This window comes from Opisthorchis viverrini, assembly GCF_000715545.1.
Source record: "Opisthorchis viverrini unplaced genomic scaffold opera_v5_365, whole genome shotgun sequence".
NCBI lineage: Eukaryota > Metazoa > Platyhelminthes > Trematoda > Opisthorchiida > Opisthorchiidae > Opisthorchis > Opisthorchis viverrini.
Window position 1 is genome coordinate 362473 of NW_008752028.1, and position 65586 is coordinate 428058.

The window sequence follows — 65586 nt, forward strand, 5'->3', positions numbered from 1 at the left end:
CTGAGTCTTTGACCAGCGTTTGGTATTCTTCTCTATTCCTTGGTAGTTTGTTTATCCTTGTTTAATACTCACTAATTCTGTTGTGCAATTCCCTGGCAGTTTGTTCTACGTAAACCTAGGTGCAATCATTGCAGTTAATGTTATACACGCAGTCCCTGGTCCTTTCAACTGGTAAGGAATCTTTTAATTAAACCAAAACTGAGCGTAGCTTTTTTCTTTCTGAAAAGCTACTCGAATGTTGGCAAGGTTCAACAGTCTTCGAATAACCTCCGATGTTCCTCCTTTACATGAAAGGACTGCTGTGCCAATCATTCCTTACTGGGTCTAGATACTGGAGCCAATATTTTTCTTATTTGACGCTTAATCAAACTCATTGGGTATCCTATTTCTTGAAGTCTGTTGGCAATCTCGATTTGAGCTGCCGTTCGGTGCACAGCGCTCTGACTCGACGAAGCATCGTTGAGACAATGCTGGTGTATATGGACTTTGGGTATGCTGATGAGTAGCTTAAGACGGTTCCTGTGCCTGTTGGTTTCTGGTAGATAGTAGTTTTTAATTTCCCGCCAATCTTGTGTTATACGGTAATGTGCCCGATTTCATTTCCGTGCTGTGTGGTCTTTGAACTACTGAGATAGTCATGGAAGCTGTTCACGTTATCTCGTTTGATTACGACAAAGGTGTCGTCAACATATCGCCAAAAAAGACCCTCCAGCAACCGGAGAGGAACATTGTAAGAGATAACAACTTAGCAACTTTGTGAGTCGTTCCCTTCATGAAAAAACCTAAACACCTTATACGGACTGAGAGCTTCATGGGCAAACTTAGTTCCATTTTGCTAGCTAGGCATATCAAAGCGTTTTAAGTTCCTCTCACTCAGAAAGGTTCACATTCATGAAGTTAAAGGTCGGATTGACTTCCATCACTGTTCTTACTGAATCATAATACACGGAGGAAATAGATCATGCGAGAAAATGTTTCTCCCAGAAATTACGGAAGAGTCTCAAACGGCAGTGCCTCAAACTGGACGTAGCAACCATATGTAGACTTATAATTTGCCAGCAGTTCTGACAATCCCTTTTTAAGCTACGTTTAAAAATACTGACGTTTTGAAAATGGGAATAGTGTGACTGTCCCTGGTGGACCGATATTTTTGACACTGATGTGCTGAAATCGGTGCTGGATTGTATAAAATGCAAAATCTTGTGTTCTGTTGAAATTCATGGGCGGAAGATTCATTTGCATAAATAAGTTTTTACTATACGTGCGTAAAAAATAAGCCAACGTGATGAAAAATAAACAAGCCACGAAAAATATCATTTGCGAAACCGTCTGTTCTTAATCCGAGACAAAGCTGAATGTTTTGTTTATGATATTCTGCGAACCACTTCGAGTTTTAGTTTGCGGAGTTTTCGAGATATCTCGTCAGATTGTCTGACACACTTCTTGTGATGATGGTGAAGATTCATGGGTAGTCTACGACCGAATTCGCCCTCCTCAAGGCTCATCCGGTCAGCACAGTCATAGATAAGGAATTTAGCGATGATTCAGATTAACCTCCGGCTAAATCCTAATTAGTTCAAAAATGAGTGCGATTCGTGAATCTCATTCAATTTGGTTTAGAGCGGAGAATACAATTGAGTGAAACTCGGGCACTGTACTCAATCGATGAGCCCCTAAAGGAAAAAACTGGTCTTTTGCAGTCAGAAGTTTTCAGCAAGCAGACACACTTGTGAGTCTTGAGGAACATAAATGGTGTTTGTTCATGAGTCAAAAAACGAAACGAATCTGAGGGCAAAACCAGCGGTTGTACATCACAAAAATTTGATACCGTGCACTAAGTCCTTGTCAAACCACTCTCAATCAAATGGCCAAGCCGAGAGACGATGGATACTTCTGTGGATACTTCTAAACGAGCACTGTTGAAATCTTGAGGGGAAAGACCAACGTACGATCTACCTCCAAAAGGGGGGAATGTCAGGGCGCACCCAGACAGAACAAAAAGCACATGTGCAGAGAGTGACGCATCCCCAAGGTCAACATCGGTACGACACATCCGAAAAGTAGGTGAGTCGACGGCTTCCACCAAACACGGCTTAGCAACATAAGACCAGCGTAGTGGGCCTGAGATTGTTCACGACCGGAACACCACGATTGGCTGTACGGAACGAATAAGTGAACAACCATATTTGGCCAATTAGTCATCCTATATATTTACGCAGACGCTCTGTACGTTTTGTCCTGGCAATACAGCCGTGTCCCTAGTCCCCTGTCTTCTCCCTATCGCGTAGTCTGGCAGGCTCAGCGCAGGCGTAACCCATAGACGGCCACCGCAAGATACAACAGTGGCTGAATACTTCTAAATTAACTAGGCATCGCTGCTGCATAGATCATTGCAGCCACACACTTTGAACTGAAAATGCTGTGGATATTGAACCAAAATTTTGCCACTTTACAAGAATCGGCAAGTAGTTGGGTGTTCTTTGTTGCGCATACCTGGTCGATACCTCTGTGGATGCACTGAAATCAAAGTAATCAACCTCTTCTTCACAATCTAAAGTCTCCCACATTTACAACTCGACATGAAACACTTTTATCTCATTTGACGCGTTTCATTCTGTCCCTTTTTTTCAGTAACGATAATGCCGTCATAATGTGGATTGGTGTTTTTACACCTCTGAAGAAACTAATACCTGCAAGATTCATTTCTGTTTCACCTCAGTCCCAAGAATTGCAAACGCTCACTCCTCATAGTAGTTATCTTACAGAGGGATAGTGCAGAAACTAAGCCTAATGTACAACCAGCCAAAATTTGCTCTGTTAACCATGGTAGGACCATCAGCCACCTTCGACCTATTGCGTGTCCTACAAGCAGAAATACTTGAGCTACAAAAAGTACTGTAGTAGCACATCTCACTGAGAAGTTTCATTAGACCACATCCTTCTACCATGTTTTGGTGTGTCTCTCCATTGACTGCACTGAAATTGTCAACCGGATGCAATAGCCGCTCTTTTAATTGCCTGTCTGTGTTTGGGCGCGCCACATGCACTTGGTGCACTTCATTCGATCTACACTCCATTCTGTATTCGAGCCCATCCATCTGCATTCCAGTTTCTCGACATACTATATGGAAACAAAAAATAATCAGACAAACAAAGTGGATCTTCCCGACGTATGCAAGCTGTACGGGCACACAATCATTATAGGCGCCACCAGACAACCAGACGGTTATCCAAAACTGATGGGTGCTTTTATGAAAACAAACCTTTTCCTGTTGTTCAAGGCTACTCTAGTTTGCTTTTCAAGTTTAATGCAAAATACGTTAGTCTTTCTCGAATGATATGCAGTAACTGCCACGTAGAAAGTTTGGAAAAATGCGCTTAATTAAAATGCATGAATTCGTCGATACGCTTCACCCTAGATGAAGCCACCTGTAGATACTGCCAGTGGTTAGGCAAAACTGAGGCAAACAGCTAACCGAGGTTACCAGAAACAGTAATAAGAGTTTTGAATAGTGGAGAATTTGAAGCGCACGCAATGCTATATCATCCCTGTACTATCATTCACGTAATGAACTGGTTATCATGGCGCAGGTATCAATAAACCAACGAACACAAATATGAAACCTATCAATTCAGAGAATTCTTTTGTTGTTACCACTATAGATGCTGATTCTCAATTGCCCATCTCTTCTTTACCGTGACACCGCGAGTTTTCTTTTTGACCCTTTCAAGTCTGGTCATCACAATCCAAAACAATTATTTCATCGTGATCCATATTAACATTTCCGATCGTATTCCGTCCGCAAAACAAAACCCCAGTCTAGATTTTTTTCCCCTATGGGAATCAGGCAGGTCGGTCCAAGATACCGATTCTTTTGTTACGAATCCGAAAAAGTGCACTGCTATAACATGAGTTATGTTGTTTTTCCCGATGCGTTTTTGTACGGTTAAAACAGCTGTTTGCATGACGCGGCTGCGTTATTTCTGCTTTCAACCAGCCAGCTTGGCCAATGAGAATGCGGAAAAAGCGGTACGCACGGCCGCAGACTGAATAAGTTATGACGTGAAGCAAAAATGCATGAATTTTGGAAAGGCAAAATGGAGTTTAGGAGTGCTATCTGTGAACATATCCCGCTCTGTTACTAGATTAACGTAGGATTTTTGACGTGCTTCATGTATATTCAAATACCACATTATCATCGCATGTGCTCTGGATAAAAAAATCGGGAATAAGCGTATCGTGGACATGGGAGGAAAGGTTTGAAGTGTACCAACCGTGTGGAGATAAAAGTTACCAACTAAACTGCTTTGAAATATCGTTTGATTAAGAATGCACCTTCAGAACCGGAAAAGGAGCGAAAATGAACGATCTTCAGAAATCCTCCTGAGGAGATCAAACACATCTAGTGAAACGTATCGATTTTCTTGGGGTTCGTACGTGTCACGCGTAAAGTCACTCACTTACTTACAACGGATGCAGGAAACTTGGCATATGTATGTCAATAACAAAGGAATGAGGTTTAGACTGTCTGCTTTTACTTGTTGGCTCGGGTCATATGTAGCACTTTGACCTATGAAGATGAAACAAACACCGTGAGCCTGGTATGGAAAAGACCTTTGTAGATGACAGTTCGGAAGACATCAGCTACCTACCTAACTGTGGGACTTGCTTGAGGAATATGACTTGGCTGATGTTAACGTTTGATAACAGGTCAGAAACACTGAACCAGTCCAGTGTGAGAGGTTGTTAAATATTCCTTTTAAATGAAGAACCTTTGTACGTAAAGATTCAAGGTCTATCTAATACCCTGGACTTGATCACTTCGGGCAGACCGTGTGACTGTGAACGGCAACAAAGCACAAATATCTATAATACTGAAAACCCGCAGATCATGACAGCACCGGTTTAAGGAAGAACGCCTTCACTATTCGGTTATTTATTGGAAAACACTAACCGAACAGTCACAGACTACTGGACAGGGAAGCGACACTCTCATATTCATCTTGTTCATAAAAACTGTGTATCCGTCTTCTTTTCTAACAGGTCTTTCTGAACTTTTCTGAATACTCAGTGACTATCACTCAAACGTAAACGAATGCTACAAAGCGATTCCACAAATTCCGTAATAAACCTCACTTTTCAATGGACGCGATGTGGACTTACGAGGAAACCAAATACTACTCGCGTTTATCTTCAGTAGTATCCACGTTATGCCAGTGGTTTGTTTGTGAGCTATAAATCCGGCGAAATCAAACGCTCGAATATACGGCGAAATATATGCCGTCAGTGTAATTTTTCACAAGTGGCGCCTATCTCTTTTTTCGGAACAACTACACGATCACGTGACCTATGTCTAGAATTATGTGAATTGTCCAGAATCACTTCCATTACACAATACATGCCTTGCATATTTTTTTCTGTGCAAACTGTCTACTGACCCGAACAGCTCAGATAAAATTAATTTAGGGGGGGGGGCTGACGTATGGCTAATCTTCAACATGAACTGAAGTACACATAATTCAATCGAAAAACGATTCTCATTGAACTATTCTGCCCTTTCTTTTCCACCGTGCGTACTTGCATCGACGTTCAATCTTTTAATGGGCAAGATTGCGGGTTGTTGAAGAGCAGAACACTAAAGGCTTTACAGAGTTAAACTCATTGACTTGGCCAATTATAGCCCGGTCGCTTCTACACATCTCCCTGTTCTAACATTCTCACCGCGAAAGTACATAAACATATAAGTGACTTGTGTCCGTAATGCACTAGTCAGACTAAACAAACGGGTAATAACTGTGTACTAACTTACTGCTTGACATAATCTGTATTTTACCCAACCCGTACGCAAAATCACAGGTCTCATGCATTTGGCGGTTGTAAGCTGGGTGATTTCCATGCTATCGACAGTGCGTGGTTTACCTCAAACATCTAGGCTCGTCCTGAGAAATTTATGCTTCCTGAATTGATTTTTAATTAGATGGATGGTGTGTTTCGACTGGGAGTTCGTTTTCAGATTTGTAGAAACTACTCATTACGACATCATTAGTCGCAGAGTCCGGTGGGCAGTACGGCGAACTAGCTGGTCTGGTAAGTTATGCATAATCGCCTGTATAATCACGAAATCAATTAGTACTAGCGACAGTTAGGAAGTCTTCCATACAACAGATAAACGGTTAAACGCATTTGCCTTTTTGTCTCATACTCGGAAGCTGGGTTTCCCTCTTAGTTGATTCGCATAGATGTGAACTGCCACCCCCTCCCCGAGAACGTCACCTCGTTCCAGAACAAGTCAAAGTGAGGCTATCAGAATAAGTCAGACAACGTTGGGAAGTCAGTGAAATCTACTGTCATTGGTCGCCCGATCTGAAAGCGATTACACAGACATAATCTAGCTCATGCATTAGGCCAGAAGAGAAGGTCGGCAGGAAACCACTTTCGACTGATATACTCCTCGGTTTCTTCAATTTTTCGCATAGTTCAGTGGCCAAATGACAAATATTTTGGCTGCAACATCATTCGGGTCCAGCGTTTGATGGAAGGATGGACTTGAAAGCATCAATCAGAATCCCCCTCTACCTGCCATCTACGTTGCTTTTTCGTAGCATACATACAGTGTATAAGCTTGCTTGCACCGTGGATCCATGTTCCGTAGATTGCCATCTTGACTTATTGTTGACTGGGATATGTTCTTGAGGTGTAGATCACTAGAGGCTTTTTCTCAGGTCTCATCGCTAGCTTAGCGAATGCGAACCACTGATTATTGAACAGAATTTCAACCTAAATCCAGACGAAAATTTGAAATTTTGAAAATTTAGTAGACAGTACAGTTCGCCACGTGAGACTAGACATTTACACCATCTCGTCCGCAACGTGCAGCCTTCGAAGGTCATGAGTATTAAAATAACTTGTCTGAACAGAAGTTGGTGAGGACCAAATCGTTTGCAAAGAGCAGGGCCGCTGTGATTTGACGTCATCTTGACAACATTTTGCATCTTAGCTTTAGAGACAACGAACAGCAGATTATTCATAGACATGCGCAGGTTGATACCGGGTATTACACAGCCGGTTTTAATCCCGCATGCTAGAATCCAAAAAAGACTTTTGGCCGTTCTAGAGACGCTAAGTTTGAAATTCCCAAAGGCTTTACTTTGCAGCTGGGTTCAGTTCAGCTTTTGCCCACATCTGTATTGTGCTTTTGTCCAGCATCACAGGATTTTTGTTGCTCAATCCATGAAGTATGCTATGCAAGTACGGGATTGGAACTACTCTGAGATAAGGTTTGGCCTCTGTGGTAGCTGCTTCTGTGTGTCACAGAGCTTGCGCGTGTGTCCGTTCGTCGTTCCACCATCGATCTGGCATGTGACTTGAGTGGCTGATTGGGTGCGTGTCCGATTGATTTGCTCGCGTGCGCGTTGTGGACCAGTTGGCGACCAGTTGGCGACGTGTACACAGTACACCCGTGTCGTTACTTACGTGTTCTCTGACTCACTGTGAACTACAATAGCCTCATATTCAGCAATCGCATACGAAAACGCTATCTCGTCCGCTGAAAGTGGGTCCCATAAAAGAAGATTAGATTAGTTATCAATTTCACCATTGCATTATGCCGTAAAACGACATCGGTGATCATGAAAATTAATATGCGTTGGACCATATCCTGCAAAGTTTGCACCAGAGAGGTGAGTAAAGTCAAAGTGAAAGTCGCAAAGTCTCTGCATTGTGTCTCAGTTTACAAGAAATGACGAATATTTCGATACCCATTGTAAACCACATTTTTGGGTCTGGGAGGCAATGGCCTTTAACCAAACAGTTACCATCGAGACTTTTGGATCTGAGTAATCAATTCCCTGGATTTCTTCCACATACGCTCTCTTGTTATGCTGCAATCGGTCTACGGTCAATTTTATAGGTGAACGGAAAGCCAGCTCCATTATAGCATGAAACGCATGCTTTCACTCAATCAGTTTTAGGAGAAATGCCAATAGACGGCTGATGTACTACTATATAGAACATCATCACCCATCAGCTTCATTGATGATGAAACGTTTGCAGTCAAATTGCCCAGCTCAGCAAACAAGCCAGCAACCATCTACGCTACCTGAGCTACCGACATTTTCCTCTATAGAAAATCATCATCCAGTCGCAGTCATCGGTTGGTGCCAGAAGAATGATAACGCAGTGGTTTCAGGTAACTTCAACAAAGCTATCAATACCGGAGGTCAGACTGCTACGAATTTATTGTACTGTTGACAGTAAGCACCAAATTTTACTGCGCCCTTGACAGGAAAATCGAGTTTGAGTTACTTTGAGTTCTCTAGCTTCCAAAAGTTTGCCACTGACTTCCTCGTCAGATTTTCATGGAAGGTTGATGCAGACAAAATCTTATGGAAAAGCTTGGCAAGGAACAAAAATGTGTGTTTTTAGGAGGTTTCGCGATCCACATCTATTGAGCCAAACGAAAAATTAGGAAGAGTCAGGTGTCAGTTCAACACCCACGGGGACACTCTCATACCAGTTTGCTTAACCGTTACAGGTCTGACCAACACGGTATCCTGATCCTCCAGGTTTGGAATTAAAAAATGCGCCATCTCTCCTTTCTTGACAAATTAACAAACAGGCATTTTCAGCTAAACGCCGTTGTGGTATGTCCTTCGGTTGATTGCTCCAACCGTCCCTGTTTAGACTACTGAGCCCCGGGAGTATCCCAGCTCAAGTAAAACCAAAAATAACCTTACGCCTTTTCGGTCGTCGCGTGGTGCCGTCAGCCGGGCCAAATTACTAGTTACTTACAGCGTGGCAGGTAGTCAAAAACAGACTAATGCAGGCACTTCTATTTTTCCACTCCCACAAACCTCTTACTTCATTCTCAACCAACCCCATGCTTAGTACTCTCCTTGTAGGCCCGTCCATTATACCCAATCAACCCGTTTGTCTTGTATCCATTTTGGCTGGGGCATCTGCGCGTCTGCCGGCAACGACAGAGTTAGGCTCCACAAAGTCACTCTTCAACCCTCAGCAACAAAGGGCCCATCACTGTCCACTTGCTTCGAGCTACGCGTCTCTGATGAACCATGGGTCACTCTTACATGTTGTGTTGGGACTGTCACAGGGCTGAAGATTTCATGCTTGATCATACACCTGTTGATAGTCGCTTCTAAGCATTTCTTTGGCGTTGCACATGAAGGAGTCTGAAGAGCTAGAAACTGCCTGTTGTTTGTTAATAGTGTCTGCTCAAACCCCCAAAAGACTGTAGTCCCAACACCATCAAACATCCATTACGATCTCTCAAGTGCCCTACTACGGCGAGCGGAAGCCTCGTATACTGTAGTGGTAGCAAAATTAGCACATGTGAGCCTCGAGTGCACTGTTGTTTCGTATTTGACTCGTTAACTGTCACTGGAAAGTAATTGCCTTGGCTATATTCTGAACTCAAACTGTTCTATGATGTACTGACTTCCGATATTACCGAAATCCTTCGGCCACATTTTCTCCAAAGATACACAGGCCACGGACCCAGATTGACCAAATCTGCATTAGTTAACGATGGCTTAGATTGATAGCTGTCTGCAGTTCCTGTTGGAACATTTATGTCTTTGCTTTTCATGGCCTTACAGATGGACAAAAGCTCATTCAACCAATGGGAGACTATGAGTTCATAAGTCAGACGAATTTGTCAGATGTCTTTCGGGTTCTCTCTCAACTGCTCCAGAGTCAAATATCAACCCACACTGAGTAGAAACCGACGGATAATTGCGGAATGACATGAGTTTCGCCCAAGACAGAACACTTCTATCATCACTCAGTTGCTGAGTAACAAACAGGACAATATCGGGGCAATGTTCCCGCCAATCCCGAAAACAAATCCTTGAGGCGAATTACCGAACGTCAGTTGAAAAGCAACATGAAGCTTGAGACAAAGAATGACGGAATGGATTATCTTGATTGGTTTCCAACAACGAAACCGGAGAATCGTCTGCTGGTGGATCAAACTAACACAACAGTTTCAATAAAAAAGACCGCTGGGCCGACCACCATGAACAACGTTTCTTGTGACCACATGCTGTCACGCATTCGAGGTTCGAATGTGAACCCGAAATGTCCTGCAGCCTAGGAGGCTGGTGGCTGCGTATGTTTACTAAATCGCCATCGAGTTAGTGGACCGAGTGACCTTCTAAAACCTCGCAGAGACGTATGAAAGCGATTGGGAAAGTTTTGTATTTCTTAACCGTTACAGGTCTGACCAACACGGTATCCTGATCCTCCAGGTTTGGAATTAAAAAATGCGCCATCTCTCCTTTCTTGACAAATTAATAAACAGGCATTTTCGGCTAAACGCCGTTGTGGTATGGCCTTCGGTTGATTGTTCCAACCGTCCCTGTTTAGACTACTGAGCCCCGGGAGTATCCCAGCTCAAGTAAAACCAAAAATAACCTTACGCCTTTTCGGTCGTCGCGTGGTGCCGTCAGCCGGGCCAAATTACTAGTTACTTACAGCGTGGCAGGTATTCAAAAACAGACTAATGCGGGCACTTCTCTTTTTTCTCTCCCACAAACTTCTTACTTCATTCTCAACCAACCCCATGCTTAGTACTCTCCTTGTAGGCCCGTCCATTATACCCAATCAACCCGTTTGTCTTGTATCCACTTTGGCTGGGGCATCTGCGCGTCCGCCGGCAGCGACAGAGTTAGGCTCCACAAAGTCACTCTTCAACCCTCAGCAACAAAGGGCCCATCACTGTCCACTTGCTTCGAGGCGTCCGTCTCTGATGAACCATGGGTCACTCTTACAAGCTGTGTTAGGATAGTCACCGGGCTGAAGATTCCCTACTTGATCATATACCTGTTGATGGTCGCTTCCATACAGTTCTTTGGCATCACCCGCGAAGGAGTCTCAAAAGCTAGAGCCTGACTCTTGCCTGTAATAGTGTTTGCTTAAACCCCAAACGACTATAGTCCCAACACCATCAAACATCTTTTACGATCTCTCGAGTGCCCTATTACGGCGAGCGGAAGCCTCATATACTGTAGTGGTAGAAAACTGAACAGACGTAAGGCTCGATTGCGTGGCTGACTTGGTTTGTACTTGTCAGTTGTCACCGGAAAGTGACTGCCTGGGTTATATTCTGAACTCAGACTGTTCTATGAAGTACTAACTTCCGATGTTACTGAAATCATTCGGCCACATGACCTCCGAGGAAACACCGGCCACGGACCCAGATTGATCAAATAGTCATCAGTTTAAGATGATGTAGGTTGATAGCTGTCCCCAGTTCATATTGGAACATTTGTGTCTTTGCTTTTCATGGCCTTACAGACGGACGACAACTCATTCAGCAAATGAGAGACTGGGTCCATAAGTAAACGAATTTATCAGAGCCGTCTTGTGGGTACTCTCCCAACTGCCCCAGAGTCAAATATCAACCCATATTGCTTAGAAACCGACGGACAATTGCGGAATGACATGAGTTTCGCCCAAGACAGAACACTTCTATCATCACTCAGTTGCTGAGTAACAAACAGGACAATATCGGGGCAATGTTCCCGCCAATCCCGAAAACAAATCCTTGAGGCGAATTACAGAACGTCAGTTGAAAAGCAACGTGAAGCTTGAGACAAAGAATGACGGAATGGATTATCTTGATTGGTTTCCAACAACGAAACCGGAGAATCGTCTGCTGGTGGATCAAACTAACACAACAGTTTCAATAAAAAAGACCGCTGGGCCGACCACCATGAACAACGTTTCTTGTGACCACATGCTGTCACGCATTCGAGGTTCGAATGTGAACCCGAAATGTCCTGCAGCCTAGGAGGCTGGTGGCTGCGTATGTTTACTAAATCGCCATCGAGTTAGTGGACCGAGTGACCTTCTAAAACCTCGCAGAGACGTATGAAAGCGATTGGGAAAGTTTTGTATTTTCGGTGCGACTGGACTCCCAGGATGGGGTCCACGTGACATCCCCGTGCATGATTGGAGACGCTGCAAGGTAAAGGTTGCTAGTCGATATCAACGGCATTCCTGTTGTCAGAATCTATCTAGATTTTCTGAAAGAGTGCTTGGAGATGCAGACGGGGGGGGATTATTGTGGTAGACCAGCAGTGGGTCTCCATCCACTGTTTCTACACACATGTATTCAAGTAACTTATAGGTGCCCGGTCGGAAAGTATCAAAGTTAAACAGCGATTCTGTGCTTTCGATGTTGACGATGATTGCAGGTGATGTCGGCTGATGTCAAAACGCCAAGAATTACTGTATAATTGTTTCATTCGGCCTGAAATCCAACGTCTTCTGTAGCACTGTGTTCCAATCTGATTAGTGCCAAGTGCTCAACATGGATCACAGTGCTTCCTTCCTACTCAAATATTTGTCTTCAGGAAAAAAGATCTGCGCAACAGGACGCTCATCAACGCAGACACGGAACTTAAGAAGCTCAAATTGACTTTGGGGTTTGAGGTTTGTGGTACCGTCTCTCATCAATGTACTGATATTTCAGCGTTGCTCAGAGAATAGTGAACGCCCAACACCCACCTCTTGTCCGGCAACATTCTTCAATGAACTCAATCCGCGTTTAGGCTTTGTGGATAGTCATAAAGACTTTCGACCAAACTTGTTGACTGACAATCTGTAAATATCAAGCTGAAGGTCAACCACCCATAGGCTCAAACCTATTTGAAACTGTCACCAATTAGGCTATTTGGGCAATGACCGTTATCATGGTTATATGGTCAAATACGCTAGTACTCAGCCAGTCGATGCCAACTTGGTGAAACAAACACTTTTCTCAGCGGGCGTTGGCAAAACACAAAGCACAGGCCAAACGCACAAAATCACAGAACTGAGTGGGTCGAAGGGCTAAACGTGGGAAACCGATCAGAGAATAATGAGCGACGAATGAACCTGTGTCCGTAACAAGATTACGGACGTGGATGCACCACGCTTAGTAAAAATCCATAAATTACTACAAAGAAGATTTCGAAAACACTTTTTGTCTGCACGTGACTGAAAGCGAACCAGAAACTGAGGATAATATTGGAAAAACAACCACATAATAGTGAATTTGCAGACCGAAGAATTCACCGTAGGCTTTAGGTTCGTTAAACAACTGTCCACTACGAAAAATTGCCCCAAGAAAGAGTTGTGAAACAATACCGAAAGGTATTCCCTTGGAACTGCCAACTGTAATCGTGATGAAAACAAACCAGAACTCTAAATAAAGAAAAATGTTCAATCAATAAGTCACGCAACACATCTGCACAGCCATATAACCCTATCTATCTGGAACTCTAAATGTCGCTCTTTACCTGCAAATCATCCAACTACATAACACCGCACTTAAGGTGGTACTCACTAAAGTTCAGCCAGTTTTGTCGTCGTGTGTGTGAGCACGACACACTCTTCGGGTATTTCGGTTCCCGCTTAAGACGCGCTTTTCAGTTGACGCTTTTCAACAAGTCCACAACTGTTGTATTCTATAGGTGCTAACTCTTGGTTTCTCACGCTCTTCTAACATCATCCGGCACAGAATATGAGTCCTTGCCTTCTTGAAACTTTGGCTCGGATACTGATGTAACGGTGGATACTACTGATGGGGGCATGCGACTAGTATGTTTTCTCGTAAATCCGCTTCGCGACTTTTGAAAAAATGGAATCCATTACGGAGTTTGTGGTCGCATTTGCTTGCACTTGAGCGACAGTCGATGAATATCCAAGATAGTTCAGGAAGGCGTGTTCAAAGAGAAGATGGATATTCAGTTTTTGTAAACAAGATGCATATGAGAGTTTTGCCCCCCAGTCCTGTGACTGTTCATTTAGCGTTTTCTAATGAATGACTCCGCAACGAATGCCTTCATTCTTCCACTGATAGCTTCTGATGCTGTCAGTAATCTCAAGTTTTACGTTTACCAGCTTATTAGTTGGCTCTTATATTAAATTCCCTGGATGAAACTAACCTACCTTTATTTAGGCGGTCCAACCGTCAACTGATCCCCAGTTTACCCTATTCCCATAGAAGACATGGTATTCGACAGGCTTGCGGTATCACCGCATCCTATCAAATGGACACAGAGAGATCGACTTCTTGGCACTGGTTATTGTCTATTAAACCACGCTCATACCGAGCTTCCTATGAACTTCGTAGCCGAAAGAGCTGGAACCCAGAAATGAACATCTTGATGGCAGACTAACTAATTTCAAAGACATCATTACCGGAGACAATTCACTCAGCGCTGAGTAAAATAAACTCAGTGACTAAGAGAGAAGTATCTGAATAAAATTATGAGAAAACCATTAGGTCACATCCGTCTATTATTTACTTTCAACAAAAGCATGCCACATCTATCTGATCTTGGAAGCACAACAAACCAACGTGGAACAGTTTGTGTACACTTTCTACAACGTCGGGAATCTTTGTCACTCTGTCAGTTCTACTGTGTCCGAGGATGTGTATATTCGCAGAACCTATTGGAGTTTGTTAGAGACATTTGTCAACGAAATTGTTAAACGCAGTTGAACTGGACTTTCAAGCCAGTCACGTCAATTGTGACTTAATTCCACAGTATCTCTCAGTGACCTGTTGCAAACTGGAAGCTCTAACTCTCACCGGATAGAGATTTCGCCACCTAACTGTCCAAAGAAAATATGGCGGCCACAAGCTTGAAATGTTAAACAGCTGAACTGTTGAACGCTCGATTCTGTTCACCTCTCAAGCTTTCTTCAATCATTCTTTTGGTGGCCAACTTAATTAGACTCACTTTTGCAACACAACGGACCTCAGATCGGACAATTTTTGTTTCCCTATGCAGTTGGTTGAGACTAAGTGCCTACTCTGCTACGAGAAAGTTAGGCAACTAAGAAATCGAATCAGCTACTATCAGCCCCTTCATCAATATCAATTTCAACTGTCACGTAGAGTCTTAGTTTTCGCGTTCCTCTGAGATACTCAGCTCGATTGAACAAGAAATATGACAACATCTAGTCACCCATACGTTAACCAATCTTTGTTAAGAACTATGCAAAAGTTTAACCTAATTATCAATCAGAGCCGTTTCAAAACGATGAAAGAGTTCTTTACTCCCAAGTTAAACTGAGTTCTCCATATGGTACTGTACAAAAAAGTCGGAAAAGACATCTAAAATTTGAAGAAATGGACAGAGTGGAATGTGTTTTTGCATGCCTAGATACACTACATATAAAGGAAATCTACATAAACGGATCACAAACGCTATGCACGCCAAACTTGTTAGAAGCCTACTACCATCTTTTTCGAGTATACATAGCGGTAAGTTTCCTGGGTGAAAAATATGAAAACCACCGGAGTTCATCATTTAAATTCGGCAGCGATAGTGATCTGTTTAGCATCATCCCATGAGATCCTTTAAAATTAGCGCCGTCTCTTCGGGAATCCTCAGGTTCAGTCAATGACTTACCAACCTGATCAGTACTGTCTGCATTTTGACCCATTTCTGAAATCGTGACCACTAGAGATTAGAAAATCTTATGCTGAATGTGGTTTTCCTAACCCTTTACTCGCCTGAACTTTGTGAATCGTGAAATCTCTTTAGAAGCGCACTGTCTCACCGCAAGTTAATCTCTGTTATTTGTTCCACTTGTGTATAAGCCCTTCACAACGGCAATCTTCCACAAATGACGAACAAGAAATTCGGGGACAAATGTTTGAAGGTTGAAGAAATCTACCAGATTTGCAGCAGAACGCCACGCAGTTGGTTACAGCTGCATGAGAAAGTCAAAGTTTAACCACCGACTTGTACGCAATAACACCTCCCAAAACTCTGAATCTCCATCGTGTAAAATTCTGTTGACAGATGAATAGCAGTGTAAAAGTTCAACCACTGGTGGTGACCTCTTCGAATAACGCCTTTTTTGGGATTTTCTCTGGAATCTAGGAAACTCATTTGCATCAGTACGTGATGTGATTGTGTTTTCATACGTTCCGATTATGTGTTCGTGCGTAAAGTTTCGAATAAGTTAACAGGTTTTGTGTGCTAAATAAAACGTAGTGAGTGACTGGGAAAGATTTTGGCTCATTACATCATCGCTTCAGGATACATTGCTTAAAGTCATGTCAGAAATCACCGGATAGGGATTTCGCCACCTCGCTGTCCATCCCTCAAACCAAAAAACCTTCACCACCCCCCAACAACTTCGAGCCATTAAAACATAATAAATTGTTTCGAGAAATACACTTGTTTGCACATAAATCTGGCTTTCGTGGGAAACTTAACTGAATTTCTCGTTTATGACATCCTTCAACTGAACCTGCTGCAGAAAGGCCACCTAATGTTTCGGTGATACGTTATCCGAGATATCGCAGTACATTCACAAGAGGACAACTACATACAAGGTTCTTTACTTTATGTAAAGTTGAGTTCAACCGGCGAAATTTCCGGTGTATCAACTAGTCGGCTGAAAAACTTGCGTGTTTCGTGAGCTAAAATGTGGAGGCAGAACCAAGATTTCAAGACCAGCCGAAGAACCGGCATTTCACCCGAAAAGCACGTTAACGCAGTCAGCATAGTTGCTAGGCTATTGTTCCATCGTTCAGAAAGCTGATCAAGTAGTTCAAACATCAAAACTTTTGGCTGTTCGCGTGATGTTTCAACTACTCCCAGGGTGCACCGGTGGATCAGTGGTAACAAGTCGGCCCTAATGTCCGAGATTCTTACCTCGGCGTAGCCGAGATGTGCACTACCAAGAGTGACACTTGAGTATTTCATGAACTAACCGGGTTAATTATGCTATACCAGAAAGTGAATTGCACAATGTTGACAGCTTCCGCAATGAGGTACACTTAACTGCAAGATCTCGGTGCAATGGGTTCAGTGCTATCAAGAGAGTTTTTCGTCAAGAATGTGGATGTCTGCAAAAATGGTTAAGACAAAATGGACAGCCAGCACTGTGCAACACATTTTCGGTGTTCAAAATATCCAGCTCAGCGAAACTCAACGTATCAGGCTTCGTGTGTAGACCACTACGTCACAGGTCATTTAAAAGAAAAACCGCCTCTATTCCGTGAACCACGCATTTTAAGCGCTCCAAATGCAACAACTGGCCTTTTGGAGAGCCCAATGAAGACAGTGAACCACGGTGAGCCGAATTTCGGCCACCGGTTACATGGCTTGCCGAATAAAAACATTAGCTGAGGTGAAAAACCAGGATTTATGATACGTGAAGACGTCATTGCATGAGTGTACATAATCACTATGGGAACGAACGCGGTCCCCAGTGTGGTCATAAAAGTGTGACTGATGCGAACCCCCCCCCCCGATTTCTTTTGATACAAGATACCCCTGACAGTGAAACTGTATAAGGGACTTCAAAGATAAATTTTTACAATTTGGCACACCTAAGCCCCCTAAAATTTAGTCCACAAAGTTTCACCTAAGGTCAGCCAATGCTGACAAATAACGAGACTGTTGTACCACCTCGTCCATACAACTTTACTTTGGAACTAATAAGTGTAGGGCTGAGATCAACACGGTGCTCCTTCTTTAGTAGGATATTGACTGAAAACTTATACTTTCGTCTCTGGTACTGATCACACTTCGGAGGTCGAAGTGGGGGGTGGTTGGATAAATGCAGCATTTTATTTCGAAAAAAAAAAACGATTCAACTCAAGCACATTCGGTCATCACTTCAACATAAATTAATAAAATATTTATCAATATGACGGTCCTTCGTTCATTGGTCTCTTTAGTATGCCTCACTTTTTGCAATTCTATCGGTGTTTCATTATGAATATCCTGCTTTGTTTATAACGTACTCTGATTCTCAAAGGAGGGAAGCCGAAAAAACAGTATCCAAGAGCAAATCACAAGATCAGAAACATTGAGCTGTCTTGTTATATACATGCATATATACATACATATATTATTCACAAACATAGCGGTACAGCACGTGGTAGACTACCTAGCCAGACAAAATCACGTTTGTTCTCATTCGAAGAGCCGTGATTCCACCGTCCCAATACCCAGTAGATCGCTTACTTACCCGAAAAACAAAATGCTCGAAGTTGAGCTCGAAGTTGCTCGAAGGCAGTTTGCAAGCAATAAAAGGCTTCTGACAAGTGATCAGATAAATAGGATTCTCGGATGCAATTTTTCACTATCACGTTTGGTCTGGATTTATTTGATTCAGCTAATTTGCTATTCTGCTCTACGTTTATGACTATTGACTAACTGAAAGTCACGCAGCTGGAAATATCGACAGTACGAAATTTGCGCGACATTTTTACGAGTTTCCATCCAAAAATGAGCAATCTTTCTTGCTCTGCGTGAAAAATTTATTTGTCCATCTGTCGTCAATTTTTATCTTTATCAGAAATGTGAAAAAATTGTTCCTCACTGCCGGCTGACACGATTTAAACCATCTCTTACTAGAGTGTCACTACCCACTCAAGCTGGTTGCTTTGCCACAATCCACTGTATTCAATGATCTAGTTAGCTAGAGGTTCGTAAGCCAAATTTGGTTTTGAAAATAACCCACGTGAAACAGTCACCGATGTAAATGGATTAGTTCTTCGTTTGGTGAATGCGTCTAAATACGATGGTAAGCTGGTCCAGATGATTACGTAGCTTGGCGTTCCTGTCGCCAATTTATATAACGTATACACGAGTGGTTCTCGGAAAGCAAATCACTACACGGTTCGTCACCATCTTCGATTCCTCCGTCAGGATAGAGAAAAACTGGAGGCGATTGGCTGACTACTCATTTGTGGTCTGATTCCTGGCAAACTTCATTGACCAAAAAACAAGTTGATTTCATGTCAGCGATTGCTTCATGTTGAGGATGACTGTAAACTGAGAACCTTAGGCCTCAGGCGATCAAGACATTCTGCAGTCACATGATGAATGCCAACTAGGATGAGACGACCAGCTCAGCCTCATTCCCAAGAACTTCTCCTAAATTAGGAGTTCTACTTACTCCCGGGTCCCGGATTGGGGACTTTTGCCGTATAACCTGTGTGTACGCGTATACTATGTGGTGGTCACACAAAACGTTAACCCTCCGACAAAACGAAATCTTTATGGACTGTTCAGGCGCAAAATCCTCCGCTAGCCACGATTATCTGGGCATATAACTGGTCAATGTACTTCAAAGCGGGGTATACGAAGCCTCAAATCGAACCAAAAAAGAGGAAAACCAATCAAGTCGGGATGTTTTGTACGACATTAAAAGAAGTTTTACAAAAAAAACTTCGAAGGACGGATGCTTGTACTCATTTGAACACACAAACGAAACATATTTGTAACCAATGATTTCATAATGCCCATATGTGACTGATTCTTTTAAAATACTTTGGGTTCATAGACGGGCCGGTCCAATAACGTTCGCCATGATTATAGCCAACCTTATCTTACTACCGTGAATTTCGCCTTATCAGTAATGATTTCCACAAACCCCTAAGAACATACGAAGGAATTCGACTTAGAGTGATTACATCATGTGATGTCTTACACACAAATTTCTAGAGTGCAACAACTGATCATCGATAGTGAGCTTCGTTTCACCCGGAATGTAGGTGCAGTCGTTCTAAAGCAGATTAAACATACTTAAACTGCACTGCTCATCTTGCAAACACATGGTTGTTTGGTCGTTGGTTTGTTCGCTGAGCTGGAAAATTAGATTGCAAACGTTTCATTACCAGTTGAGGTGACATCCTCGGTGCGTTATTAGGGAGCGTAGTGGTGCGCAGCGGTGGGTTACCTCGATCGCTTAATTAAGCGATGTGTTAATTAAAATAAGCCCCCATTACGACCAAAGTTAGGTTACCACAGACACTAGACCAGATTTTCTCTTCAAAAGGCACGCAGTGTGATAACTCAAAGTTAGTCAAACTTATCAACAGCCTGCATGCCACCAGCAAGACTTTTGCCCAAGTAATGTTACTTGTGTAGCTGAAAACTGTTTTACTTTTCTCCTCAGACGCCTCATTCTTAAGCATTCATGGTTTTATTTACGGGCCTACCCTTTTCTAAACTTGACGAATCTGACGATTTATCCTCTAAACTGGGGAGCATTTCGCTCCCCGCCTGCTTTACATCGCTTGTGTTGTTTGAGCAATTGTGATAGGTGTCTACGCTTCATACGGTTCATCAATATGACGGTCCTTCGTTCATTGGTCTCTTTAGTATGCCTCACTTTTTGCAATTCTATCGGTGTTTCATTATGAATATCCTGCTTCGTTTATAACGTACTCTAATTCTCAAAGGAAGGAAGCCGAAAAAAACAGTATCCAAGAACAAATCACAAGATCAGAAACATTGAGCTGTCTTGTTATATACATGCATATATACATACATATATTACTCACAAACATAGCGGTACAGCACGTGGTAGACTACCTAGCCAGACAAAATCACGTTTGTTCTCATTCGAAGAGCCGTGATTCCACCGTTCCAATACCCAGTAGATCGCTTACTTACCCGAAAAACAAAATGCTCGAAGTTGGGCTCGAAGTTGCTCGAAGTCAGTTTGCAAGCAATAAAAGGCTTCTGACAAGTGATCAGATAAATAGGATTCTCGGATGCAATTTTTCACTATCACGTTTGGTCTGGATTTATTTGATTCAGCTAATTTGCTATTATGGTCTACGTTTATGACTATTGACTAACTGAAAGTCACGCAGCTGGAAATATCGACAGTACGAAATTTGCGCGACATTTTTACGAGTTTCCATCCAAAAATGAGCAATCTTTCTTGCTCTGCGTGAAAAATTTATTTGTCCATCTGTCGTCAATTTTTATCTTTATCAGAAATGTGAAAAAATTGTTCCTCACTGCCGGCTGACACGATTTAAACCATCCCTTACTAGAGTGTCACTACCCACTCAAGCTGGTTGCTTTGCCACAATCCACTGTATTCAATGATCTAGTTAGCTAGAGGTTCGTAAGCCAAATTTGGTTTTGAAAATAACCCACGTGAAACAGTCACCGATGTAAATGGATTAGTTCTTCGTTTGGTGAATGCGTCTAAATACGATGTTAAGCTGGTCCAGATGATTACGTAGCTTGGCGTTCCTGTCGCCAATTTATATAACGTATACACGAGTGGTTCTCGGAAAGCAAATCACTACACGGTTCGTCACCATCTTCGATTCCTCCGTCAGGATAGAGAAAAACTGGAGGCGATTGGCTGACTACTCATTTGTGGTCTGATTCCTGGCAAACTTCATTGATCAAAAAAACAAGTTGATTTCATGTCAGCGATTGCTTCATGTTGAGGATGACTGTAAACAGAGAACCTTAGGCCTCAGGCTATCAAGACATTCTGCAGTCACATGATGAATGCCAACTAGGATGAGACGACCAGCTCAGCCTCATCCCCAAGAACTTCTCCTAAATTAGGAGTTCTACTTACTCCCGGGTCCCGGATTGGGGACTTTTGCCGTATAACCTGTGTGTACGCGTATACTATGTGGTGGTCACACAAAACGTTAACCCTCCGACAAAACGAAATCTTTATGGACTGTTCAGGCGCAAAATCCTCCGCTAGCCACGATTATCTGGGCATATAACTGGTCAATGTACTTCAAAGCGGGGTATACGAAGCCTCAAATCGAACCAAAAAAGAGGAAAACCAATCAAGTCGGGATGTTTTGTACGACATTAAAAGAAGTTTTACAAAAAAAACTTCGAAGGACGGATGCTTGTACTCATTTGAACACACAAACGAAACATATTTGTAACCAATGATTTCATAATGCCCATATGTGACTGATTCTTTTAAAATACTTTGGGTTCATAGACGGGCCGGTCCAATAACGTTCGCCATGATTATAGCCAACCTTATCTTACTACCGTGAATTTCGCCTTATCAGTAATGATTTCCACAAACCCCTAAGAACATACGAAGGAATTCGACTTAGAGTGATTACATCATGTGATGTCTTACACACAAATTTCTAGAGTGCAACAACTGATCATCGATAGTGAGCTTCGTTTCACCCGGAATGTAGGTGCAGTCGTTCTAAAGCAGATTAAACATACTTAAACTGCACTGCTCATCTTGCAAACACATGGTTGTTTGGTCGTTGGTTTGTTCGCTGAGCTGGAAAATTAGATTGCAAACGTTTCATTACCAGTTGAGGTGACATCCTCGGTGCGTTATTAGGGAGCGTAGTGGTGCGCAGCGGTGGGTTACCTCGATCGCTTAATTAAGCGATGTGTTAATTAAAATAAGCCCCCATTACGACCAAAGTTAGGTTACCACAGACACTAGACCAGATTTTCTCTTCAAAAGGCACGCAGTGTGATAACTCAAAGTTAGTCAAACTTATCAACAGCCTGCATGCCACCAGCAAGACTTTTGCCCAAGTAATGTTGCTTGTGTAGCTGAAAACTGTTTTACTTTTCTCCTCAGACGCCTCATTCTTAAGCATTCATGGTTTTATTTACGGGCCTACCCTTTTCTAAACTTGACGAATCTGACGATTTATCCTCTAAACTGGGGAGCATTTCGCTCCCCGCCTGCTTTACATCGCTTGTGTTGTTTGAGCAATTGTGATAGGTGTCTACGCTTCATACGGTTCAAAATGCGCTCACTCACTCATGACCACACAATCGATCAACCACTCGATCAATCGCTAAGCACTTACTCATTCACGTGCTCACCCGAGTGATAGCCCAACCTTTCTTTCTGTGACATATCACCACTATCCACCTTCTTGGAAGAGCATGCTGCTAATACGCAAAACAACATATCATCATCGTCACCATCAACATCACAGCATCACTGTCAACGGAGATGCTTCGCTACCGTAAAAGCATGATTTGTTTAAAACCTTCACTGGGAAGAAAAGAATAATAGAAGATGGGGAAGAAACCTACCTCTAGCCTACCGAAATCATCCCGAGGGCTTAGCTCTCCAAAAATGCGTTAAGATATTCCGGAGAGAAACAGACAAGAACGTCATTGACGTCGATTTTCACCCGTTTGTTGCAGCGTCTCCAAACGGACAAAGTGAGGATAACACAATCACCATCCTGAAGGGTGAGTCGCACCGACACTGCCCAGACTTTTCGTGACCACTTTCACACCCCGCTGCAAGCTCAAAGGCTGACCACCACTCTGCTTCCAATACTCTGAATTGGGCACGGAAGACGGCATTCTCCTCGGCAAACGATGGATCGGCATCTGCAATACATGGCCTAAGCAATGCAGCTTCTGATGCTGCTTCGATCGAAGTTTCTGTTGCACAACCGAAGACTCGCTTTCTGATTGCCTATTTACGGACTCGTCGACACAAACCCACACGAACTATGTTTCCGAGAAAACGATTGCCGAACACCTGAAGACGTCTCAGTTCCGCTGCTCAAACAGGCAGTCTCACAGCCATACAACAAAACAGTCCGCATTATAGCCTGATACACACGTTCCTTGAGATTACGTACCGCTTTGCCGTCATAGGTGTCTCAAATTAGCATATCCGACACAAGCGTTGCTGCTTAGCCCATTGACCTCATCCGTCACGCTACAATTCACACCAATACAACTTCCAAGATTGGTAACACGCTCCACAATTTCCAGTGCTACTCCATGGATTGTAAGTGTCGTATTCAGTGACTGCATGTCCACGGGCATGACCTTACACTTTGTGGGTGAAAAGTGCACACCAAAGGACGGAATAACTTCGGTCAGTTCATCCAAAATCACTTGCGCCTTTTGCTCTTTTTCAAAGATGAGAACGATGTCATCTGCATATTCCAGATCGACAAAGTTTTCGCCAGAGACTTTCGCCGGAAACTTTCCAGCGTTCCTCTCATGATTTCATCGATTACCAACTTAAAAATGAATAGAAAGTGGACATCCCTGACGGACACCGCTTTGTGTGCGGAAGCTTTTGGAGAGCTCTCCATAAACTCTCATATCCGAAAGTCTGGGAATACAAAGAACGTATTATTTTCACAATCTTCCGAGGCATTCCTTGGTAGGCAAGCTTGTCCAGAATAACAGCTCAATCAACCCAGTTGAATGCACCTTGGAAATCCAGGAGTACCAGAATTATGGGCCGGTGATACGTATGGCGTTGTTCTAGCACCTGACGGAGTGTGAAGACATGGCCAACGCAACCCTACCAGGCCGAAATCCCGCTTGCTGCTCTCGGATCAATGTGTCATGAGCCACCATAATGAACAAGTAACGCCAATAGTCTTGTCACGACCGGGACCAGTCCGATTCGCCTATAGTTGCCACATTCACTATGAGCCTCTTTTCTGTAAATGGGTACTATCACCGGCTCTCTCCAGTTGTCTGGGAAAGTTTCCTCACCCAAATGTAAGTAGATGGATCACATAAACGCTGGCTTAGGACTTCACCCACCATCTTTGAATAATGTGGATGGTGGGCCATCCGGAATCGAAGCTCTGTGGGGCTTGACAGAACACATGCATTCGTAAACCTCCGCGGCCGCAGAGTGTTACATGTTCACCGTCCAAGGCTCTACGTTAACTGCCGGTTCCCGATGAGAGGAAGCTTGTGGCCACGATAAGTGCTGTTCGAAACATTCGACCAAACGGTCGAGGCAGTCTTCTTTACTCAAGATGGTCACCCTCTTCCAATCCTGGATCGTTTCGCTCACGGAGGGATTCAGGGGAGTGGTCGCACGAATGAAGTGAAATAATCTTCGTGCATCACCAGCTTCATGGGCCTCTTCCATTTCCTTGGCTTTCTGAGTCTACCAGACTTCACGGTCTATTCGCACGCTCACTCTCACTTGATTCCTGATGACTCATCGCATCAAGTAATGTTCGGGACCGGGTGGGATATTTCTTCGAGATTTAATTAGTGCCAATATTTGATCTGACATCCAGTGCTTGAGTGCGCCTGGTGGTACCGTACCACAGGCAAAACTTCCAGCACTGTGAAAAGAGGCGGCAATCTCGTCCGACCACGTGGTAGTCTCGTCTCCCACGTCTGGTGGTGGAGTATTTGGAAGAAACTCCGGAAGACGATTCTGGTAAATTTGTCTAGCATCCGGATCTGTCTATCTGTCAATTGCCAGGCGATTTGTCCGCACCTTGTGCGTTTCCGCAAACAAACAGAGAAGCGACATGTGACGAGTGCATAGTCAGAATCCACAAATGTGTTCAAAACGACCGCTAACCAGTTATTGATCCGCGGCATTGGTAGCTAATGGTAACCTGGTCTATTTGAGTTTGCGGCCGGTGTGCCGTTGGAGTACACCATGTAGCCAGACGGCTTCGACTATTTCAGAAGTTAGCATTGCAAACACCAGCCTGCGATTAGCACTCAGCTAAAGCAATCGTTCACCATTGTCCGTATATACATACTCCAATCTATGCTGACCGCATAATCGAGTATCGGGTGCGCTAAACCTGCCCATTTGTGCATTCAGATCTCCAGCAACACACAACGTGGGCTGAGATACTGCCAGGGCACCATTATGCTCGTCAACCAAATCCTTTGGCTCAAAAACCTGACCGCAAAGCAGCGTTGTTTGGCTGGGAATGAAAGTATATTTCCATTTTTACAGAACAAGTTGCTACACATTTCCAACCCCAACCTGGAGGACCATGAGACCACCATCTACTGAGCAACTTGGTATGAGAAATTCTTCGAGTACTGGATTTACATCCCCTGTGTGGCTCCATCGAGCGTCAATCACCCATCTCTTCGCGACGAATATAAGACGACAGCTAATCTAGACCCGCTACGTGGTTAAATTAGCAATCCCATATGTGCGTGGCTGAAAAACTGCATGGTAGAAGGTCCCGTATCGACTTAGCCAATCCCAACTTGTCTGAAAGAACATCTAAAATTTTGACTACTGGCGAGCTGCCAGTAGTTTGAATGATGACTGCCACACCACACTTGTGCACTCCTGGCCAGCCAGCAAAATGTGTACCGTCATCGAAGGGTATTTGTTCCTCTTGAAAGACGAATTTCATCGAAAAGTAAAATAGATAATACCTCCCCAAAACATCTTCCCTCTTCTCTTCAGAACATCCATTCCAGTTTTTGTATGATGGCGTTTCATGCTTCCGCGATTCGCTACCCACGGAAGTAAATCTGATCATGTGTACGGTGAATATCCTTACCCAGTGCCAACGTTTTTGCATGACATATCCGTCAATCTAGCGTTTTGATAAATGCAGACCAACCATTTGATAGAGTTCATGAACATTAAAAACTGCCATTTCTTCTGCCCTGAGAAATGTCCATCCAAATGATTTCAATCTGTTGTTGCCCTGTTGCTAGCGTGATCCCCGCACATCATAACGGATTTGTCAATCATCTTGTATCGGCCTGAACCCTGTCTAGTTTGTAGAGATTTTTGATTTCGTGTAACATTTTGCTGCTCAATGAAGCCCTGATCAAATGTTCACCTATTTTCATCGACTGAACAACAAAGATCTATCTATGGGCTTTGTCAAATTTGCTTTCAACAAGAGGATCGAGGAGTGAGACTGGTATACACGGCCAAATATTTCCAGCACGCTAGAGGACTTGGATCATAGCAAAGCTCAGAAAAGATGTAAGGGAAAGAACCGTGCTTAGTAAAATCTTTTTGGAATAAGCAATATCTTCAGCTTGGCAGCCGCTAAATTGTCCGAGTTAGTTTCATAGTTTAATTTCTCGTGGGTTCAGTGTGAATGTCAGAAACCAGCGAACCTTGGGACGAATAGGGTTACGCTTTGATAGCAACGACCAGAGTGCTGAGTCATTTGAGGAATGCACAAAATTTCTTCGTCCAAACAAGGTTAGAAAAAGCGTCTCATCATACTAGCTGCTTGCATTAACGAAACGAGTTCAGTTGGTCACTCAGTGTGGCGCTAAGCGACGTAAGAACACAGGTGCACTGAAGTTGATTAGGACCAATTGGTACTTACCTATAAAGTGAAGTTTTTAGCTGACCAGCCCAAATGATCTGAGCAGAATTTGACACAAACAGTCGAATTCAGTCAATAAGGTTTTCATTGGGAAGTACCATTCAAAGAGGAAGTGAGATTGACGGAAACTCGGAAACTGCGTCTACCTCACAAGTCTCAAGAAGGACGGCACCCGCTGTGTGCTGCCGGAGGGTTTTTAAAAAAACTTACGGATACTGTGTACCCTCATGGAAAAGGCCCAACTCTTCTCCCAAATGTTGTGAAGCCACCATCCCTACTGTGGGCTTAAACAGGCGAAAGGTATCGTAATCATTCATTGCAAACTGTTATACCATTGCTTGTGTAAAGACGTTTTTCTAAAGCTAAGTTTATTTGTCCTATGACGATCATCTGCTAGTCAGAAAAGCCGGTCGATTTGCAAAATTTTTCAAAGAACAAGGTAAAGTACAGTTTATCCATTTTACCGTCACGGTCCTCTGCGAATAAATCTCGGTAATCGATAATCGATAGTACGGATATTGCTGTTTCAGGCTACAGAAATTGTACTCACTGCTCAGACCATTTGTAAGAGTTTACCATCACATACAGTTGACACGATGTTAGAAAAACAGAAGTTTCTATTACCTGGGATATCCAAGAAACATAACTCAGTTCACAATGCTTCATACAGTTTCTATTACCTGGGATATCCAAGAAACCAGCTATGTTTTACATAACTCAGTTCACAATGCTTCATAATACTTAGTTTTGCGTTTGCAGTAAACCTGGAAATTAGTTTTTAGCTTCTCGTTTTCAGAATGGCTTAGTTTGGTTGCAAAATCTTTTATTGTTTGAACGTTGTTTTCTTCATAAATTTCAGCATTATTTGCTTCGATAAACTTATCAGCAGAACTTGACCTTTGGTGCATGATATCGAGAAAAGAAAGCGTCTCACCAAGGCCACATGTTACACTCAGCTCAATATCGAATGATAATGTCCTTTGGGATACAAGCTTGTCATCGAATTTCACAAAATATGGAAGGAACTGCTTCGCTGACCTGTGGTATCTGCTGCTAACCCGCTCCAGTGCCTGGTGCCGGAGAAAAAAGACTCACGGAAGAGGACACAACAGCTATATTCCGAACAAGCGATTGCGAGAGCGTGAGTGCGTACGAGTGCAAGAGCAAATTTACAACGGGCCCACACCATTTAGAGGGGACTTTCTGAAATTGATCCAGGCTGTCTGATAGGCTTTAGTGAACACTCGTCAGCATCGATCGTGCCTCTATGATATGCCTGAACGCTGGATCACATTCAGTCGTGCTTCTGTGGCGTGCACGAACACTTATCAGGTTTTGCTGAATTGATTGAATGGTTGACTGACCTTGATGGTTGCCGGCTTTCCTGTTGAGATTTTGGTGGAGCATTTGGTTCCATGTGTTCTGAGGCTACTTTCAGGGCTCTGATCTTTCTGATAGGAATTCAAAACGTTATAGCTGTACTCTGATGCGGATGTGCAAATAGTCTCGAATTTGGGAGCAATTTCCCTGAGTGTAGATATTTGGTGGAGTTATCTTTACTTACCTTGAGTGGATAGACCAGAAGCTGGTTGGAAGAACATTCGCTACTTTGTATTGATGAAGCAATAAGTGTACAGATTAGCAGTTTGGGCAAGTGGCCCAGTTTTCGGTATTCCTTGTCCGTCAAACGCAGACCGTTGTACTGGGGGTCTATGGTCTGGGCTCTGGATACAACCCTCTCCTATTACGGAAAGCAACAGAGTTTTTCTGAAATTGGCTCTGTGGTGACCTCGTCTCCTTGACAAAAATAACCGAAGGCGCACACAGTGCGTGGATCCCACATTGATGGAGTGTGGACGATGATGAAGGAGGCACAGCAGCTGATTTAAATAAATTTATCATCTCAGTCGATGACAGAAATGGAAGACTTGGTAATGGCAGTGAAGTATGAACAAACTCTACATTATTTTAAGCACTTTATGTATCAGAGTCGACTGTCAGCCTGCTCGCATTTCTCTTTTACTTCCTTAATGTCTGAGAACAGGTGATTCAATCACTTTCACAAATTTTGAGCGAGCTCTCTCCACAATTAGATACAACGGAAAAGTCGATCAAATATAAATGGATTGACATCTATTCAAAGTGATCTTAAAATAGACTGATTAGGACATCAAGAGTCAATAATTTGACAATCAGCTGTGAATTTGTGAATTAATATACAAACTAGAACGGTGCGGCCGGTTTTAGAGTCTCACACTCGTTGTGCTAATTCAATATGCCGTGGAACGATGCATTCGGCTGATGAATACGGATGACCCGAGTAGGAGTTCCCAAAAGTTGATCATGAAGAGAGCTTGTTCTCACTGGTCTATCGTGAGGCACCAGCAGGATAATAATGAAATAGGTAGTTTATTCTGTCGTAGTGTTTTTTTGTGAACAGGTCTGTGTCGGTGCAGGCCAAATGCTATTCTGGTTATTCCATTCTGCGATTGACTCCGCACCGAATTCACTAGGCTGAAAGATCTAGTGAAGCAAATACCACGGGTTAGGTAGCCGATTTTTGGTTTACTGTCACTATGAAAACTGCAACTGGCACCAACCGCTTGACCGATTCCTTTTATTCACACATCTCTGGTTTTCCTCTTCCGATAACAATGGATTCACAAAGTTACAGCGCCTTATGGTTCGTTGTCCTGTATGGGGTGTGAAAGGCACCTGCTGAATTGGTACTATGTTGAAATATTGGTAGCTCGGGTGAGTTTATTGGTTGTTAATCAGGTGGCTGTTGGTCCGTTGGCCGAGTTGGGCAAGTGGCTTGCAAACGCTTTGTCACCATACGAGGAGACATCATCAGTGTGCAGTTGGGTAGGTACTTCTTCCTGGCCTGCGTGCGTTTATGTAACATTCGAAGAGTATGTGCTATCTTCTGATGTGATTGGCTACTTGAAGTTTACCGAATCTAGAGAATCTATTGGTCCGTTTCCAATCTTTGTTGCGTTGTGTTGGTTGGTTATCCAAGCGCCTTCTGTTTTTAGTAGTTTGTTCTCTTTGGCGCTGATTCGCATTGCGCTGTGGTCTGACGTTCTCGAGTTTGATTGGTTGCTTGTACCACCCTATTTCCTCCACCGTGGCGGTTAGTGTCCTCGGTTTATTTGGTGCTTCGGTTGGGCGCTACCCTAATCCAACTGATATGTCCGTTTGAATAATGCGCTTTCCTATTTTGGGATAACCAATCACCACAAAGCAACATACATCAGAAACGGACCAATGGATTCTCAAAATTCGGTAAACTTCAAGTAGCCAATCACGCCAGAATATAGCACATAGCCTTCGAATGTTACATAAACGCACGCAGGCCAGGAAGAAGTACCCACCCAACTGCGCACTGATGATGTCTCCTCGTATGGTGACAAAGCGTTCGCAAGCCAATTGCCAAGCTCGGCGAACGGACCGACGGCCACCTGATCAACAAGCAACCTGCTGAATTGAAACAACGCGCACTTTCAAGTAAACGATAGGCTTTTGAACTTCCCGACGCTAGTTGAAGTTTACTCTTTTCTTGGTATGATAAGGCACTGTGATTCATTCCCAGCTGTGTAAGTGTCACTCTCTCCTGCCAAGTCGCACAACTGAGTACAATCAAATAAACGGTTAATGGAACTACAGATGGCTTATTGATACAGTGAGGCTTTGACAGCACACATTGAGGTTCGGTTAAAGTCGTATACGACAAAAATGTTTGGCAGCCCGGTAGGTTCGTTTACTAGGTTAGCGTAAATGGAAGCGAATGCAAGGTTGAGAGTGACTTCATCGATAACCAGCCATCTGCCCGAAACCAAGCATGCCTAGATACAGCAGCCGTGTTCCACAAACGGTGCATTGCTGCGGTTTCCTGCGGCTATCAGAAAATGGAAAGCATAAATATGTAAACAGATACCAGACTGATTGATACTCTCCTGGTGATTGAGTTGCTTCTGATATCCCGATGACTGAAATTCGTTTAGTTACTTGATGTTGCTCCGTACTATAACACGCTTGAAGAGATACTACTGTACTACACACCTTTTGCATATGTGCTTTCTTCAAAAACACATACTTGCGATCACTCGATGCCCTCCTGGTTCTTTAGAGCAAGTTCGATCTGTAAGCCTGTCAGACGAAGGGTTCAGCTGGTCTTGTGTCAGTGAGGTTCCCTTATGATTCCACCAAAAGGATCCCCCAATCCACAGAGTTCTCAACGCATCAACTTTCTTTATGGCTTTTAGATCTCGTCGAACTGACTAAACCAGCTTAATCCCCGACCACTCCGAGCATTCTCCAGAAAAACGTGCCTCAAATATGACAATCCCATGCCTCCTTGTTTTTGTTATCTTCATTTTACCTGCCACTATTTGAAAAACAGCTGCCACTCCAAAAAGAAATGTCGATTTCTAAGTAAACGCCTGATTCCATCAAGATGTAATTACTGTTTATCCATTCATTTCACGGTTTACCTTGCATGCATTTTTATCGTCACATTTTATGTGTCAGCGGAAATGCAGAACAAAGTCGCCGTCAGTTTGGTATATCATGAAGAAAAACCATGGATGATCGGCGGGTCTAATTCCATAACCCCATGGACGATGAGCGCCTGTAGCTGAAATAGATTCACCCGATTTCAACCCAAACCCCCAAACCGGAAGTGAAAAGGCAAACAATCTTGAAGAATTTACCCATCTTTCATCGTATCGCCCTTGAAACGTCACAGTGACCCAAATAAACCTCAAACACCAAGGTTCAACGGGGTTTCTCCCACTTGTTGGAGTCAATTCTAGAATTCGGGTTTATAAAAACTACCGATTTGGTTGTATTTCTCCCAAGTTCTTGCTACAGAATAAGCAACTCGAAATATCCTCTAGTTTGGTTAAAACAATAGTCAAGCAAAGCGGCGTTTTTTTTAATTCGTACGTTCAACACATTATTTGTTTTACGACTGCAGGAGCTTGCGGTGAAAAGTGCACACGTTGTATTGGTTGGTTAACAAAGGAGTATTTCGGATGTACATCGATAGTGAACTGACAATAAATCAATACATGAAGAGCGCACAGTTAGTGAGTTCTCATCAAGCGGCTTGTGCCAGTTTGACATCATGGAACGTTCGGATATTCAATACGCTAAAGCAAGAGTCGCTGAAGGTTGTTCTAAAAGACAGACAAAGAGTTGATGTTAGGATTAGTCTGTCCATTAGTATTCCTGTATGGAAATGAGTGAGTGACGGACTACCTACTACCAGGCTACTAATTCATCAAAGAACCTGTCAATGAAATTCTACTCACGAGGAGGGTTTAAACCGGGCTCAGTGGCCTCGTTCGCCGGCTGGGTTGGAGGAAGTTCAGTCGGTGGAGTTGGGGTTGGAGGAAGTTCAGTCGGTGGAGTTGGGGTTGGAGGAAGTTCAGTCGGTGGAGTTGGGGTTGGAGGAAGTTCAGTCGGTGGAGTTGGGGTTGGAGGAAGTTCAGTCGGTGGAGTTGGGGTTGGAGGAAGTTCAGTCGGTGGAGTTGGGGTTGGAGGAAGTTCAGTCGGTGGAGGTGGTGTTGGCGGTGGTAGCGATGTTTGCTGGAGAAGAACAATACAAACAGAAATTGCTGAATACTAACTAACCTTTTGCCTCCTCCTAATTGTGGATTCATTTGTCATTTCATCATGTATGGAACAAGGAACCTCTCTAAAAAATGTTTGAGGATGCCCACGAATCCATCAATCAGCCAGTTGGTCGATAGTTCTGACAGAGACAAGATGAGGTGTTTGCCGTTGTGGCAAAAAGGTTCCACACGTAATAAAGCCACAACTGGACTTCTTTCATCAAGTTTAGAACTTTAGACAAACGGACATCTATGAGATAAGCGGGTTCAAAGCCAAGTATGAGTTACCTCGCGTAAGCATTTACATGGATCTACTCCGACTTGCTGTTGTTCAACAACTCATCACAACAAAAGCATCAAGTTATTGCACATCCTGAGCAAGTAACCCACCCTGAAACTTGATTACACTGTATTCACATCTAATATCAGGGATTACAACTCATGTGGAATTGACAACATGCAGGATTCAATTAGATAAGCCAAACAGGGTTCCTATGCAGCCACAAAACAGCATTGGAGTTCGAACCCACACAACAAAGAGTTTGTCAAAAGTCCAGAATGAGGACTTCGCCGGGGAGTGCCAACTGACAGGTTACAGACCATTGAACAGGGCAGCAAAACTCTCATTTGCATCTTATTTACAAAAACCGGACATCCATCTTCTCCTGAACGTGCCTTCTTGAACTTTTCTGAATATTCATTGACTCCAATCAATCATCGCTCAAATCCAAGCAAATGTTACAAAGCTACTCCACAAATTTCGCAACAGATATCCCCTTTTCCAGAGACGCAAAGCGAAATTCCACGAACAACACACACTACTCACGTTCCTCCCCATCAGTAATATCACCGTTACACCGGTATTCCGGTAGTTAAAACCCAAAACAGCAACTATCCGTAATTCGGCCAAAATTTATAAAGTACTAGTGTTGCTTTAAATTAGTTCATTGAAACTTCACTTAAGTTAAAAACCCATGCTTTTTGAAAGATCTTTTCAAATCATATCAACATCTAGACCGAATAACAGTAGTTTACTTGTAAAAAGTTTTATCTCAACGCTGACTGTCAGTTCCCAAGTTCATGCTGTTAGAAACAGCACTGCTCAAACTGCAAATTCCTCAGCTGTCCATCTTTTTTCAAGTGCTCGTGATGCCACCTGACTAGAAAGTTCTGACAGGCAGTTCAAACAACCAACACAACGAGGTTAGCCAACGGGTCCTTGTTTCAGGCATCGGGTGAACCAGTTACCGTGAAAACATTAGCTTGGTCGGACATGAACTTTCAGATGCGTCAAGCGTGCGCTTTCCATGTCAGATATCTGGAGTTCATACTCTGGCACGATCAAGGATATTCACTGCTAATGAACCCCAATAAGGTCAAAAATCGAGTCAGGTACCTCTCCTATTTGATGTGGAGACAACAGAACACCTATGCCAGGTTGAAAGGAAAACTACTCAAAAGAAAGTAAGGTGAATAAAAAGTCCACAAGTCCAATCACTACCTACGACTATTCTTGTCACCTTACTGGGAAACATTGCTTGTACAACAAACTTTCATTTTCCGTCTGAGAGGACGAACTATTGACTCCTAAATGGAGTAAGCATCACACCAGGTTCAAACCATGCTGACATTTTCTGAGCAAAATCCAGAAACTGGGTCTTTTACTAAAATTCGGTTGAAATTCCTCACAAGCAAAGGTAAATTAGATTCCTAGGTGTACTGATTACCTGACGTACAGATGACGTTTAAGATCGTCACAAGTGGCCAGTGTCTTTACCTCAGGAGGTCTTACTGATATCCTACAAATGAAATTAATTGCCATTTGAGCGAGGGTACTACAATGAGAACGAGCATACAAGTCCGCTTAGTTTGGGTGCAAAGACCAAGGTTATGAAGTACCTACGCTTCAGATTCGTCGCAGACCATACCAGCTACACTTACTTGCATGGCAACATTGGTTGTCTTTGATCGGGTTGATATACGCCTACCGTCTTTTCTGGAAATATATTTCCCCTTATCCGAGCAGTACATCATCCATACACTCGCAAGCTAACCTCATGGCTTCGGTAGATTAAAAGCACAGAGCATAAAGCAGGTAAACACCCTGTTTCAGCATGGATTAGCTTAATGGATCAATTGATCAACTGATCCCACACTACCAAGAATTTATAGGTAGCTCAGAGGAAGAAGGATTTCACGGGATGGGTGGAATTTCCATCTGAAAAGTGGTCACTTAAAAAGCCAATCAATATTTGGCCGTGTCTATGGTTTCTGTGGGTGGCGGATGAGTGGCGCTACTCCGAGAGCTAATCACACTGCTGACCAACTGCCCGTGACATAACCGGTAGGTTTCAAAAACATGACCCGAATGTCACGGATTCGAAACCCTTGGACCTTCGTATGGTGTCCCCTGCTGAAAATTCCCAGGAAACGACTGTACCGTGCTCCTTGGTATCTCAACATAGATTGAATTCACTAACGAGACAAAAGCTCGACTAAAAAAATAAGGAGAAATCAAGTGGTTTCTCGGAAACCGAAGAAGTGCTTCCGTAAACCAACACTGAAGCTTCGACAACAAAAAATCTCACGATGAATGAATGAACAAAGCTCATGGATACTGAAAAAGGTGGAATGTCAAAGTGATAAACTCATGATTTTGATGTTTCACAATTGACGTAGCACCGTATATCTTGGTTGTCTTGTAAGCTCGCCGTCGAAGTGACACGCGGCCTTTTTCAAGGTCGTGTGGTACAGATACGGATGAACCTACAAGCTACGGGATTAAGAAAGCTCAAGAGGTTACAAACTACTGTTCTCAGAGTGACTTTGCGGTGAGATGTGATTTTTTACAGGGTCTAATCTAATCTTACTCTGAGTATAGTAGAATTTGCTCTAGACAGAATATGTATTCGCTCACCACTTTTGTTATTCGTGATACTTTTTCAATGAAGAATGTCTAGTTAATTGAATTTGCTGATCAAAATGTCGTTGATCCCCTGAATTATCGGACACATTAGGTCTATCAAGTGGAAACGGAGAGGTTCGCCCAAGTGCCTTCTCATACCAATGGACTAAGGATGCGCGTGGTAGAATAAGCCACTTTGTAGTATACGTTCCATATGCGAATTTTAGGCACTCACCACGGTTGTCACGTTATGTTCTTTTTTCTGACCTGCGTTAGGGACAACAAAATGTGTTACAAGTACCACAGAAAACATGTGTCAAAAGGAAATTCGTTGAAAAGAATGAGTTATTCGCCGTGTACTACCTTTGTGCTTTCCATGTTCTACTTCACCTTGACCCTGGGAATGAAAGTAAGTTACTTTAATCAATATGAAAAGTTTGTCACTGACGAAGAAGTCATCGTTTTAGAAGGGCTTGGTAAACAATCTATACTTCACTCTGGTGGGCATACCTTTACTGTTTGATTCTTTGGTGGTTTGGTGAAATCTACACGAACGAAAGGTGAGGCAAGGTGAGTTTTAGTATCAACGACTGCTCAGAAACTGGGAGCACATCACTTGGAAATCACTTACTCCCGCCAGAAGGTGGTATCAACCCGCCTTTGTTCTTATTCTTTCCCGGACCTCCATGCTAACCAGACGGTAAAAGTGAGAGATTAACAAATTTGAAACCTACCTCGTGCTTCGGAAAACCTCCCTTCCCCGAAGTGACTGGAAGAATATGATTTTCGTTAGTTGTTGTTCAGTGTGAGCAAGGTGGAGAACTTACGTGCAAGAGACAGGAGAATGAGCGAAACCACAGGGAGTATCGGTAAGTGCATTTTCGTACTAGCAGCAGCTGTGGACAGCACTTGTTATATACCCTAATTCAGGTCAGTGACCCTCGATAAATTGTAGATCACTTATCTTTGGTGTTGAACTAATAAAGCGTCCTACTTACTGGACCATCACCTTTATGAAACCACCCCGTCTTGTCGCTCGAAAAACCGCTCCGCACAAATCATGCACCCATGTCGCGAAAGACTGTGTGTTATCACCTTCAATGCATCTAATGAGGAGACAATCTGGCAAGGTTACAATATCTGTTTAACCTGACGCCAAGGTGTCTGATAAATGTTAGTAACGTGTATCTGTTAGGTTCTTAGACCACACCTAAAAGTGTGGCTTATCGCGGTATTTCGCTTCTCATTAGGAGCATGAAGGAAAACGTGAACATATTGAAGGGCAGTACTTCAACTATGTGTCTCTAACTAGTCCTGAAATCGTCGTTCTCTACATTAATTAGTCCTGTGAGGCTACAAAAATTCCAGATGTGCACACGTTTTAGAAACAAATTCAAACTGACGAATTTCGAACTTCTTAAGAAAGAAACCTTTGACATAGGATCAGTGTTAGTTAAATGAAACTACCTTTAATGCAAGAAAGTTGGGATTCATTTAACTAACAGAATAGGAGTACTTAGGGCTTTTAGGATGCAACGGTACCGATCTACGTTTTGGTTACCACGTACCAAGTAGAAAATGTCCCCTACAACCAAGCGCTCTCTGATCAACAATTTGCGATTGTATTTAAGCGGAATGAAGCCTCTGAACATGCACTTGAATAAAGAAAACTACTCACAGGGTTGCTGAAAGCACTTCGACAGCCCACGACCCGTTTCGTCCTTCTTGGAGCTCATCAGGCAGGCGCAGTCCCAGAGATTCCGTCAATCTTATGTTATACTTGAGCCCAAATTGGATATCATAAACGAGGGATTCACCTGAGTCTCCCGTGAAAACCAAACTGATTTGCAAATGAGTGTGTTTGTCGAGTCCCTTGAATAGTCATCATACGGATCCAAGAACACGGGAGCTCCAAGTGGCACCTTGGTTAACAGAATATCCAAGGTCACTGCTGTATCAGCTTTCAGGTCAGGACGTTCCGCAACTTGACGATATGACCAACTAATTCTGAGTATCAGCGAATATACACTCATTTGCAAACTAATTTGGTTTATCGAGAGACGCACCTAGAACCCAGCTGAATCTCTCGTTTGTGATATTCTCAAGCAACTGAATGTGCTGCATCAGGCCGCCTCATGTTTCAGTCGCTACGATATTTGAGATATCGCGATACATGTGTATATTTGTAATTTACTACTCAGAAGGTTGCTGAACATCCGTCGACAGCCAACGACCGGTTTCGCCCTTTTTATGGCTCATCAGGTAGGTGCAGTCCCCGGGTTTCCACCGAACCAAATTGAATGAAATTAGCGAATATACACTCATTTGCAAACTAATTTAGGTTTTTCGAGAGACCCACCTGGAACCCAAGTGAACCTATCGTTCGTGATGTTTCCAGGGGATCACGCCTACCTGATGAGCCCCAAAAAGGGTGAAACCGGTCGTGGGTTGTCGATGGATTTTCAGCAACCTTATAAGTAGTATATTACAAGCCTGAATATCACTTTACGGACAGTATGCATTTTGGCAACACGGAACAACACACAAAACCATCGGACGGGAAATGCACACCTACCCATCAAACTGACAAGTCAGCAGTTGGCGAAACACTAGACAACTGAACGCAACTTGTCGGGCAAAGGCGCTTTGCGTGCAGACAAATGTGGTAAAGTTTTCAAACACTCGATGCAAGTGTTAAAGAATGTGCGCGCGAATTAGCATTGTCGTTTTGCAAGTCACCTAAAGATGACGTCAAAACAATAAAGACTAAAACTGAAAAATTGTTTACCATCAGTTTAACTGTCCACTCCTTCGTATCTCACTGTGATATCGCGTCTGTTTGGATGGGTACTACGGTAAAATATTCCCTGAGGCCGCCCTAATGCAGAGTAGAGTTGGAGATGATTAGTCTGATGGTAACTGAACAACTATTTGGTTCATGACGTTGGTCTTGGCTGCACGAAAGTCAACGAAACGAGTGGAGTTTTGTTGCTTCGACTTGCACCGTTGTCCCGAAACACTGAGAACCGTGAACATATGGTCTTCCAAATTAGGTACCTCCATGGCTCGGTCTCGCAAACTTCCTGCTTCGCTGAGGCACATTAGTAGCAATGTGGCAACCAAATCGGCTGTGACTTTCATCAGGCTGATACCGCGGTATTTTTCACATCCCGTACTATAAGGGGACCTCAACCAAATGGGAACACTTATGTTCTTAAACTTGAGCAGAAAAGTTTGTGAAAAAGCTATGGAACTGTCGGCAAGCAGGCTTTGTAGAAGGCGGTCGTGAGCTAGCAGTGACTGAAGAAAGTTTAACAAGGGAGTGCAAAATTCGCCCGGTTTCCTTCCCAAGTTGAGGTGCTGTGGGTACACAGGTGTCCGTAAATACAGCAAAACACCCCTCCTCAACTGAATCTGAATTGGCATCACACTCGAACTGATGCATCAGCGATTCTTGGAAGGAAGTTCCTGGACAATATGACGCTAACCGTGAGGTCTCATCTACTGTCTTTTGACACCTCTATACAGAGGAAGGTGATTCTGGCTTCAGCTTCAGATGGTTTGCAAGCGTTTCGTCACCACTGAAGTCGACATCATCAGGGTGCGGATAATGCCTAGTGCGCGAACTGATAATGTCACCTCAGTTGATGACGAAACGCCCCAAGCCAATTGGTAAGTCAAGCGAATAGATGAGCGGCCACCTGACCAACCACCAACAAACGCCGGGAGCTAAGTGCCATCTGCCACTCAGGCTTTAACTGTTCTCCTCATCAACAGGGCTCTGATCCAGGGTTCCAGGATCCAGGCTAAAGTTGTTGAGTAATCCTCCTCCGTAATCAAAGTACGTTTGTAGATAGTTGATGTTTTAAAGAGTGGTTCGTTTCCAACTGTCCGAGCTGCCGAACTGGACCGGTCTGAGTTTATAAACTAGAACCTTCAACATCATGATCGGGACAACGGGTGGTAATGTTGGCCTAAGGCCAACGACTCAAAGGTCCGAGTTACTTAACCGTGGTCGGTTTACCTAGCCCGAAGATGCAGAAGGTAAGGCATGGACGTCTTACTACTAATGCCACTGCGCACAGCAGTTGAGTTGACGGCCCCATGAGGCTGTTGACTTTTAGAAGTATTTCAACCAAGTTGGTTGCTACGGCACTATGAGGTCTCACTACTCGTCATCTCTTCGCGTGTCGTTAGTAGGCGAAATTGAGCCCATAGGACTGAGTTTTTTTGTCAGAACGACCTTCAGAATCATTGGGACACACAAGGCAAACATCTCGGCTAGTTCAAAGCTCCATGTCTAGTTCAAAGGGATTGATTGTACAAACCAAATAGTAACGGACACACTTGGATATGCTCATCTGTTCCTCTTCGTCTGGGGCGATATTTTACGATTTGTGACTCCTTTGGTTCCGAATTCGCTGGAAAACCTTAGTCTGTGTAAATGAATTTATTCAAACTAAGATTGTGAGGTTGAGAAATCGGGATTGATTGGGGTTCGGGACAGCTCAGTCCTTATAGAGCCAACTTACTGACTGGAAAGTTTTTGGTTCAAACCCAACCTCTGCATCTCGACTGCTGCGGTCTAGGCTTGGGCAACATGGCAGTATCTCCTTCAGAGGGTATGACAGCTAAGCGGATCATCCATGTTTTTTCCATTCAAAAACGAAACTATCGCCCAAACATCCGGGGATTTTTCAATCAGTGACATCCCAGCAGACCATTAGGCAATAAATGTCACATTTGTGCTGGTACATACAAGTTCCGTAAAGTCACTTGGGAATTCCCTCAGCGACTTCCACATAAGAGTTCAAGTAATGTGAATGGGTGACACCTTGATTTGGATTCAGGTACTTTATACAGTCTTGTGTATTCCAGTGTCCTCTTCGAGACGCAGTTCAAATGTGTGACGCCTGACAAGATAGAGTAGATATAAAAACCAGTTGTTCACCGTAAGGCAAGCTCGTGGTAAACGTCGCACACATTTTCGTCACTTAGAGAACCAGGACTCTACTGAAAATCGCAAATCTCATCATACTACTCTCAGTCGATAAGTAGCTCAGAGTTGGAATAATTCCACAAGATGTGTGGAACTTCTATCTGAGAATCCGTCGCTCCAGGAGACACTAAACATGTGACCACATGAAATGGTTTCTGTGATTGAATGCTGATTGACGCTATATCCGGTCTGAGTAAGACATAGTCACACAGCTGTCCAGCCACTCGTAGTAAAACGGTTCGAGACTCTCCGAGTTTCGTGAGGTGTTTCCTAATAAAGACAAAACAGCTGTACAGTACATCCCGGCTTCTCACCATAGATTGATTTTGCAGTGTTCGGACGCCAACACACATGAGGGCAGGATGACGTTCAGAAAGGAACACTCGAACAGTCACTCAGAGACAGAGGGTCAAAACGGCCAAACGCGCTTTTACACTGTTTGTAGTTTGACAGAGATTAATCACAATTTATGCATATTTGCCCGACAGATATATTTAGTTGGTGAAGGGTAGTTACAACGCGGGGTTTGCGATTAGCAAAGAGCGCTGTGCCTTCGTGCACGTCGGGCACTATGTTGGTTTATACTACAAATAAGCGACTCACTCAACAGATGTCGGGCATTCTCGAAACTAGGACAACTTAGAACAATTCGTCTGTATCATATGAGGACCCCAGTCAATTGAATGACCTTCTGTTAACAGTCAGACGGTAATAGGCAGTGTGCTGCTTAACTGCCATGAAACCATGTAGAAAGGAAGCCCGACTAAATGGTAAAATAGAAGAGGATAGGAAGTAATATTGTAAGTTTACAGAGAAAACATCCAACAGAAAAGTGCTTACACCTTCCAACTCCGAGGAGCAAGACATCATGATTGGAAGTGACCCAACTTTCATTCAAGACTCAGAGCAGAACGACAGAGAAGCGTTAGCTAGGCACCCCAACGTCATGTTCGGTGAGGTTTCTAACCATGAACAAGGATAGTCGTATGGACCTCACCGACAGAGGCGCGAAGACCCCACAGTGCTCACCCTGATACTACCTGCCTTCCTTTCGCAGTGTCATATCGTGGCCTGCCCTTTGCGAACTTTTCATCAAGAAGACCTTTGTTGACAGGCGATGATCCAGCACACGTATTGCATGCCCCAGTCACCTTAATCTGATAAGCCCCTCTACCACTCGTGCGAACGCGACTCATTACCCCCCCCCCTTTCCTCAAGCACATGCTGCAGCAAGTTAACGACTGCTTTACTACGCAGACAGCGGTGATTAAATATTTGGAGATATTTATGGTCATCATTCCGAAGGGCCAGGTTTGATAGCCACAGATGGAGTCTTCTGCAAATGTCGATCTGTAGGCACAACCTTTACCCTCAGCTACGTCCGTTTCTTCAGTCAAAGGTGACACACACGTGCGAATATTGCTCATGTCTTATTGGTGCGTGCACTGACTTCATCTGTCGCGGCGTAGGTAATTGTCAGCAACAGCTAGCAACAAGAACAAGTTTCGAAGGAGTTCATGAGACTGGAGATTGCTGAATTGGGATTTTATACCTTGAAAATGTCCGTTGCATGCTTAAACGAGGATTCATCTCCGACTGTCAGTAGAAACGCACACATACCAGGATGATGCCATTTCCGTAATATGGGTCCACTGATCTTTTTTCTGATGCGATTTTGATACCCACATTCTCCAGTTTTGTGGAGACTGGATCTAGACTGGATCCCCGTGGAAGGGCTCCTCAGAAGGAACCTATTGTACTTAGAAAAACGTACGCAGTATTCCCTATATGTCAATTCCTGTGAACCATCTAGACCTTCTTGTAAAGCTGATTACTTGTAGTTTGTTGGCAGATTGATGATTCTGAGGCTCTACCGAACCTGCCGGCGGTGCCTGAGCAGCCATAACGGATGTCCCACAGCCGGTGAAATAGAATGAATGCGAACACGATCTCTTCGCTGTGCTACCTTACTTTCTAAACTTTGTTCTAAACTTTTCGGTGAACTGTCGATGGTACTAGAATCTGGTCTAATCTAACCTTCAGGAGACATCCGAAAAGTACGAGCGCATCTGCTGCTTTGTTATGCATTAGATTATTTTCAAAATTTACGGCCGTCAAAAACATCCTAAGCCGGCGTTGCGGTGGTTGTGAAAGGTTAAGACAAATCTCACTTTTAATCGATCAGTCAGTTCTCCGCAACATTCACGAACATCGTTTATTTAAATATATATATTTAATATAGTAGGGATAGACCTCACAGGCGCGCTTTCTGAACACATGGGAAATATAGTATCAAAAGAACCTCCTTGAGGCTTCCATCCAAGGCTCCATTGATTTGACTTTTATAAATTCGGGGCACTCATAAAATTAGCAGACCTTTACTATTCCCAGTCTAGCAACTGCTCGGGTGTGTATGTATGAGATTATCCCATCTCGACCAAGCCTGGTGGGTGAAAAGTGCACTTGAATAAGTGATGGGGTCAGGTTGGTACCCTTAGCCCAATACCAAAGGTTAGCAGAATTTCGTCGAATTGCTAAACAATTGGGGAACCAGCTAAGGAGTTCCTGAAACTTAAATAGGCAGCCAGAAAAATTTCTGAAGTTCAAGTACGCCAGATTTGTTTGGTTCGAGGCCTACTTCCAACCTCGCAGTATCACCTGGGTGCCCACGAGTAATAATATGCGTCGCGCACTGCATGGTTACATCAATATGATTCGTGTGTACAAATTGGAGCTCAGTTGCACCGTCGTCTTAGTGTACCGGGAGTTGGTGGCATTCTTCAGCGCGAAAGGTAATAAACTTCATAAAGCTGGGTTCGGTGACCGATCTGATTGTCTTTAAATTATTTTGAAGCATACTTTGTGATTCTTAGGTTTTTTGCAGAAGCTCCAATGAAATGGTAACGTCATGAAATGCACATCCAACTGGGTTGGAAAAGACTCAGAGCGATAAGAAAATATGCCTGAATTTACAATTTTATAGCTGGTTTACATGGCAAGAATAAGGAGGAAAATTTTCCCGTTTCTGTCAGCATTCTTTGGCGTCGTGCTTGCTTTGGATAAATGCCTCGTAGTTGGCATGCTCGGCGTCACGCATGATCGCATTTAGAGCGTAGATCTGGAAAGCAAGTACATTACCTTCTCAAGCCAATTATCAATCAACCTATCAATCGATCAATCTATCAGCTATAAACTGTGTACTATAGGTATATTGGTTCCAGCTGCCACAGTTTCGATCACCGAAAAACGGGAAAGTGGAATATAAAACAAGACCTTGGAGGCGAAGGCATGCTCAGCTTCCTCGGAACTTGGGTAGCTACGCACTGAAGCAAGCCAATTATCAGCTGGATCAATGTACCAATTACGTGATTCCGGCAAACACTGACATATTTGTTGCGGGTGTGATGCAGTAGGAAAGGTTCAAGCCTGAAGAAGTCGTTCGTTGCGGAAGCCTCAATAAATTACGAATCCTACACATAGTTTGACAGCAACATTGTGATAAAGGTGCGGTAATGATCTAAATGAGCACACCAGGTGTATTTTCATAAGGACAACAGCCCCCGTATGGCTTTGCTTTCTGAGAGTCAACTACACACTCAACGACAAACACCATCGATCCAGCCAAAATAGTGCTTGATTTTTCGTCTGCGGTTAAATGATGTCAGATCAAAAATCACTCATGGACGGCTCAGCGAATAACATCAGGAACATCTCTCTCTGGAGAAGCGTGCGAATTTCAGCTTGGGTTCCATCGAGTTGGTCGCTTACCCTAGTTTTGAAATGTTGCTGTTTCAGTGTCAAAGTCTCAGAACACCAAGACAGGAGTCCCTTGCCGCTTGACCACCTTTTCTTCAGACACGATGAAAGTGTCTTTTGCGAGGAGCTAAAGGAAACAAATCAACTCTAAGGCAAATTAGAAGTTCCTACCAAAAGAGCTGACGGAGTTACTTAATGCCCACAATCGAGCTACTGACAATCAGTAGTGCAATCATTACGTACACAATTGTGGTTGGAGCCAAGGCTATTCGTAAGAGTGCAACATAATCAGGAAGTCCTAAGTTTTCGAGAGTGTTCGATGTCAAAATCTATTAAAATGACTTAAAATCAGCAGAAAATAAAAGAGGAATTTAGTGATGAAACAATGCACATTTGACAACTTAGTACGAATGCCCGTTCCTTAGTGAATGGTCGTGACGATCATCCTGGCTAAGAGAAAAAAGGTTGTATTTTAGCTAATGAACTTTTTGGCAGTGATGCTAGTGATGCTATCAGCTTTCCTATTGGTGAATATTACTTTCAGTTCTGTGTTGGGCCTAATTAGACTGTAATGAGAGTTTTATCGATTTTCCACTTAACCAAACAAATGGATCAGCCAATCACAAACAAGAGAATCTGCCGGTTTGGATATGCTTGTTGAACAGTGCTTATTCGAACATGTGAAGCACTCTGAATAGTACCAGCTGGTGGAGTAAGTCGTCCGAGAATTTTCGGTTGAAAAAGACTAAAAAATCTTCTATAATCGTTACAGCATTGTGAATATTAATTTTATCAAGGCTACTTGAAAGAGATGCAATGATTTTCTTCTTCAGATGCATCGATTCTTTGGTGATAAATCTTCCTATTCACAATTACCAGTTTAACTATATCCGTTGGAGTATATAGCTCAATCTCGGGTAGATCTGAAACTGTCCATTTACACTATTCTTCCGCTATGGTTCGGGTGAATCTCCCGTTAGAATCAGCTTAATTCTCAGTCGTGTATAATTCATCGACTGTAATTCGCTGTGCTGGTGGTAGAAACGCAAAGAGTAAGTCCGCCTAATTGGTCCCGAGAAGACCAGAACTGTAGAGGACCACTGAGAAGTTTTTAGCATCCCTATAGGTACGTTAAGTCAACGGAACATGCCTCGATATCTCGAATGTCATCACAAATGAAAAATAAAACGGGGCCTTTGTGCAACACATCCAGTTTCGGAACATAATAAATGATGGATTCAGCAGAAACTCAGCTGTGTGCTCCGTTAGCAGCAGGCATTTCTTCTACTGTGACACTTGTTTTGAGCAACCTAGGTACATATACTATCAGTCAGTTTTGTCTCAAAAATGTTTCCTCTTGAAGGCAACTGTACACTTTAAAGTGCAAGCTAGTCTCCTCGCTCAGGTTCCAACTTCAGCGAAGCACACTCATTTCACCAAGGACAGGATCAAATAAATCATGGTTGTACGGCAGTGAAGCAGCGGTTTTGAATACTGATGTCATGCTGCCGATGATGACGATGTCGATCGACAATATGATCGGCTAGCAAATATCATACTAGCGTGAAAAGAAGGAAGACATGTCTGTAATTTAGAAGTATCTGAACTCATCATGAATTCGAGAATGCTGAGTTCATATGGCAAGAGGACATGTTCAAATAGCTAGTATCCTAAGTTCAATTATATAAACCAGAGGGAATTTGTGTGTTTAAATCGTAAAATTCTCATGCAACGAACGCAATCTGGTGACATTTTTGGGAGGGACTTCGGTTTAAACATGCAAATCATACCACAGTCCGCTGTTTTTCAAATAACAAGCGATCTTCTTCATTCTTGAAGGCCAGTTTCCTTCCAGTAGGTTTGAATATCTGTGAAGCGGAGGGGATAAATAGGTTGACGGATAATCAAATGTATTAATTATTGATGAACTGCGAGTATGTGCTACACTATTGAACCCTGGTAGATCAATTACAAGGCATAAATTACAGCATGTAGTAACCTAACTTACTTTGATGGTTCTCAGATTCTCGCTCTGGTTTCGCATACGGGATAAAATAGCGTTCCGTTCAGCGTTATTGGTCTGAGTTCTGTCTGTAATAGGTTCAAAGCAAAGAGACGTGGATTTCAACAACAGACATCTATCGCCTACCAAAAAAGATCAGCCAAGCGAATAAGATGTTTGTGTAGGGTTCTAATTCCGACATAATCTGGCGTAAATTTATACCTGAGTCACCACTTCCCTAATGGGATTGTATGAAACATACACCAGATTCCGAAACACACCGTGCAACGCCGACTTAAACAGTTCTGATTTCATCCCACTACACGATACACCGGTCTACCCTGACCAAACAGTTTGACACAGGTTCCAGGACAGATGGTCTGAACAGCTTGCTTATAAGGACTTTGGTAACACCGGATGTTAAAGTTGCTTCCGTTTTTATCAGTGATCTAGAACGAAAATATGTCCCCGACTCATGGTTGCAGCGTAACAGATGATAAGAAGTCTAATTAAAGCAACGATGCCTCCGGTAACCTTACCAGCGATAAATAATAAGCCTCACCCTGTTTCTTTGCACTGGCATTGCCGCACTTCACGTGACCCTTCGTACATCAGTACTTGGAGAATTATCTGTTCTGAAACCGGAAAACTACTTGGAGAGAACGAGCTCAATTGCTCGTTATGGGTTGCCAGTTATGGGTTTGACACTCAATTGATCGATTAGACTGACTACTCATGAGTAGACGCGGACTGTCTACCCAGTCACCCACATACTTGACTGTTCAACTCACAGTCGTTCACTGGGTCGCGAGGCTTGTCTTTCTCTCATACGCACAAACACGTCGCATTAAGCTGACACATCGGACGTCGATTGTCTGCACCGCCTAGTCAGCGTAGCAACCACTCATGTGCCGACGCGCCCACATACACGCACTGGGACCTACATAAAGGCAAACCGAACCCAGTCAAGACACACAGACTCGCGCACGCGCAGGGAGAAGGACGTCAACCTCTCCACAAGTCCACGGACAACCATGGGGTAGATGTAGCAGTTGAACTGCGGAGAAAAACACGTTCCTGCCGTCCGGACTTCCACCAAGGGACTCTCATATACGACAAGTTCCCCTTTTGACTTGCTCCCATTTCACATTGTATTCATTTTTATACGTGTCGCAACCATGTTAAAAACTTCTATTAGTGCACATTCACCTTCTGGTTTGTATTATGTCTGTCGCCAACTGTGCACTAATAGGACTGCATACTTTGTATGTATTGACTGCCGAAAACAAACGAAACACTGACGTTTTTTTTAGCTATTCGTTGAATTTCGTTGCACAGTTTTTGCCACTAAACATGGCAACATCATCAGTGTGTAGCGGTATAGTGGTGCCTCATGGCCCAGCGGTGCGTCGGTGTGTTGGCCTTGAACAAGGTTCCACCCAGGGTTCAGCTGACCAGGAGCTGACCTTGGGTTACTATTAGTTTTTCTGAATGGTTAGTGGAGTTAGTTGGTTGATTGGTTGGTGAATAGGTGATCATTGATCTGGACCTCGCTGATCGCACTTAGTTCAAAGGCTGATTCCGCTAGCTACTCAGTTCACCTGGCATCCGGTTTCGTCCGAACTCTCAGATTGACTTATCGATATTTTCGCTCGCAGCTTTGCATACTGTGTCAGGTTGCGTTTGTAAAGTGATTGTAGAATGCATGTTTCCAGGGTATTTTTCACTTACTCTGTAACCATGAGTGTCAGAATCTGCATGTCATCTAGTTTGTATTGGTGGCCTCCTTGGTCCTCTTTCATTGAAACCAGGAACAATAGGTCTTCTTATGGTAACATTCTTTTCGTTTACTTACAAGGAGAGTTTTCTTCAGTTCCTCCAAAACAGCGTTTGACTCATTCGTTTCGCCTCATTCGGTAGATCCTTTCTTGGAATTTGTTTAGTTATTATGATTTTACTAGGTTGAACCAACCTTGCAGCTTCTCGAAGTAGGGGGCCAATATCCGCCTATCTGTTTACTTTTCGTGTTAGGGTTGTCGCTCGCGCTTCCCTCTTCTTTAACGTCTTCGTTGCGCACCTTTCTTTTTTCTCTCAATTCGGCCGTGCTGCCGTGTTCTTCCACTTTTTGACGAGCTTTGGATGAAGTTTATTTGTTGATCCATCTGGGGTTGCTGTAACAGTATCTTGTTCGAAAGTTTCTCCATCCTGGCTGCATAATTATAAAGTGCTCCCTGTTTTTACTTTACCCAAACAACACATCCAGTTCCATTGGAAATGTGCTATCCTCAGATGCGTTGTTGATTAGGTTCTGTGGATCTTGTACGGAAGTTCGATCCATATTGTCGAAAGTGCTATTCACTTGACGAACCCAAATTTTTTGGATTGATCATTGGTAGAGTAATTTTCCCCTTTTCAAATGGTAGGTGCGACAGCAAGATCTGACTTTGAAGATCCTGGGTGGTTTCTTTTAATTTGTTGTCATAATGGTTCATCAAATTTAGGAATGTACACGTGCAAGGATCCGGCACTTCGTGTATGGAATTTGGGTCTGAACTTTGGGTCTCAGTAACGTGTAATTACCTTTGACAGACGTCAAATATTGTCACACCCACAAAAATAAGTGGACTGGAATCTAGACACCGCACACAAATCAGCTGACGTCTAGTTTAGATTAGCACGTCATTAACATACACCTTAACGACGGAGGGTTTTTCCCCCATCCAAAAGGCTGAAGTAATGCAAAGACATTGGCAACTCTTCCGACTTTACCCATGTGAAGGATGTTGAGATTAAAAGTCCAGAGGAATGTTGTGTGCATAAAAAGACACCTGTGGACGGGTGGTACTGAGAAATATCAGCTGTGAAGTTCGGGTGCATAGGCGTGACAAAGGACAAACACTGTCTGCTACTCAATCAGTAGACTACCGTAAGTGGTGGGTTGGCTGTCTTCTCTTCCCCCCGGTACACTAACTCATCCACGCTATGTGGACAGAGACCTCTTTTTTTAAAAATGCATCTATAAGTTCTGCAGTGCTTGGTTGGGAAATAACGCGCAGTAATTGACGATATTCCAGTATTTTGTTTCTATCTAATTCATAGAGTCTACAGGGAGTTGATACTGAGTACCATGTGACAAAACAGTACTGAGGCTCCAGTGATTGCAAGTTAATCTGTATGCGTTGGCTCATTACTGGGAGTGCATTTACCTGATTGGTGTAATTCACTTTGGAAAGTACCGACTTCCTCCACTAACAACTATTTTTAGCTCCAACAACATCTTGTGCTTTCTTAAAAAATTATATTATCCAAAGAAAACCCGATCAATCCGATGTAAAGCTGTTCCGCAATTATAATTTAGCATTTGTTATCAAATGATTCACGTTATAATTGTTGATGTCGACTTAATTAACGTCGTTTGGTCCACTGGTACAAAATGATGGGACGAATCTTGGTCCTGTGCAATTTTTTCAGAAGAAGGGCCACCGCAACTCATATGGCTACGTACCCCCAAACTATGCATGTTGCGTTTCATGGGAAATCTATCTATAGGTTTATTGGCTGTTGATCAGGTGGCTGTTAATCTCTTCGCCGAGCTTGGCAATTGGCTTGCAAACTTTTCGTCGCCATACGAGGAGACATCATCAGTGCGCAGCTGATGATGATGTGTTTCCGTATGGTGGTGTCTCCTTGTATGCTGACGAAACGTTTGCAAGCCAATTGCCAAGCTCGGCAAACAGATCAACAGCCACCTGATCAACAACCAATTAACTCACCCGAGCTATCGATATTTCACCACATTACCATCTATAGGTTTCGTTAACTTAAACTAACCTTGGAATCTTATCTATCGATGCTCACTAGAACTTCCACTGCCGGTCGTTACTGGAACTTTTCTGATATGTGCGCTCAGTTACATCTCTTCCATGTTCCATAACATATTTACCTGCAATTCGATTCTCACTTATGTTTCTTCTCCGGTTCAGCAGTTTCTTTGAGTTCCCTGACGGCGAATCACCTGGGCGTGACGTGTTAGTCTCAACAGCTGCGTAGTGAGTGTCATCTTGATTTCTGCCGGATGATATTTGGGCTAACAGAGAAAGGGAAATCGCAAAACTTTCAGTGTTAAAGTGTTCGTATTTTTGCGAAAAAACGTAAAGGCATGTGAGTAGTGTCTCAGAAAATTGTAATTTTTAAATGGCACATTTGAGGGAGACATCTCGGGCAAATTCGTTTCTACCAAAGCCAAGTTTCACCTTTATTTTTTCTTATTTTTCCATCGTTTCTTTATAGGGCGTTCTTCAATGAGCTGACATTGTTTTATAGCAGTGTTGTCCTCCGCGGTTGCTGTCAATGACAAAGCTGGTGACAAATGCCACACAGAAGTTTGTGAAACAGACTGGAGTTTGTAACGGTCTTCCAAATGACGTGTATGATATCGACTCATAAAACGTATGTTTTCCCTCATCTTGAATTCCAAGATCCTGATTGTCTTGATTGTCTCACCTGTGTTTTATCCGACTTAAGGCAGAGTACTTCACCATTACGAAATTGGCCATTTTTTCTATAAAAAAATACGTCCTTAAAACTTCAATGTGGCACATCTGAGACCCATGTGTCCGTTGTCTACCAACCTCTGCGCAAGTAGTTTTCAGCTTTTCTGACCTGATAAGGTCTGACTCAAGAACAGATATTTTATCCAGTCCTGGGACCCAATGTTATCTGTCAAAGAACTTCCTACGGTTTGAAATTAATTCATTTCTTTGATAATAAGCCACTAGATCAGTAATAGTGACCACCAACAGGACCCTACATAATGACACAAATCGCCCTGGAAACGAAGAGTTTGTTACTCCAGTACACAGCCTCTGAAAAACATTCACCCGCAAATCATCTAAGAATGCACCAAAGTATATATATAAACGTTGGATACTGAGTGCGGGTGTCATAATATATATATAGACCGCGATGCCCCATTCAGTATCTAACGTTTCCCCAGTACTTTTGAAGACCCTCACCGGAATTCTGTGTGCATTCTATCCAAAGCAAATGTTTGTAGACACGATTCACTAACGTTACACAGTAAAGTGGCGGTGAATTGCAGTTAAGTGGCGTTTTACCAACCCTATCAGAACATTGTGCGATAAACTTTTAAGACGTCAAGAGCGATTGCTCTAAATCTGAAAGACGTCGACAAAAGTCCGCTAAAAAGTTGCTTAATTAGGGGGTTAATCAAGTTAGTCGCTGAATAATTGCCTCAATATCTTTGTCTTGTAACTCTGATTACACTTAAGGTTCCTGCTATTTGTTTATCCGTGAGAGAGCTTTTCACATTGTTGTGCGACGTTTGATTTTTCCTTCGCAGTTGTAGCCCGGATGCTGCTTATACGCTTGCCTCAGGCTTTTCTTTTTACATCTTTAGAATGTTATCACCATCATGGACAACTTAACATCAGTGTTCAACACTGATGCTTCGCTTTCATGCTATCATGGTTCAATTGAGAGTCTCATTGTGGAGAAGAAAATAAAATTTGGCGGAAAAAGTACTCAGTTCTAGCTTGTTACAATCAATTCAAGGTGAATTGACCTCAAAGCACTCATTCAAGCAACCTGGATAGGAAGTATCCACAAACCAAGAACTTATATTGCAGAACCGATCGAATTTGAATAAAAATGGGTTGGGCTTTCAAATTCAAGATCAAATTATTTTGTCCGACATCTTTCACATCTGTCTATCCCTGACCGAGTATTAGAGATGTTTTTTGCACTCTATATTTACAGCATGTATAATCACCCATCATCACAACTACCCAAGCAGTGCTTACGTTCTATTGGTTATTTTATAGAAGTCTACAGGGATGAAGATAACATTGTTATGAAATTTGTGTTGAATGTTATGCGGTCCGTCTCACTGACCAACCTAAATGCTACAAATGACTAGTTAAATCCGTGGAACTTTAATTCACATGCTATACCGCACACAAGTGAAAAGTTGTAAATGGCGAGATTTGAAAGATACAGATCTTTCATTTTCATTTCGGAAGTCGGTGAGCAAAGAAAGTACCCCGTTGTACGCCTATCCAAGAGAGGAATCGTCTGACGTTTTGCAGGATAAAACTAGTATATTCGCTTTTCTGTGACATTTTCCAATCAAAAGCAGAAAATTAACGAAATAATGACGAATATATTGTGTAGTTGACCCGACGGCAGATTGTCCTTACCGCTTCTCTGTCAGGATGGAATTGGTTCACCACCATGCACTCGAAATGCAGATGCTTAGTTCGTTTGTACAGCATCTGTACCAGCTTGACTAATCGAATCCGCAGATTACTTAAAGTATATTAATTCTGTCGCTTCTACTAGTTGATGTTCGCTTTCTTCCTATGTTGTTTTTACCATCATATTTCCGAAGAGCATGAAATCACCATTACAAGCAGCTTACTCCGTACTGAAAAAAGTTTGATTGACTATATGCTCATTCTACATGTGTTGAGTGTGTCGTGAGAAAATTCTGTTGGCCTCATCACTTGTGTCCCGTAAATTTCCGGTTGTTTCTGATCACCACACTTTCGTTGTGACGAAGTGAGCTGTTCCACTTGCTAAACGATGAACGCCCTTACATTGCTGGTTACTGCGTGACAAAGCAAAGCAATTGCGCCCACGTTATGCTGAAGATTTCTTTTCGTCAGTTAAATAAATGTGGTATCACCTTGACGCAATCCTCCGCATCTACAGGCATTCTGCGGTGTAAGCTCCAGACGGATTATACAATCCGCCTACCAAAAATAGCACCTACTTTTGTCTTTGTGCGTTTGTTGTCGTCCTGCTGACATTCATTCGCCTGACTGCCCTGTAGTTTTGAGGCAAGGAAGGACGCGTTGATTCAAGCGTTTGTTCCACAACAGCTTACCCAAGAAAGTGGTTAAATCTGCGGTATAAACAATGGGTCTAACGCTTCATGATTTGTATCCATTCTCTGCGTATCCGTCAGGCTACTCTCCGCATCGATTCTCTGTAACCTCCGACATTGCTGTCAGAAATTAGCAACTAGGGTAATTTTCACTCCAACTGTTACAAGATATTGGGCTCTTTTCGTTTGGATCCTTTTAATGTTTCGTACGTCGTCGGTGTTAAGAACCCTTTTTAGGTCCCATCCGACTGTTTTTAGTAATCAGCTGATCGAGTGCATGCTTTACTTGTTCAACTATGCCGGTTAAAATTCCATCCTCCCCCTCTTCCTCCTCCTTCTCCTCCTCCTCCTCATCATCATCAACAGCACGATATCAGTGTTCAACACCTATGCCTTACTGCAGTACGACTATGGTTTATTCAAAAACCCTACTGTAAAGAAAAGAATAAAAGTGGACTGGGAAGGGAGGTAAGTCCCCTGTGGTAAGATAGCACTAATTAGTGCTACCTTACCACAATCATTCCGAGGTACTTACACCTCCTTCCACGATATCGCCGGAGGTTTGTGCTATATGATACCAATAGCAATAGAAAATGGGAAGACGGACAGCACAGTTCATGTCACTATTACCACAACTTTTCCACTTTTCATTTTTGTGACTTACGAGGAGTTTATTAAAGGCTCCGTAGGATTTTATTAATTAATAGAACCTTAATTTGGTTTATTTGCACTGCAACAGCGTTTTCAAGGGCTTGTTCCAGTCGCTTTCGCGGAGAGCGACGCAAAGACGCGTTTTTGCGTAAGGTATGACGCTTTTTTAAATATAATCCCCGGCGAATTACACGGTCTCGCCATGCATGTGATGGTGGTGGTATTGAGACAAATGAGTGATACCTAGAGCGCCATTCAGCGACTTCGTGTAACTATACAGTCGAACATGAGGTATTTATCCCGCAAGTCCAATTTGTATGTGACGAACTATCGATAAATTGTATCCGAGTGTGTGGAAATAGCATCAGCCCAGCACAGTCTTTCTCGACAAAAACTTGTTTAGTTTTCACAGTCGCAAGCGTACCGTCAACCATCGTACATCCACGGGAACAATTGGTGAAAAAAACCCTCATGTTAGCAATGAAGAGGCATTGAAAAGGCACTGGAAACATTCTTACCCGCCAATGCTTTCTTTTCTGGTTTTGTTTTCTGAACGTCAACATCTTGTGAGATTTTCTTTGATGCGGTATTTCTACTGGTATAGTGCGGGTAACCTGTATTATGGAGCTGAGGAAATTATCGTTCCAAAATTATCGTGTACCGTTTCGGTGGATGCAAATTTTGTCAAAAAGCCCCCATTTCTGTATTCACCAGTACTCTGTACTTTCGCGTGCATTGACGACCAGATTTCGGTTACATAGCTTTAAGTTTAAAATTGTGCGCGGGGATGCGCTATGACAATAGAATCACGAGTCGCCCCAAAAAGTTCAAATAGTTCGTTCACATGTTAGAGACCGGATGTCAGTGAACTCCATGGTTTTCGGTCACGGCTTTGGTTTGAACTGTTACGAGGGAAAAATGAAAAACTAGGGAAAGTGGTGGTCGGCCCATTTTTTACCGCGTCTGTGGAGATAGTGTGCTATAGTTATTTTGAAGCAGGTTAATTCTGTATTCTGCTTCCACCAACTCTGCCTTTGCGATCAGTTCCCAATTAGGCAAGAGTTCCTCCCACCCATTGATTTTGGGTTGCTGGTTAACTTGTCAGCCAAAGTGAATTTGCTTCCGCGTTCCCACAGGACATCTCCACAAATCTTGACAACCGCCTGCTCCGAGGGTGCGACCGACTGGCGACAGCATCTAGTAATGCAGAAGTTACGCTTTTAGGCACGCAGAATACAAGCACTTGAATGGGTTGCTCACTCAAAAATCCTGAATGTCATCGCTCACTCTACACAGTCATCTACAGCGCCCCTAATAGGTGAGATGCGTCGAATAGCATTGAAGCGTGCCAACATTCGATCCCGGCCTTTGCGTTGGCGGGAGGAGACATTCTTCGCTTATTCCGATTTCGTTGAGCATTGTTCATAACTTTCGGAATTCCGTAGACTCCTACGGTGAAGTTCGTCTCTTCCTGCGTACAAGTGGTATTAGAATATCTACATCCTGTATAGTCTCATGCCGTACAGCCCTTGGGGACGTTATATCGATAAGGCACTAAGATTTTTTCAAAGCACTTTGGGACGCCCTAAATGAACACCTCCATGGGAATAACCATCCGCCCGGTCTGGCGTGGAAATTTGACACCTCCAGTATAGCTCATGGAAATGCTGCTGCATTCCTTTGTTCTGACAGCGCCCCTAATAGGCGAGATGCGTCGAATAGCATTGAAGCGTGCCAACATTCGATCCCGGCCTTTGCGTTGGCGGGAGGAGACATTCTTCGCTTATTCCGATTTCGTTGAGCATTGTTCATAACTTTCGGAATTCCGTAGACTCCTACGGTGAAGTTCGTCTCTTCCTGCGTACAAGTGGTATTAGAATATCTACATCCTGTATAGTCTCATGCCGTACAGCCCTTGGGGACGTTATATCGATAAGGCACTAAGATTTTTCCAAAGCACTTTGGGACGCCCTAAATGAACACCTCTATGGGAATAACCATCCGCCCGGTCTGGCGTGGAAATTTGACACCTCCGGTATAGCTCATGGAAATGCTGCTGCGTTCCTTTGTTCTGAGGAACTAGTGGCTGACCAGGATTGTAAAGCAAAATAATTCAAAGCAAAAGGATGAGGGCATTCTACGGTCACACGCGCACGCGCACTAGGTGGCCAGATCAGAGAAGAACATGGATGTAGCACTTATGTATGTTTCAGAACTTAGGACTTGAAGTGTGTCATACTGCATGGCTCATCTAAGTAATCGAAATGCCATAATACGTCAGCAAGTGATAAATTGCTTGTCCTTCATGCACCGTGACTGGAATAAGAGATGACGAGGCACTTTAGGGTGTACTTTTGAAGGTTGCCAGTGTTACCAGGAGGTTTGAGGCAGTCGAGCATGGAGGATTCTGCTGTGTTCAGGCAGCGCGCGAACAAGGAGAGACTAAGAGTGTAGCTGAAGGGCCGATGAAAGACTTCATGATGCACTAGTTGATAGATTCTACCAACAGACGGCGCAGCTGTAGGTACGAGCTGGTCACAGTATGGCAATATAATGTCTAGCGGAGCGTTCAAAGCAAATATCGTAGTATCGTCCGGAGCGGTATTCACAGCCACCACACAATCACATCGTGGTAACAACTTGGTCGCCTCTTCGTCTCGTGGTGAACGAGAGGGGACCGTTTGCTGCTGAACTTTCCAATACTCTTCAAAGTTCAATTCAACTTTATTCATTCATCTAATAATCATTTTTCCACGGACATTATATGAGTAATTTCCAATACTCTTCAAAGTTCAATTCAACTTTATTCATTCATCTAATAATCATTTTTCCACGGACATTAATATGAGTAATATTTATTTCCTGTTTATGGGGGCATATCATCTGGCGGGATCATAATCTTACAGTCAAAATGAGGGCTCGGCTGATCTCAGGGATAAGCACACATATATTGAGGATTATCCTATGCAGACGCCGTCACGCCTAAACTGGCACAATCTGCACGTGTTGAACACTGAGAACAGGATCACACATCCATCATGGCTTTTTGCCATAACAGGACATATCAATCCGAATCAAGTTCTAAAGCTACACTTCGAAGAATGCGGGCATCAACACAACGGGGATGGCAAAACGGAGAATCCGGTCCGGTATGGGACATAGGACTATACATCGCGGTAAAAAAGAAACCATAACAACAAATCTGGAGAGCAGACGTAGTTCATTAATCAAACCAGCTAATTTGAACTGAAACTGAAAATACTTGCCGCCCCAGCGTGAGCTTGGGCAATTGAGTCTACGGCAAGTGTTAAGAAAGGTGGAGATGATGAAGTGAACAATTTTGCAGTACGGATAAATGGTAGCTTGGATTTCGGAATCGCAGTGCACGGCGGAACTTCACAGACTAACTGACTTCACTGTTTGAACAGGGTTGGTTTAAAAGTGAGTTATTGTTAATGCACAGGAGGAACGTGAACAGTAAAGAAAATCATTGGCTTTATGGGGGGATAAATTAGAAGTGCAACGAGATGGTTCACTCAGAGAAAAGCTCTGAGTGAGTTAGCACAACCTCGTCGCAGCTGCTGTTATTTGCAGGCAGACGGTTTGTCCATATTTGCAGCCAGGGTTCCTAGGGAACGGGATGGAGCAGACCAGAGGATGAAACGAATAGCCGCAATTGTGGTATAAAACTGGGTATGTTAGTGCCGTGCCGTTACTGCACTGACAAACGTAGGTGTCTTGGCCGATCTGTAACGGACGTAATGGTTGAGTTAATCTGACCGGTAATGTGCAACTCTGTGGGCAGCGATACTTTGGGTTAGGGAAGAGGAGCACGAAGGTGAAACAACGCCGATATAGGATCACAGGTAAAAATGGTTAAGTTAGAGGTCTGTGTGGATGTAGATCAGGTTCCAGGCGAGGTGGGTAGTCACCGTATTGGGAGACTGAAGCAGCTACCTTCGAAAAGCGAAACTTGGGATGAGGGAGGCATGAGATGGATACAGTGAATCCTGATATGTATCACGAGTTTCAGGTGGCATATGGTCCACTTACAGAAAATAAATTAAAATTTGTTGCCTCTAGGTTGATGACCGCAAGTGGTTCAATGAGCCAGGATGATGATGTATTTATCCGAGTAAACCAGCAATGAAGGACCGGCTAAGCCTGCAAATATTATTTCGGTGTGGTAGTGTGGTGTTTTGCATCTTTGCTTTGCTTCCATTATAACACTACGCATACCATGAGTTGAAAAAACGTCTTTTGTTTAAATACGAAAAACTACAAAAAAAACGCATTTTGTACAATTACACGCGATACAAACGTGGTCACCTGCTTCGAATTTCTCTTCTGATTTCTCCCGCGCCTACAGCGGTCATTTGCGAGTTCCATGCGCTAACTCTAGTATCAAAACATTTTAGACTATATTCAAAACCTATTATATGCCAGGGTTGTTCAGAAGAAGATGCTCTGACAACTATGGCTGGGTTATTATTCATTCGCTCACCTGGGCCAGTGACGAACTATTTTAAAGAGAACATTCCTTAGTGAATCTGTTCCATGAAACCTCCTTCTAGTCGTGTACTCAAACCGGCGTTATTATTTTTGTTCCTTTGCCACACTCCTGGTGAAGCAGCTTTTGGGGTAGCTAGACCACTACTGTAGATGGGGCACAGAACAAACCAGTACACGTATGCTTCAGTTCGGTGACCATAAAATTCGCTTAAGCAGTGGTGTAAGAGCCCGGTGTTGATTTTAAACAGTTGCTTCGTATTTTTAAAACTGAGCGTCAGTGGATCAGCAAACGTAAGACAAGGGTGAGGGAGCATTTGCGTAAAAACACTTGGTATTGTGGGAAGTTAGCCAGTGTGGTAAACAGCATGGTAGGTAGCCGTTGACCAAGCTGGTATGAGTAATTACGGGAGATCCGTACTAGTCCTAGCTCTGTTAGAGTCCCATCAGAAGGACCATGTTGTGAGAAGAAGTGGTGCCATAAGGAACAGCCGACAAATACGGACCGATAGAAACAGAAGCTTCGAGATAGGGGACAAGGACCAGTTTGGCTCACGGATTCACTGACTGATACACAGGAGTGAGGCTTTTGCCCAAGTTTCCCGGGTTGGTTTTGTTCTTGTCGTTCAGCTGCTCTCGTTCACCTGGAAGGCACAAGTGAGAAAAAAAGGGTATAGCACTTCTCTTTATATTCTCAGCACAGGGCAGTATGCTTGCCAGCGCGAGGATTCGCACAAATTACTGTCTAGTTGCGATTTGAACTGGGTTCTAGATAGATCGTGGACAACCGTCGGAGGAAGGTTATTCCGCGCCGTTACTACCCGAAATGGGAAAAAATTCCGCTCAATTAATGTGTGCGCCTCAAGCTTGAAAATCTTTTTACCTTGTCCTCGTCGTCCGTTCGTAAAAATCTGTTGGTCAAGCTTTGTTCAAACAGAGCATAAGTAAGAATTACGTCCCCTCGGGGGGAGACGATACTACGGGGGGAAGAGATCAAGCGTCGCGAGACGGGTATCGTAGTCCACGGATTTGAGGCCGACAACCATTTTCGTAGCGGCTCGCTGGACACGCTCAGTGAGGGTGACGTCTTTCGTGCGTCCTGAGCAGAAAACTTGGGTGGCGTATTCAAGAAGCGGTCTGACGTAGTCCCCGTAGAGTATTTGGAATTCCATGTGAGTGATACGGAAGAAGGTGCAAAGTGGCAGATGCCTTTTGGGCCGATTTCTCATGGAGAAGTAAGAAGGAAACGTTTGAGGGGACCCAGATATCCAGATTCTTTTTGGCATCTGTCTTCATGATGTTTTCTGGTCCGTTCTCACCATACATAACAGAGGCATTCGCTGGGTCTCCTCCAATGGCTTATTGACGCACTTTTCGTCATTCAGAGGAAGGTGTCAGTCCAACGACTGCTGCTTCGCAGGGTCTGCATCCATTTGGAGGGCACTGACATTGGAACTCCAGGATTTCAAGTCATCCACAAAAAGTGGACATGGACCTGCAAGAACATCTGGGAGGTCGTTGACGTAGATCAGAAGCAGCAGTGATCCCAGAATGGAGCCTTGAAGAATTCCAATGGAGACCGGCGCTGGGGGGAAGTAGGTCGAGCCTATTCTCACTCAGAATGATCTGTCTGATAGCAAAGCCTTGATCCAGCGAAGGATTTTTTCTTGAATCCCATAGGATTCGAGTTTGTGGGACAGCGGGATGTGTTGGACTCAACTAATGCTCTTGAGAAGTCGAAAAATGTGTCACGCAAGAGCGGTGTGGGAGAAATCCGTGTTGAGCTGGAGATATCAGGTTGCTGGAAGTGGGGTGATCTAAGATAGCTCGCTTCAGAATGCGTTCCATCACCTTGCATGACACAATAGACGAAGTCGGTTAGGGGCTGTTCGTAGTAACGCCTTAACAAGAGTGAATGTGACGAGGACGCTGGGGCTGAATATAGACCTGCATATTGTTCTCTGTAAGCCTCAGCTACCACTGTTGGGTCACTCGTGGGTTCTCCGCTCCTGTCCCTCAAGGAGAACGCGGATGGCTTGTTTCTGCGGCAATGTCTCATGTATTTGAACAGTGTGTTCTTGTTTTTCCGAGCAAGGTCCATAATGGTGACTTGTTTTCGTATGTTCCATTGGCGGATTTCCGATTGACAGCGGTTCGCATTTTAACGAATTGCCAGCCCATCTTCTGTATCTCCTATAGTCGACTTTTTGAAAAACGTTGGGACGCCTCTACCAGAAGTCGCCGAACCCTCTCCGGCAGCCTGCGGCTCATCCGACTGTGTGCTGGTTTCTTGGGATGAATATCGCGTCAGCCTTGTGAACTTTCTGGACAACGGTCCTGTATGACTCTTCCACTGAAGTTGGTCCCATTTTAACTTGTTCAGGAAAGGTGAGCATTTCTGAGAAGTCTGCGCGGCAGAAATCACGAAAACACGTTTGTGGTTCGGGATTTCTGGCCCGATAGCGGATGAAATCGAAGGTCAGAACAAAGTGGTCGCTATGTCTCAGTGGATCGGTAATCGTTACCTGATCAACCAAGGGTCCTCCGTTTGTGACGACCAAATCCAGGATGGATGTTAGTCGGCCTGCGTGGTATCTGGTGGGTGCAGCGACATGTTGAGTCCAAGCGCTCTGTTGAACGACTGCAATCAGCGCCGCTGCAAAACGTCCGCCTCATTCGACACGCCGGAGCACCGTTCAGGAGACCTTTGGTGCGTTGGAGTCACTTACTAGCAGGAGATGCATGAAGTGGTAGTGGAAAGAGCGTTTCTCAAGGGTTTGTATGAGGAATTGGTCATCTTCAGGGGGACTGGAGGGGCTACAGTAGACCACACCGAGGAGGAGATAATAGGACCCGCGCAGCGGGATTTGGACACAATGCATCGCAAAAAGGTGCAGAAAAGTTATCAGAGAGTAATATCGGGATTGGTAGGGTCACATGTAAGGACAGAACAACCCTACCAGACCCCCTCGTTCTGAGTCAGCACAACAATGGAATAACCGTCCATCGAGATCTCCACGTCAGATACATCTGGTGTGAGCCAGGTCTGTGTGGCAGCGATTATGGTCGGTTTTTCATGGCAAGCTGACTGTTTAATATCCCCGAGTTTGTTGAAAAGGCTGAGACAATTTGTGGACAGGCATTTCTACACTGTCTATGCTTCCTGAGAAGCCAAAAGTTGAGTGACTGGGGAGGTTAGCAGACCTAATGGTAGTGCGGGGGATTTGAGTCCAAGGCTCCAAAGGAGCCTCTGAAGCCCCTGTCGTCGTGGGTTCCGGGGATGCTTTTCGCCTGCATGGTTTTTTCGCCCCGTGGGAGCCCCGTTCACTCGGGCCTTTTATCATTCGAGAACGGAGATTTTCGCCGTGGGCGAAAGTTTCGACCATTGCTGCTTGTAGCTCCTTCAGCACCGCCTTTTTGGCGAACATATTTGCTGTTGGTCAAAGATTTGCGGCAAACTTTTGCCTTTCTGGATTCTTGGGTGCTTTGGCGCGGTTTGACCGGAAAATGTCTGTGTGAGGCCCTGAGCTCTGGGTGAAGGCACCAAGAAGTAATGCATTTTGTGGTGCTCACATGGGGCTCGTTTTTGCGCAGGACTGCACCTTGAAGCCGGCCAACAATTTTCTAATCTGCCGAATCTTATGTGGCTTGTTTGGCTGAGGTCGCCTTTCTTTCGTGTTTATGTGACAACCCGATCCGCCGGCGGTCGGCGTGGCCAACTGGATGTACGAGGGATTTTCCGTTTGGCTGTAGTCACGTTTGTGGCTTTGACTGTCGGGTTCCTGGGCGACGGATTTGTCCACAAGCAGAGACCGCTTTTGACAGAGTGGAGCTAGAGGTTGGCTTCGCTGATTGTCCCCGCACATCTGACTCAGGCTGTGGATTTAGTGAGGAGTTCATGGCTGCACCTTTGTCGTCTCTTACGGAAATAAGCCTTGATAGCTCCAGGTTCTTTGGGCGCTGCTTGCATGTGGGGTTTGCCTCCTCCAGAGCATCACTGCCTTTGGTGGACGAGGGGTTCGCGGTGGACGAATAAAAACTGCTGTCCGGAGACGCGGTTGGTTGCGTCGGCACGCTTTCGGGAGCACAAGAGGCTATCACCACAGTCGGCTCGGCCAGGATTTTGGGATCGGCTAAACTGGCGCCAAGCGTTAGCCTGTTTTGTGCGTCTACATTTGATGTGCTGTGCTTTCACGCCCCCAGAAACCGACCTTCAGATAGAGGCCTGATCATTATGTAGGTTTTTCGAATGCTGCCAGCCCGCTCCAAGACCTACTGTATGGCAGATGGGGAGAAAAGGATGACCAGAAGCACAACTGTTCGCTTGTTTCCCTTTTGGCGCAACCATTCTGCGTGAAGCGACTGATGATAAGGCTTAGTGAGGACACTACTAAGGAACGACTGTGCCAGCTTTTTTGGCGTGATTTTTCCGGAGAATGGCCCCCAGATTATCAATCTGCCCTTCTTTAAGCGCCTGTCCACCTGAGACGCTGTGGTGGTCTTTATTGCGGCGTCAGAGAAGTGTATGAATTTCCTCGTACCTAGCGGACCCTGGACGGATAGCGCGAGATACCCGTTCAGCAAAAAAGGTTCTTTATTAACTTTAATCTACGTTGCTGCATTCTGTGCTTGAGTCCTCTAGTGCTTTGAAAAGAAGCTCAAGTTTTGCGTCGAGTTTCCCGATCAAAGCGGATTCTGTAATGAGGATTGGGGTTCGTTATGGGGGCTCTCTTGTTGGCCGCGGTATGCAATGCACCCTCAATGTAGAGGCAGCTGGCGCAGACAAACCGGTCAGGAGAGTTAGCTAATCGGCTTATCTGGTCATCTCGTAAACCCGTATATTTGGAGTGCCACCAGGCTTCGCAGGTGTGGCATTGCATATCACGTTTCACATTCGATAGGCAGCCACTTCGCCCACGTTCGTTCTGCTCTATTGATAGCTGCAGAGAGCAATCGGTATAAATCGCTGTCATGGTTAAGACTGGATGCAAAATAGCTTGTGAACGCAAAATGAATGGGGTTATTTCTTAGAAGTTATGTAATAGTTATAAAATTCAGCGATGACGCGTGTGTACGCTGTGAATGGATTTAAAAGCGAAAAGACTTCCACAAATTTGCAAGAGGGAAAAACTAAACCGATTTCTAACATACCGCCCACTCAAACATGGATGTTTCTGGGTGAAGGTAAGAGTATTGATCACCAATCATCGAGTCGCTGCTGTCAGCCCCGATGAGCAAGTAGTCAACATCTAGAGAATATAAACGCGCCAGCTATATATGCTGGCAGTGGAGGATTGGGAACAGAAATCCATTCAATTTAATTATTTTTTCACGCGACCGCTCCGGGGGCAGTGGGGAGGAGTGCATGTTTTATGATTGCTTGATGAAGTGCAATCGGTGCGAACAACCCCAACATATTCTGAGGTGACGACAGATTCACACGTCAGTATAAGCCAAGAAGGTCTTCAGGCTATCCCACGCAATTTGAGGAAATGAGCGGTAAGCTTTCCGAATATGTAATTCAACGGGTTGCCAGACTGATAACACAGCGTGAACAAGTCCAACCCAGCAGCTACAAATGTCCAATAATAGTGCTCTTTGATGTATTTCCTTAATTGGGGGCCACTCCCAAACCGCCAGCATTGGGCAAGACACCCGTGCTGCTTGCCACCTCTTATTAAGGAAAAACCCCTCCAGGGCTCTGGAAACGGATGATGTTAATCCAAGGATTTTTAAGGAAACGTCGCTTACAGTGACACAGCATTTCTATCCAGTATCGGCTCAAAAGGCAGTCATCGTTTCGCGGATGATTTGGTTCATCTTCACCTGTATTGTTTGCATGGACCATAAGCCAGACCGATTCTCGAATATGCCAACCAGGTTGTCTACTCAGGATGCAAGAACGACCTGATTATTCATTGAGCGTGTCCTACAAGCTGCTACAAAAATGGCTGCTGCCTTCAATCCGTTGGTTGTAGAACGCGTCTGGCGTCCCTTGACCTTATTCCTTCAGATTATCTCCCCCGGGGAAAACTACTGCTTAATTTTGCCCTGTTTGAACAGGCCTTGACCAACTAGTCATTCACAGTTGACACAACTAACGAGCAATGGCGAAGATTTTCAAGCCAAGAATGCGCACTTGAGCTTCAACTTTTTTAATTCCGAGTAGTTTGTTCGTGGAATAACCTTCACCCGACGTTTGTTAACACTATATTTGGCACCCAATTCAAGCACTTTTGGCACTCCTTTATATGTGTCATTACGATGGCAAGCTCAAGTCCCCGCGCTGAGAACTCAGAGAGCAGTGTACACACTTATCTCGCCCGTCGCTAATGAGCAAACGGGAGCCACACACACTTATCTCGCCCGTCGCTAATGAGCTAATGGACCACAAGAACAAATTCAGCCTGGAAAACTTGGGCGAAAGCCTCAGTCCTGTGTATCTAATAACGAATTCGTAAGACAGACAGAAAAAATGTAGTGCTACGGATGACGCCGGAAACACGGACTTAGTCAATGAGCGCTGCACATTCTCCGCAGAAGTCCTGCTTGCATGTGAATACTGTGCAGCGAATTCACGGCTACGCTCAAAAATGTGTCTCACAAACTACATAAAAACTGCGACTAAACGTGATTCGCTCCGTAATAATGGAATAATTAAGGCGCGGATATTGTTTGGGTAAGACAGACCTTAGACTCGATAAAGTTACCAAGAAGTTTGGCTGAGCAAGCTAGTGGTGTGATGGATGCATTTATAAACATTTGATGACGAAAGGCGAGTTAGGCCGACAGGCCGAGAGCCAAATTGAATCTTAAGTTTCCGTCGGTTGTGGATCATCAAAATAGGAAACCTACATTTCATTTCCAGAGTATATGAGACAGCCACCACCACGGTGGTGATAACGATCGGAAGGGGAGCTACTGTACCCCAAAATGGAGTTAAGTATTATCGGGCGTGACATAAGATGACAGAGACGGAGAAAAATTTGAGGTGGTTGTGCCGATCATGGGGAACCTTGGAGAATGAATCGCAGGCTTTCTTAAGTTGTCCTTTATAAAATCTGTACCATCGGCATCAGAGGAGGGTGCAGTATACCAGAAATAGGGGAGTTGAGTTCACACAAGCCAAATAGCCTTGTAAGATCCGGACGGCTAAGGATCTCACAGGACGATTGCGACTATTAGATTATACGCAGTTCGTAGCCAGTAGTCAATAGGAGCAGACAGACGTGGGGCAGTAGATGATATATTGAAGACCGACAGGAACTGGTTCTACGGAAAAACGGATTAGTAAGCATCATGAATTAAGAAGACGTACAATCAACAATGACGCAATCTGTAGGAGCGGGAAGCAGTCACTGTCACAGCACGG

The 65586-nt window shown here is 43.8% G+C and overlaps 2 protein-coding genes across 2 annotated transcripts; one reads left to right on the top strand and one right to left on the bottom strand.

The window, feature by feature from the left end:
* Positions 1 to 32575: 32575 nt before the first annotated feature.
* Positions 32576 to 60559, top strand: T265_10463 (hypothetical protein; the record flags this gene model as incomplete). Its single annotated transcript, XM_009176840.1, has 3 exons — positions 32576 to 32611; positions 35667 to 35799; positions 60414 to 60559. 3 exons carry the CDS (start codon positions 32576 to 32578, stop codon positions 60557 to 60559), a joined length of 315 nt encoding a protein of 104 aa, XP_009175104.1.
* On the bottom strand, positions 43334 to 56437 carry T265_10462 (hypothetical protein; the record flags this gene model as incomplete). The annotated part of the gene is made up of 6 exons (XM_009176841.1): positions 43334 to 43507; positions 45936 to 46013; positions 46154 to 46236; positions 50091 to 50234; positions 54224 to 54319; positions 56017 to 56437. The coding sequence occupies 6 exons, from the start codon at positions 56435 to 56437 to the stop codon at positions 43418 to 43420; spliced, it is 912 nt and encodes a 303-aa protein (XP_009175105.1).
* Positions 60560 to 65586: the final 5027 nt, after the last annotated feature.